The sequence below is a fragment of the Equus asinus genome, chromosome 22, assembly GCF_041296235.1.
Source record: "Equus asinus isolate D_3611 breed Donkey chromosome 22, EquAss-T2T_v2, whole genome shotgun sequence".
NCBI classification, from domain to species: domain Eukaryota; kingdom Metazoa; phylum Chordata; class Mammalia; order Perissodactyla; family Equidae; genus Equus; species Equus asinus.
Genome location: NC_091811.1, coordinates 24705047 through 24777135, shown reverse-complemented (window position 1 = coordinate 24777135; position 72089 = coordinate 24705047). Strand labels below are relative to the sequence as shown.

Below are 72089 nucleotides of genomic sequence, written 5' to 3'. Positions count from 1 at the left end.
GCCCTTTTTCAAAGTTATTAATTCATACCTGGGCAAACATGAGATTAGGTAATTAATTACAGAAAGATCAAAAAGCTTGAGGAATGGGCAATTTATTTTAATAAAAGGAAAGAACTGATCTTGCTACAGTGGGAAAAAAATGTGGAATTCAAAAATTACTGCATTTAACTGTATCCCCATTTATCTCTGCACAATGGCTTTATCTCAATGTCTCGATTCCCTCTACTATCTTTTCCTGGCAAGGTATTGAATGAGAAATCTATCAAGTTGACTGATTGTCTGACATATCTGATCTAGAGTGGCTTTTACACCACTCTTCTCTCCTTTTTTCTCCCAGTAAATACTTTTGATTTTGACATTTACCATATTAGAAATGACAGATGCCCGAGGGCAAAAGCATCAAAGCTAGTAGGATCAGAATGTTTGCTAAGGATCTTTTTTTCATAGAGTAGCATGTAGTTTTATTGAATCCTTGAAATGCAAAACCAAACGAATTCCTTTATCGTGAAAGAAAACAATCCAAACGACTGTAAACCCCAGAAACTAACAGGAGCACTTGAACTTTCAGTACAAACATATTTATTTTTCAAACTCGGACATTTTTCTGAAGTACTCTTATAAACTAAATACCTCTCTCCCTCTCCCCTTTACAACATACCATTTCAGTCTGTTTGTTTATAGAATGAAGGCCTTAAGGAAAAGCCTTATTCACATTCCCACAAAAGAAAGAAAGAAATATTTGTCTTTAGGATCCATTTAACTGCACTTGACTAAATCCTGGTAGAGGCTCCAATCTTTATAAGAGACACATAACAGGATGATCTTTCATCCTCAACAGATTCCTACTAATATAGCTAAACAGTTTATTACATTATTCAAATACATTTATTGAGCTCCTATTATGTGCAAAGTATTGTTCCAAAGTAGACACCGTTCCTTAGATGTAAAGTGGGCCACTGAAATGATAACTTCAGAAGTTTAGGACTTTGAAATACTCAAAATACCCTAAGGATAGGAAATGTTTATTCTGCTGCCTCCAAAAGTGCCCAGTTTATTTCTAGGGAACAGCTCAGGCATTGGAAGAAAATAATTCAAACTTAAGCCTTAATAAAAGATGAGTTAGGGAGTGGTTGTACCTTTACAGCATAACACAAACAACAATGTGAAGTACATTCTGGTGATCTAAAATGCTAGCATCTGTGCAAGGTAGTCTAGGAAATGACACCAGTTTAAAAAGAAACCAGTACCAATTTCAAAATAAACCAGGATACAGATTGATTGCAATTTACAGGAAATATAAAAATATAGAAACTCCAACTCCTCCCCATAGCACCGAAACTATACTCCCTCAGACACACTGCCATCATTGTGAAGCAGGCGGGTAGACTGGGTCAATTTAAAACCTATTCCATAATTAACCAATACAGCCAAGTTTGTGTGTGTGTGGTCCCAAAGACTTTTCAACATATTTTTCAACATTACAATTGTAGGGATGGAAATTGAAGAAATTGTAAGTATTTTTTTAGAGACAGCTTACAGATTTCTCACAGATCCCAAAATGCAAAGATGGCACATCACCACTGGAACACAAGTTATTTTGTCTATCATCCATAAGACAGAACTTCACAGGACATCAGGCTTCCGAGGTCTAAGTGTTTCCTTCACACGCCTCTAACTGGGTTTTTTCTCCTGAACTAAATAGGTCCTTTTCTCAGGTCAAGTGTTATCTGCTGGCAAAGTACCTTCAGGATAAATACACTTGCATCACTTCTACATTCCCCAGTCAAGCCTCCATTTATAGGCTTAAACTCCGCTCCAGGGCTCTCTATTCAAAACTTCCCACCTTTACCTAATGTGGGAAGGAGAGAGACATTCCAGGAGACCTTTGCAATCTCCAGCCCACGCCCCGCCTCCGAAAGTCAAACTCAACCTCAGTTCCTGAAAAGAGCCTCAGTAGTCTCCCATTCAGAAACTTGCTAGTCCTATTATTTCCTAAATGTGGTGATTAAATAAAATTAAATGCAAATAATAAACATTAATTAAATAACAAACAAAATAAATTAAAAAATACATGGTCTGGCAGTTTTCAGAGAAAGTAACACAGGTCAATTTCAGGTTAAGTTCGCATTCCTTTCTGTACCAGTTTCTACAATGAGTGGGCAACACTGCCCTCTACAGGGTTGATTCCATTACATCCCTTAGTTTACATGGTGGGAAATGCCCAGGATGCACGGACTGGAGCGCACACACATTCTTTCTCTTACTTCTGGGACGCAGTCTGTCCTTAACCTTCTGTGAATGACTCTGAAGACCAGGGAGCCCCTAGAGAGGCCATGAGACTTCATGAAAGCTCATCAAGGGGATAGAAACTAACACCTGTTGCAGTGGTTTTCAAACCTTGGTAGGCATCAGAACCACTGGAAAGGCTTGTTTAAACACAGATTGCTGGGCCCCACCTCCAGAGTTTCTGATTACAAAGAGTCAGGGGTTGAGTCCAAGAATTTGCTTTTCTAACAATTCCCAGGTGATGCTAATGTTGCCAGTCCAGGGGCCACTCTGTGAGCCAGACACTGTTCTAGGTGCTTTATCTCAGTGAATACCTCAAGGTCCCACAGTAGTGACAGCAGCTGTAATAAACCCAGGACTGTCTAACTCAAAAGCCATTGCTCTCTTCCCCGCTCTGTGATGTTAGTAAATGAAGCTGTTCTTCACTTCATCTTCCTTGGCCTCATCTTGCTGCAAGGCGGTGGGGTTTATATGACCAGTTAGCTGTTTTCCCTCTCAGAGGCCCTGGAGGTCTGGATATGAAGCCACCCAGGAAGCTCTGCTCCATCCCCGGGCTGGATCTGCAGGCAAGCTGAGAGGTGAGGGGACTGGCATGTCATCTGGAGGGGCCTCTCTTGGGTCTTGAACCCTCCTCCAAGTTCAGAGGGGGTCTGTTTGCTCTGGATTCTGGAATTCTTTTACTCAGAAACTCTGGAAGAGAGGTTTTACAGCTAGTGTCTCCTCTCACAGGCATTTTGAGGAACTCAAAGCCTAGTGGGGCTTGGAGAGGCCCAGAGGGTGGCCGTGTCTGCACCCTCTCCAGCCTCCACTCGGACCCCTGGCACAGGCACAGGGACCCCCCACCCCCAACAACAACTTCAAAACAGGAATTCCCAGCTGTATGAAGACTGAATGGTTTTGACGAAGGAAAAATCATTTTCAGGCCACATATCCCACTAGGATCAGACAAGTAAAAAGTCCCTGGCAGTCAACCCCAGGGAGGACGTCACAGTGATGGGGAATGAAGGGCTGGGAGGACCGCCGCTTCAGCAACAGTTTTTCTCATCCTTTGCACTCAGCTCCTAACCCAACTTGGTATTTTCCTGAGGGAGCTACAAATTTGGAGCATCCCATGGGGATGTTTTTGACCTCGGTCATAAGGGGGAAAGGATGTTCTCAGAAAAACAACCGTGCGGGCTGGTCAGCAGAGATGGAGGTCGTGGCCACGGCTGCTCTTCGTGCAGAGCTGGACGCTGGACTCCAGCTGCTCACTGAGTTCGTCCAGAGCCCCGGTGCAGGACTCCAGGCTCTCTGCCAGTTTCTGAATCTTGGCCCTCAGCACGGCCTGGCTAACTTTGGTGGCCCCCTCGGCCCGCCTGGGGATGAGGAAGCCACGTGAGCCGAAGAAGACGATGAAGTAGACAGAGTTGTACAGGGCGACGGAGGCGTTCCTCCCGCACTGCAGCAGCTGGCGGTCCCCGCGGCCCTGCCAGCGGCAGAAGAACTCGAGGCAGCTCAGGATCTCGCGCATCTGGTCCTGGCAGGTGGCCGCGATCTCCTGCACCCTCCGCAGCTCCCGGGAGTTGCAGAAGATCAGGGAGAGGTCGGACGTGATGGTGACGGCCCCTCCGGCGGTGGCCATCCCCAGCCCCACGGCCGAGGCCAGAAGCGAGACCCCCAGGGTGACCGGGCTCAGCGAGAGCCCCACGATGGCGGTGACGGCCCCCGCGGCGCTCAGGGAGCTGCCCGCCACGTTGGCCGCCAGGGAGCGCCGGCGGAGGCGCTCGAGGCGTCGGGCCACCTCGCGCAGGCGCAGCACCTGGCCGTGCAGCCGGCCGCGGCGGTCCAGCAGCAGCCCCTGGAAGCGGCGCAGCGCGTCGGCGCCCTGCAGCTCCCAAGCCGCCGGCCTCTCCATGCCCTGCGGGGACACAGACGCGCAGTTAGCCCAGAGACTCCGTGCCTGCAGGCTGCTCCGGCTCGCGGTTCCCATGTGCAAAAGTTAAACACAACAGCTACTGCCATGCATGGGGAAACGGGTCATTTTCCAGTGAGTCATGTGTCAAGTTCTCAAAAACCAGTTCTATAATCTGGGACAAGTCACACAAGTTCTCAGGACCTTAAATCCGCATATGCAAATAGGAATAATACTATCGTCCACTTCTCTCCCAGGGAACGCTAAGGATGGCCTTTATGAACTATTAAATAAGATGTAAGCTCAGTGAGCAGGGAATGATGGTATTAGAAGTCTGTTACAAGACTGAGGTTTCTGCTCTGTTGAAAGATAACAAGCAGTCTCTTTACAAGTAAGCGGTGCTTTACGAGTGATGGGTTGTACCACTTTACAAAGCACTTTCATTACTTGAAGACGTGGATCCTAAGAGTTTTGCAATACAGTTTTTTTCTCTCTTAGGAGTGAAAAAGGCAAGTCAGCAAAAAATCAAAAATCAAAACTCAGATATTGTTTATCAAATGTAAGAAAGTAATCTTTCTAAGTTAGATGCTTGCCTGAAGCAACTCTCTGTCTGTTATTATTCCAGGGTCTTATCTTAGAATCAAGCCTAAGATGTGGTTTGCACACTTTATTCTAACTAGAGCTCATCAGGTCTTCAGAAATCCCACTCTTTGATGAGTGCTTAATTAAAACTAAATTACATTAAATCAATACCAGAATGTCTCTTTATTATGGAATTTTCCTTAAAAAAAAAATAAGTAACAGCTGAATAAAATTGTCACCAAAATTTTTAACGACTCACTGAGAGCTTCTTGTACCAAGTTGAACTGAAGCCAGTTGAAGATGACTAACAAAGAGAGAGAACTGTACGTCCTGGGGTGAAAGCACATCCTTCCTAGTTTCCCACCTTCATATCCACTGGACTCCTCATTATTAGGAACTTCTTAAAAGTGGCAAATAAGCCACAGAAATAGAGCATTTCAATACTGCAAGACATCAGGGCAGAAATCATTATTCTCATCTGAAAGATGAGGAAACAGAAACACAGACATGTTCTAGAGTCAGCTGATTCTTCAAAGAGCCCAGTCTAGAGTCTTGGTCTCCTGACTCCTTAATTTTACCTGCATGCCTCCATAATTCCACCCATCAGGGGTGCATTTCCAGGTAAAGATACCTCTTAGCAAAAGGAGAAAAAGGGCACTCGAAATATATAATGGACCAAGGATATAACCCTAGTATTACAAGCCCACTGGCCATTTTTCAGACAGTGTCCCTCCAGGCTCCCCACTTACCATTCACTTCTGGCTATCTCCAGGAAAGAAAAGACTGGGGCTGTTTCTGGATGAGCATGTTTTATAGTTCCAGAGAACCAATGACTGCCCTGGGAAAGCCTTGTCTTATTCTGAGAATTTGCCATTTCCTGTCCTGGCCCCTGCTGCCTTCATCCCGAAGGATGTGACATGGTGGAAAATGACCTGCCAGCCGCACAGCACATCCCGTATTTAGGAAATGAACATTGTGTGTTCGTTTTCCCCCAAACGCAGGAAAAGAACCACAAGTTCTTCCCCAACTTGAAACAAGTGCTGTCATTCTCCCAGGGGGCATGCCCTGCCTTTCCTCTCCTGAGAATAGCTAATGACGTTATCCAGGAGGACAACGAACCCACCCCAAGCTGACCAATTATAGTGTTTCTTGAGGGGCCACCACTACAAAATTATTTTTTAAAAAGAAAAAAGAGGGAGGGAACCCTCTTATGTCTGATATAGCGACTCATAGTGCACTTTGGTATTTTAAAAAGCTCTGTGAATCTGTGAGTGGTTGAAACATGCGCTCCATTCAGTGCGCAGCCTTAAGGCAAGGCCACACCCACAGGAAGTGCTGTGTGCAGTTTGGGGCATCTCCAGCTGTGGAGAAGATATTGGAGGTCTCCAAAAGGGCACACTGCAGGCCACATGCGTCAGAAAAATCAGCGGGGTCAGGCTGCACAAGGAGCTAATTATACACTTCCAACAGCAGCCAGGATTTGGCTTCCGGGTTTTCATTTGAAGTAGTTGTGGCCCATGCAATAGGTAAATGAAGGGATTCCAGCCCCAGGTTAGTGAAGCATGGGCTGAAGGGCAATTATCTGAATAATTCAGGAGAGAAAAACACGTGGAGCACCTCAGATGCTTTCTGGGGCATTCACATAGGCGGTTGGAGCTCAGCCTGGAAGCCTCCTACCAGAGGGCACCAAATACATCATCTGTTTTCTAACACTCTCATCTTCGGATAAGGGAGGCCAAACTTGTTTTTCATTTAAATGATTATTGTCTCAACTGTCTGGTTTATCTGGAAAGTATTAACAGCCATATCTTTCTGGAACACAATTAAATTCCCCACCTTTATAACACATCGTGTTTATCAACACAATGCCATGTGCTACTACTCACAGCCATGGTCCTTTCGAACCTGATTATTCTGAATTTGGTCCATGTCCAAGTATTCTGGTTATAGTTCCTCAAAGGATAAATATAATCTTAGTCAAGATGCCTTCAGCATCTACCTGCGCTTTTGAGGTAAGAAGGGGGAAAATATCTTCCTCTGTCCCCAAAGACAGTCATTCCAAAGGAGATGTGTGCCAGAGTGAATCGGGGAGTGGGGGTGGGCAAGGAGGAACCGTACACTGATTCCTCAGTTCCCAAAAGCTCCTCCAACTTCCCTGGACATTTCTTGTGTGTCTTGGGTTTAGATGAACACAATTAAATCTTTGTTTCATGGATGATGAATTTTGCTGGGATCCAGGGAGGGTCATCATCTTCAGAGCATCAATAATCACAGCCCAGAACTAGGTTGAAGAAATAGAAGCTACTGGAGAATGGACAGCATGTGTACTGACCTCAGTCCATATCCTGGAATTTGCTTTTCTCTGTGTTGTAAACCCATTTTCTTCATATGTGTGTCTTTATGGAGCAAAAGGAATCCAGTCATTTGATAGTTCGGGCTAGTTGACGTTTTACTGCCTGTAAAAACCTGGTACTTTGCATTACTTACAAGAATGGACACTTGAACACAACACTTTTGTCTCAGCATTTATTTATTTTCATATATTTAAGCACAATAAGAAACTTGAAGAAAAATTGAAGATATTTTGATGAAAACGTTTATGTGGGCAGTTCCCCCCCCCCCCCAAAATCTGTGGACTCCATCCTCTAATTTCTATTCTAAATTGTTTTGGGAGCACTTGTAACATCACCCCAGAGAGACTACATTGAAAACGGTGGCTGACTCTCAGATTAACCTTCAGATCTGTTAAACCCACGATGGAGCTAAACCATACCATTAGTAGTACTAGTTAATGGATTCTGAGTCCTGGAACCATAAGGAAATACAGTGTAGGAAAGAAGGGAGAAAGAGAGTTTTTTAAGCATAGGACTCTCCAGACTCCAACCCTGGAGGATCTAAATCAGGAATTGTGGAGTGGAGTCTGGGAAAATGTAGGTGCTTCTGCCCTGCAGCCAGGGTCGTGAACCACTGCTCTAGAAGCTGCGGATTTTCTGACCGCTGGTTACATGGCAGCAGAAACAGTAGGGCTAGCAGACAGCAGCTTGTTAGTTAGGTGTTTATACAGATTAGTTATTAAGAACCCATTAGTTTTGGGCCCCTGGTTAAAACGAACACATTTTAAAGATAAGTGGCAAGTATGCTCAGGGCCTCCCAGAGATCTAAAGAGGCCTGGGCCACCTCCATTTTTTGAGGGTCTCAGTGAATTCAGAAAATGAAGAAATTCTAACACAAGATACAAAAAATTGTGGTTTATTTCTTTTAATTGCAATGTAATATATTTTGCAATGTCAATATTTGGCTATTCACAGGATAATCGCATGATTTATAAGATATTAATTCACAGTGCAGTACAGTGGTAATGTGACTCAAGTTGAGAGTTATGATGATGACTTTTTCCTTTTCATCTTTATCAGTATATCTCAGTGACTATACATAAAACCCGTTTTGGAGACAATATCAAAAGTACAAAATTGAGACAATTTGTGAATGTGAGGTTTAGGTCAAAGATCTTTCAGACTTTCCTTTGTAATGGGCCCTAAAATGTACAATTACCCAAATAAACAAAAGTTAAGTCAAAATGACAATATCCACCTAAGGATTTCTGCCCATGTTTTTTGTATATTTCCTGAGAATGTAAGTGCTCTAACACATAGTTAAGCTCTCAAAATTGCTTGGTGAATTAAACTAAAGAAAAGCATTTTGTCCTCTTAAAGAAATGTTGTTATTTTCATAATAATTAGATGCGAGTTTAACATTAAATTATCTCTTGGATTACACAACCGAGTAGGTAACAGAGGCCTTATTCTGCAGATGACTTTCAGGATATCTATATTGCATGACATCTCGCCTATTATTGTCATAAGCTCATGGAACTGCATAGGAAAAAAAGACCCAGTGAACACTGAACTCCGGCCATTTTCATTTCTCCAAAGTGGCCTCTGATCTCTGTTAATGTACACACACATCTTTAACCACTGGTGTTTAAACACTGGTTTGTGTTCTTTTTTCCACTTAACGTTCCTGCAGATACACACTTCTCTATGTTGACACAGTCCTCACCTCCGTCATTTTTAATAGCAATATAATAATCCCATTGTTTGCTTAGTCATTTCCCTATTAGACACTTGGATTGCTTCCAGTTCTTTTCACTATTATAACTAGAGTTGCCGGGAACATCTGTGTACATTTCACCCCTTTGGATTATTTCTTTGGAGAGCTTTCACAAATGGGAAAAGACCTAGTGAAGGAGAATGAACATTTTCATAGTTTTTGTTACATGTTGCTATATTGCTTTCCAGCAGAACCACCTTATAATGCTGTTAGCTTTTTAGGAATCCCAGCTGAAGTCTCTGAGACAATTCAGTTTTCTTATATTAATGGTTAATTTGTTTGGTTTATTTCAGCTCCACGAACGTGTATTGAATATCTGCTGTGTGCCAGACATCATGCTAGATGCGGAGGATGAAAAGCTAAATAATATACCTTCCCTGTCCTGCAGGAAATGGCAATCTATTGGAGAGAAAGACACAAAACAAATCATTTCAATTCAGTGTGGAAAGTGCCAGAGATGTATGCACTAAGGAAGCACAGAGAAAGTACATGCCTAGGAAGTTAGGGAAGACTTTCTGGAAGCACTGATGAGGAGCCGAACCTTGAGAGTTGACCAGAAGATATTTAGACAAATTTAGGAGGGAGGCGAGGGCAGGCTAAAGGAACAGAATGAACAAAGGCTTGGAAAGAGCAGTCAGGATGCTTCAGGCAGTCCGTGTTGCTGAGTATAAAGTGGGATTGGGCTGAAAGAGGATGTAGGAGGCAAGTCATTATGGTTCTCAAATGCCATGTCGGGGAAGGGAGCCACTGAAGGCTTTTAATCTGTGGGCTTACAGGGTTAGATCAGACATTACTGACAATTGTGTGAAGGATAGTTTTCAGAGGTACACAGCTAAAAACCAGGAGATGAGCTAGAAGGCTATTGAAGTTATCTAGGATTTGGACAATGTTGGTAGAATGGAATGAAGAGGATAAAGTAAAATACATATTTTGGAAGCAAATTTGCAAATCATACTTAAAGCTTCTGTTCAGACATGGTACCCATCATATCCACTTACCTTTTATTGGTCACGTGGGCAAGCTAACATCAGACAGAGAAGTATAATCCTCCCATAGAGGGGGGCAAGAGGAAGAAATGCAAACCATCAGACTATCTACCAGAGGGCTTTCCTTGTAGAGGAGATACTCTAAGATGAACTGAGACACCACCAACCATCTCATATACTCTCTTCCTCCTCAGTTATTTCATTGGACTTGCAGTCTCCATGTGGATAGAAAAAGAATCTCACTCTGGCTGGTATAAGCAAACTACTGCTATGAGTCTGAGGGAAAATGGTAGAGAGTAGGAAAGGACCAAGGAGTTCTGAAGAACCAAGAAGCTGGAAGGAGAAGCTGTTCTGTAGTTGGCATAGCCTGCTTGGATGCCACTGATGACCACTGCTCTTTCTTGTCCTTGCATCAGCTTAAGAATCAAAGTTCTCTCCCTGATTTCAAAATATACTACAAAGCCATAGTAACTAAAACAGCATGGTACTGGCACAAAAATAGACACACAGATCAATGGAACAGAATCGAGAGCCCAGAAATAAACCCACACATATATGGACAGCTAATTTTTGACAAGGGAGCCAAGAGCATACAATGGAGAAAGGAGAGTCTCCAATAAATGGTGTTGGGAAAAGCAGACAGCCATATGCAAAAGAATGAAACTGGACCACCATCTTACACCATGCAGAAAAATCAACTCAAAACGGATTAAAGACTTGACTGTAAGACCTGAAACCATGAAACTTCTAGAAGAAAATGTAGGCAGCACGCTCTTTGAAATTGGACTTAGCAGCATATTTTCAAAGTTCTAGGAGCAACCGCTGGGTTGGCTGAGCTGAGGTCAAGTGCCCATCCCCTGGCTGTACTGCCCAGGGAGAGGAATGGCCAAGCGCCTTCAGCTTCCAAATGGAAGATGGTAACAGAAATTTACCCTCCCACCAAGACTGCATAAAGTCAGGGAGAAGAAATTTCACACGCGGAAATTATTGTGGGGGTGGTGTATTAGGGAAAGGGAAATTGATGATTAGGGGAAACAAAAGAAAAAGAAAACATTCACAACAAACTTTTTAATCTAATCTGACCCACCTGGAGTTTATTATAGTGCATGGTGGGGGTTAAGCTAATCCTTCTCCAGACTGATCACTTTTATAAGATAGTAATATGCTTTTCTACAGATGTTTTCCTGTCGTTGTCTTATATTGATTTTTTACCATTGTTTATATCTACTTCTAGAAATGCTATTCTTTTTCACTGATCACTTTATCTGTTTTTAATTCAACATAACAATTTTGAAAATCAATCCTTCATAATAGGATTTTTATTTTTAGAGAGAATCTATCAGCATTGCCCTTTTCTGGAAAAAAATGTAATTTTCCTTGCTTATTGTTCTGGACAAATCTGACACTAGGAGCTCTTCAGTTGTCCCAGGCTCCCTAATGTGATCAACTGAAGCCGGCTTAATTTTGTCCCACTTCCTCCTTTTGCAGGTGTGCACACCTGCACAGAACACCTGGGATGATGTGGGTGAAACATACATTACATCATTAATATAGAAGTGTTTGCCCGTGGGCCCTATTGCAGCATAATTGCTTTACCACATGCCTTTTCCTCTGGTGCCAGAGAGACTGCAGCTGAGTTCACACCCTCCAGTAGCCATAAAGATTCTCTTATCTCCCAGGACGGTGGGGGAAACAATTACCTTTGTCTGTCCCTTTCCCAGGCTTAGTCATTAGCTCCCACGTCCTCAGACATATACAACAATCATTGCCACCCGGATTGTAACACCTGCCACTTTGTACGTACAGAAGCATAATAAATGTTAAGTTGTCCCTCAACTTTTAGACAACTTGAATAGTTTCATTTTTAGCATATCTCTTGTACCCAAGAGAATGTTGGATATTGGTTTTCTTTTTTAACTTTGCTGAAAGCCTATTTGTTGCAGAAGAATTCAGTCATTTCACGTTAAACACTATAAGTAAAGCAAGGATGTATCTTCCAACACTCTGAAAGTTGATTGTTCCTGCTCTAGTTATTTGCTTTTTTTAAATAAATGGTTTCTATAGTGAGTTTTCGACTCTGTTTTGCATTAGGTGAGAAAATAACTTTTTATAATCCACTTTTTTCCCTAAAGATTTAGCACTTTAAACAGTATTTCTACCTTTACTATCTATGCTAAGGAAAAGTTTAAACTACCTTTGAAAAAAATTCTGTAAGGTAGACCTCTGCATGTAGAGTGAAAATACAGAGCTTCAGGCCTGAGTCTGCTGTTCCAGTGTGACTTTGGGCAAATCACTTAACCTCTCTGATCCTCAATTGCCTTTTCAGAGTTTCTTGATTAAATTAGAAAATGAATATGGAATCCTATTGAGACCTATAAAATGTGGTACAATAACTGGGCCAGCCCATGGCGTGGTGGTTAAGTCCAGCACCCTCTGCCTCAGCAGCCCAGGTTTGCAGGTTCGGAGCCCAGGTGCAGACCCATGCCACCCATCATGCCATGTTGTGGCAGGGGACCCACATACAAAATAGAGGAAGATTGGCACAGATGTTGGGCTAATCTTCCTCAAGCAAAAAAACAGGAAGATTGGCGACAGATGTTAGCTCAGAGTGAATCTCCTTCACCAAAAAAAAAAAAAAAAAAAAAAATCTGGTACAAATGTTAGTTACTAGTAGCTTTTTTCAAGCCAGTGACTATTTGTGATTTCCGATTATCTGTAACCTTTTAAGTAGTTCAATATCTATACTTTATTATTCTAATACTATATTATTTGATTTACCAACTGACTATATGTTATATCAGTATTTTACCTTTGCCTTTCTATGGCTCCTTCAGGAATATCTTTTTTATTTTTCATCTATGGAGCAATTCAAAAGTGATTTTTTTTTTTTCTGAGAAAGACTCACCCTGAGCTAACACCTGTTGCCAATCTCCCTCTCTTTTTTTTTTTTTCCCTTCCCAAAGCCCCAGTACATAGTTGTAGATTCTAGTTGGAGGTCCTTCTAGTTCTTCTACGTGAGCCACCGCCACAGCATGGCTACTGACAGACGAGTGGTGTGGTTCTGCACCTGGGAACTGAACCCGGGCCGCCAGAGCAGAGCATGCTGAACTTTAACCATGAGGCCATCAGGGCTGGCTCCAAAAGTGATTTTTAACTTATCATATGAATTTATAATTTCTCTGTCCTTTTTGTAACTGTAGAAGGTAGCTTGGGAACATATGCATTACGCTTGGTCTAATACTATCTCTTTACCTCCTTCCAGAGGATTCCAGGATCTGTGTGGGTACCACATTCCATGATCCTCCTCCACTGACTACAGCCAATTGGACCAGAGGTGGACATCTGAACCAAACTTGGCCAATCAGATTCTTTCTCCTGAGATTTTGGAATTTGGACCTCGAGAGAGTTGAGTTAGTCTTCTCTGTGGCTGGAACTGAACTATGGAACCCAGGATCTGTGGGGCAGCTACCTTTTGCCATTATGGGCCCAAAGAGCAGAGACTTTGTTTGCTGAGAAAAATAAAGAGAAAAGGACCTGAGAGGTGAATAGAAAGAGAATCTTAATTTTTATTTCTCGCCATCCTTCTGTTCCACAAGCCATCTGCACATCCTTGTTTTTTTAACTCCCCTTTTATTCCTTGAGTGATCTTGACTTGATTTCTGATCTTTGCAACAGAGAACCTTCACCAACACTGCAGCATATAAGATCTACTCTTTGACTTTAACGTTCAAAGAACTGACATAGATTTTTGGAGGTTTTTCTCACGCAGTGCCCATAAGTGAATTAACTGTTTAATAACCATTTAGGGGTTTCTCCTGCCTTTGTCTTCACCTTAGGTGAACAATGCTTTCTTTTCATGAAAAATACAGTCTATTTTTCTAACCACAAAAGAAATACTTCTTGCAACAAATTTATGTAATAAAAAATGTAGAAAGTTAGAAATGAAAGTTTTCCCTCTCCGTCTGTTTTCACCCTCTAGAAGTAATACTAAGGCTTATAGTTTGCTGTGTGTTCTTACATAATATTTATGATTATACAAACATGTAGCCATGGTTTTCTTTTACAAAAATAGCATATTGTTGCATATATTGCTATGCAACTTTTTTCCCACTTAAAAAATACAGTATAAACATTGTGTTAGTCATTCTCTATCCCTATAAATCACTTTTGCCCTTTCTTTCTGGCCTGCTCTGTGCCCCAGCAGGCTGATCCCTACGGACCGCCTCACTCAGCTTCTGATGGGATTCAGCCAACGGGAGGCACCAGCAAGGGACCAGATCATCAGAGGAAAGAAGTCAGTGTATTCCTTCTCTGCTTTCCCCGCTCCAGCTCTGTCTTTTGCAGTAGCTGTATCCCTCTTTGGCTATGGTTCCTCTGGGTGGCCTGCCTCTATGGTTCCAAATTTCACTGGGCATCTGTCATATATGTCCTCTCCCTTGTATCTTAAGCCCCAGGAATGGTAATGGTTTCCCACAATTGCTAGTCTGTAGGTACTTCTCCATCCCTTCTTTGTTGGCTTAACCCTGCCCAACCTCTGTAAGTAACCCTTCCCTTAAAATCTCTCCATCTGAACCATCTGGGGTGAGTTCTGTTCCCTGCCAGGACCTTCTCTTATACAGATATTTGTCCAAGGTGAAACATGTAGCTGTCACTCATCGTATGGACAGGTCATAATTTGTGTACCCATTCCTTTATTGATGGACATTTATCATATTTTCAACTGAATCCTTTATCACAAACAATGGTACAGTGAACATACGTGTGTGGGTGCGTGCATGTGTGTATAGACTCTTGGTGAGTATTTCTGTAGAAGAGATTCCTAAAATTGGAACTGCTGGAACAAAAGGCATATATATTTTTAATTTGATAAATATTTTTTCTCCCTCGTGGGCAGGGAGTCAACAATTTCCTCTCGCTGGAACATACTTACATCTAATAAGCAGCAAACAAGCTATAGCTCCGATAAATGAAAAAGTAAGACTCTAGTAAAACATGCACGTTTAGACCATTAATCCAAAAGAAATCATGGATATTTCTAAACCTAAAAATAAAGTAAGTCTTTATAAAGGAGTTTCTGAATCCTACAGCTATTCAATGTAATCCTTCAATCAGCTTTATTTCAAGGAAAGAGAACAATTTCTGACTGTTTGAACTAATCTGTCCAGAAAAAGTTCCAGTAGTCCCTAAGTGTATTAGATTAAGCACATGATTAAGAATAAAACCCAAAGAACATTCTGACGGTAAGTTTCAGAGTACAGTCACATACTGTTCAACTTCTATTTGGGGCCCAGATACCCAAGATGCTTGCTATCACCTTCTAGGTTTAAATTTACAAGCTTTAATATCTCAAAAGCAGAGAGAGGTTCAAGGAAGCAAGACAGAGGTGATCATTGAGCATTGTATGTAATAAGTTAAAAATAATTTAAATTTCCATCAGTAGGGGAATAATTAGTTAAACTTTGGTATATCCATACTAGGGAACACTATGTTGCATTTTAAAATGTCCTTCCTTGATTATGAGTGAAGCGGAGAACCTTTCATATGTTTATAGAAGGCTTCCCCCCCCCCCATCCCCTGCCTTTCTATATCCTCCTATGTGGATTATCTGCTCATATCCTTTGCCCATATTTCTATTTGGATGCCTTTTTTTCTTATCCACATATTGAAGGTTTACTATTCTGTGGATACTAATTCTTGTTATGTATATAGCAAATATTTACTTTCAGTCCTTTGTTTGTCTTTTAATTTTACTCGTGGTGTTTTGTGGTCTTGACATCATGTAATCAAATTACCAATCTCTCAATATGGCTTTTTGCCTTTCTGTGTCTTCTAATAATAAAAATAGACTCTTCTAGGTTTTTAATACCACTTCAATTATTATTCATGAATGGTAAGAAGCAGAAATTTAATACCTCCTTCCAAAGGGAAGGCCAATTACCCCAACATCTTTCCCAGAAGCCCCAGTCAATGTCTTCTTGTCTTTCATGGACTCTAGGCATGCCCATCTCTAAACTTGTCACTGTGGACAGGGTGACTGGATATGCTGATTGGCTTAAGTCAATCAAGGCAGCTGCTGGAGCTGAAGACAGGGTCAGTCCCTCTCAACCCACTTAATAAGGCTGAATGAATGAGGAATTGTATCCAAAATAAATTTGGGGAAACTGTTCCTAATACAAAGTACAATAAAAGCTGGCAGCAAAAATAGATGTCCACTGCATAACCTTATGACTTGCTAAGTCCCCATATTTCTATCAATTTATTTGTCTATGTCTACATCAGTATCACATTGTTTAAATTACCAAAGTCTGTGAGATGCTTCATGGCAGCTCATCATACCAGCTAGCAAGGAAGCTATCAACGACAACTAGACTTGTGTCAAAGGGACACAGGAGGCAATGTTGGCCAAGATGGGACAATTCGACCTTCACTAAGGATAATAATTGCAACGGATTGAAACCGACCAGAAGAACTTAAAACCATGAGTTCACAATAGTTTTTAAAAAAACCCAACTAACTGGTCATCTTTGAAGGATGGAAGGAAACTTATTCAATATCTTGAAAACTGATAAATAAAGGGACAAAACAAGCATTTACCCTGCCATTCCTATATGTCCTGTACCACTGGTACAAGGAAATGCCATAAAAGTCAGGGAATGGTTGCACAACTCTGCGAATATACTAAAAACCATTGAATTATATCGTTTAAATAGGTGAGTTGTACGGTATGTAAACTATATCTCAATAAAGCGGTTCAAAAAAGTCAAGAGAGTGGTTACTTTTTGGAGAAAAAAGGGAGTTGAGACGGACATGGGACACATATAACATTTTCTAGGGTGACTGATAAGGTTCTATTTCTTGACTTGGGTGGTGGTTACAGAGATGTTCTCTTTATAATAATTTGTTTTGTGCAGTTTTCTAAACTGTGTTTCACTTTTCAGTAAAAATTTAAGTTAAATATGGGGCCTTCCCAGTGGTGTAGTGGTTAAGTTTGCATGCTCTGTATCAGCAGTCCAGGGGTCACAGGTTCGGATCCCGACCGCAGACCTACACACTGCTCATCAAGCCACACTGTGGAAGCATCCCACATACAAAATAGAGGAGGACTGGGACAGATGTTAGCTCAGGGACAATCTTCCTCAAGCCAAAAAAAAAGAGGAAGATTGGCAACAGATGTTAGCTCAGGGATAATCTTCCTCACCAAAAAAAAAAAAAGAAAAGGAAAAATAAATCATTAATGTTTAAAGCATGGAGGAGAAGAGGGAGTGCAGGGTTAGTTCTTCAATGTGCTCTCTAAGCCCCGGGCCTGCTCTGTTGACAGGCTGTCCTAGATGGGCAGGTTTGGCTTTGACTGAACATTATGGAGTGTTCTAGGGGGTCTATTGTGGTTCAGTGGGCCAATAGCCACCAGCAGTTGGTCTGTGGTGGGCTGTATACGCCTCAGAACTGAGCTCCAGGCTTTTCCTGGAGAAGTTTACCAAACTGGCCTTGTTGCCTGGAAACAGGAACCCAGGTTCCAATCTCTTCAAATTTCCTCGGAGATGATGGTGTGGGCAAAAATTATTGGATATTTTTATAGTTCTCTTGTTTTGGAGAAGTTTTTTCTTAGTTAAAAAGCAACTAGAAATCTGCAGGCTGGAAAGTCAGGCAGGAATAGACACTGCAATCTTGAGGCAGATTTGTTTCTTTGGAAAAGCTTAGTCTCTGCTTTTAAGGCCTTCAACTCTTTGGATGAGGCCCACCCACATTATAGAGAGTAATCTGTTTTACCCAAAGATTATTGATTTAAATATAAATCACTTCTAAAAAATATCTTCATAGCAACATCTAGACTGGTGTTTGACCAAACAACTGGGACCATAGCCTAGCCAAATGGACTCATAAAACTAACCATCACATGCCTCATTCTCAAATTCAGTCTTGTCCAAGGGGACTGCTTCCTCCTCCAGAAGCATGTGTGGACAAAGTCAGAATCCTTTCCACCAAAGAATTTTTCCCTCGCCTAACACACCTTTCAGCAGCAATGAGAAACACCCATCCACCAAAATGTCTGCCTCCTTTCGTTCTCCCACACACTATTTCACTCCACCATCCCTACATCCTGACCAGCGGGTTCCCTTCAAGGTTGACTCAGCTTTCAGTCTCAAACCTGCTACTGAACTACAGACTTTTTTTAAAACCTCTTTTCAAAATTAATTTTGAATTGTTGCTCATTTTTAGTTGATGAAATTGCTATTACTTACATGATTATATTTTGACTCCAAGGAAAGATGTACAGAATTTTGTTTCTTATGATAGAGTTTTGTAAACAAAATTGATTTAATCTTTTCTAAAAGTTGTTGCTTTACTGTTCTTTTCCCAGTTCCCAGAACAGTGCCTGGCCTGTAATAGGAACTCAGTAAACATTTGTTGAGTGAATCTGTTAATGTAGTAACTTAGTAACAATTTAATCTAGACTATTCTTGCATTCTAAGATAAATTCTAATTAGTCATGATGCATTCTTCTTTCAGAATTCGTCTAAATTAAACTTACTTATTGAGTGAATGATCGATTCTTCTCTGTTCCTATACGGGATCCGGCCTGTGTTTTTCTTTTCTGGGCCGTCCTTGTCCTCACTGGTATCAGAGTTAAGCAAGGCTTATAAAATGAGTCACACAGCTTTCCATTTGATGCTGTGCTCTGGAAAGGGTTGGCTAGGATGGGAATTACTTGTTCCTTGACGACTTGGGAGAACTCATTGTAAAACATTTGGGTCATGCACCTTTTGGGTGGGTATTCCTTTGACAACCATGTCAGTTTCTTTTGTGGTTACTGGTATATTCAAGTTTTCTACTTCTTGTGTATCCAATTTTTGAAATTTATGCCATCTTCAATAATTGTCCATTTCATTAAATACACTGGTTTAAATTATATATGGTATCCTCTAATAATGGTTTAAAATTTCCTCTGTATCTGTAGTATGTCTCTTTTTTATCCCAACATTAATTTTATCTTCTTTTTTTTTTTAATTTTTTGGTGAAGAAGATTGGCCCTGAGCTAATATCTGTTGCCAATCTTCCTCTTTTTTTTTCACTTGAGGAAGATTGTCACTGAGCTAACATCTGTGCCAACCTTCCTCTATTTTATGTGGGATGCCACCAAAGCATGGCTTGACGAGTAGTGCTAGATCTGGGCCCATCTGTGAACCCCAGGCCACCGGGGTGGAGCACACAAACTTAACCACTATGCCACCAGGCTGGCCCCTTATCTTCTTTTTCTTGACTTTATTTTCTAAAAGTTTATCTAATCACTTATTCTTTTCAAAAAATCTATTCTTCATTTTCTATTTTCAATAATTTTAGAGTTGTCAGAGTTAGCAAATAAAAATACAGGATGTAACTTTGTCCCTTAGTTTTCCATTCTATCTTTATTATTTCCTTTACCTTCTTTGGGTTTATTTTGTTGTAATTTTTCTAGCTTCTTGGGTCAGAAGCCTAGGCACTTATTTTCAGTCTTTCTTGCTTTCCAAAAAGTGCATTCAAAGCTACAGATTTTCTCCTTTGGTCTCATTACGTGGGTTTTAATAGGTACCGTTCCTTTTTGTTCAATTCTAAGTAGTTTGTAACTTCTATTTTTACTTTCTCTTTAATCCAAGAGTGAAATGTCTCTTTTTATTTTTAATTTTTAAGAATATAGATTTGAGGGTGATTCTTTTTATATTTAGCTTCTAATTTTATAACATTATAGTCATTGCATGTGGCCTGAAATTTGTTGAGCTTTTCTTGATGGTCAAGTACCTGCTTCCCAAACTTTTTGGAGTGTGGTACATATAGAAAACGATATTTGTGCATCTCATTGGGGGTAAACTAAAAGGAATTTAGAGCTCGAGACAAGGATGCTAGTGGGAGTCAGGCCACAGTCTCCGGGCCTCTGGCCCATCCTTGGTCACACTCAGTCACCCATGGTACACAGGTGAGGAAACTCTAGCCTTCTATAGGCTCAACTTATATGAATGTTTTAGGTATATCTGAAAGGAGTGCTAGTTCTCTACTTGTTGGAAATATATATATATATAAAAAATATATATACACACACATGTATATGAATGTATGTTTGATTAAGATTTTAATCATCTAATTCAAATCCGCTATAGTTACTTCTTTTGATCTGTTGTTTCCTTAGTGATCACATCGTCCTCCTTTTCCTCTAGGGGTAAACACTATCCTGCATTTGGTGCTTATCATTCCATGCATTTTGTTACACTTTAACTACTACATAAGTATCCTGAATCAATATATAGTATTCTTTTGCCAGTTTTAAACTTTATATAAATAATATCTTAGTGAACATATTTTTCAGCAATTTGCTTTTTGCATTCAACGCTACATCTGTAGAAGTCATCCGCGTTCTGAATGTGCAGTTCAAGTTCACTCATAATCTAATCATAGATTCTTTCATAGTCATCTTTTTAATTAATAGAACCCAATTTAGCCACTAATTTTCCTATTGATGTATACTTCTAATGTATGTTTGTAATTTTTCCACTTTTACAATGCTGCTCTGAACATTCTTGTCCAAGTCTTGTTGACTTTCTATGACAAGAATTTCTCTGGAGTGAATGCCTGAGTGGAATCCTAAGCCTTACATTACATGCATTCATAACTCTTCTAGACATTACCAAATTGTTCTCCAAAGTGGACATACCAATTTATATTACCTCCCATGGTGCATAAAAGGTCCTATGGCTCCATGCTCTCACTAACAATTGATAGCATCACATTTATATTTATTTTTGACACACTGGCTAAAACATTTAATCACATTATTGTTTTTATTTGCATTTGTATGATTCCTAGTAAGGTTGATCATCTTATTATTTGTATTTTGGTTTTCCTTTACTGTGAATTTTTCATTTATATTTTTGTCTTTGTTTTCTAATGGGTTATTGTATTTTATCGATTTGTAGGAATTCTTTATGTGACCTGGATACTAATCCTTGTGGGTAATATATGTTACAAATATCTTCTTTCAGATTACAACTTCTCAATTTCTAGGATGTCTTTTAATAAGCAGACATTTTTTCATTTTAATATAGTTGAAATTATCAACTTTTTCCTTTATGGTTTCAGTTTTTGGCTCCCTTTTGCCCTAAAAGGCAAGACCATAAAAATATTCTCCAGTTTTCTTCTAAAAATTGCTTTCCACTTTGGCTCCTTATCTGGAATTCATTTTTAGTATATGTGGTGAGCTAGGGATCCAGTCACGTATAATAGTTGCCCCAGCATCACTGATGTAAGAGTCCCTCCTTTCCCCATAGGTCTGAAGTGTCAATTTTATATAAAACAAGTCTTCATAGATGCGGGGGTCTGTCTCTGAGCTTCTGCTCTGTTCCTAATTGTCTAATTGTCCATTCATGCACCAATATCACAGTATTTTAATGAGAATATTAACAAGAACATATTAAAGGTGGATATATATTAAATATATGTATACAATATATTTATATAAAGATATATAAGAATATATTAAAGGTAGATGTGTGGTAGGAAAAGTCCCCCCATCTTTTTCCTCTGTTTGATTGGGTCTAATAGGATCCTAAATTAAAAGCCATTGTCTCTTAAAACTATGAAGGTATCATTGCACTGATATATTTTAATACAGCATTGCTGATGAGAAGTCTGATGTCAATTTGATTCTTCTTCCTTTGTAGGCACTCCATTTGTTCTCTCTGGAAGATTTTCAGGCTTTTCTCTTTATCTCTTCTATTCACAAATTTCATACTATTCGTAGGGACTTGATAGGTCTTTTCAACCCAAAGAAGCAAGCCTTCCTTGAACAATTTATATAAATGCTCTGCTTCTCTTTCCTACTCTATATTCTTTCTTTCTAGAAGTCTTATTAGATGAAAATCAGAATTCTGGATCTATCTTCCACATCTCATGATTTTTCTTTCTTTTCTTTTTTTTTTTTTTTTGAGGAAGATTAGCCCTGAGCTACCATCTGCTGCCAATCCTCCTCTTTGGCCCTGAGCGAACATCCATGCCCATCTTCCTCTACTTTATACGTGGGGTGCCTGCCACATCATGGCTTGACAAGTGGTGCCATATCCACACTCAGGATCCAAACTGGCGAACCCTGGGCCCCCAAAGTGGACCGTGTGAACTCAACCACTGTGTCACCAGGCCAGCCCCTCTTGATTTTTCCTCCACACATTCCATCTCTTGCCTATTTGGTCTTTGTTCTGAGAGAATTTTATAGCTCCCTCTTCCAGTTCCTTAATTTGTTCTTCACCAAATTACTTTAGCCCTTCTATTAAATTATTTCAACAATCAATTGAATTCTACAATCTCTAGTTTATTCTCATTTATATGTGTATTAAGCTTTCAGATTTCTTTGATAATACAAGTCATGCTTATTGTGAAGCCCTAATCTTCTTGTTCTATTAATTCTATTCTCTCAGATGGAAGTTTTATCATCTGTTGTGCCTTATCTCTCTTTTCATGTTGGAATTCTTAAAAGTTTGGCCATTCTTGATTTTTCACTCATGTCTATAGTGGATATTTCCTGTTAGATCTGTGTGGCATCAGTTTTCTCAGCCTGTTTTGAGGAAGGATGGAATGTACCACTCGTTATACTGTGGTGGCTACTGTTCTGATAGGGGTGCTCCCCACTCCTCCCAGGTATTTCCAGGCACTGGGGTGGGGCACTGCCTTATCTTTCTTTCTGTCGCCCTCCCACTCGTTTTTCTTCACTGGAGATAGACACCACTATCACTGTTGTCTGGCTGAAGGGGTAGAGAAGAAGTGGTGAGCAGGAATCAAACCATCTAGACATTCCTGCTATGGTACCTGAATTAGTCAATTCATTGGTTACCATTGAACTTCCTCCTGCTGCTAGCATCCACCCGTTTGGGGCAAGGAACCCTCCTGATGTCTCAGCTACATTTTGCAGCAATAAGCCACAGTTTTAGTTTTAGCTATGGTCCATCTCCTTCACCTGGTCCTGTGTCACACAGGCATTTGTCACAATTTCTGGGAATTTTCCAGTTGTTTACCATGCAGTGGTGATTTCCTTCATTTATCTTTTCCATTACTTATAGAAATTTGGAGGGGCCAGCCCCATGGCCGAGTGGTTAGTTCACACGCTCCACTTCGGCGGCCCAGGGTTTTGCCGGTTCAGATCCTGGGCACGGACATGGCACCGCTCATCAGGCCATGCTGAGGTGGCATCCCACATGCCACAACTAGAAGGACCTACAACTAAAATATACAACTATGTACTGGGGGGCTTCAGGGAGAAGAGGAGGAAAAAGAAAAAAAGACTGGCAATAGATGTTAGCTCAGGTACCAATCTTTATAAACAAAAAAGAAAAAGAAATTTGGAGCTGGAAGAGGAGAGCATATCATTTTTGGCTCAATCCATTATCTTCAAATTCACCCTTTCGCCATGCTTGAGTTATGTACGAAGAGAGAAAAAAGACAAAGAAGTGGTTGTGGGGGCCAAAATATCACCTTATTCTGATAAAAAGCCACTGGAGAATGTAGCTTAGCATGATAGCCAAATGAGCTTACTGATCCTGAACCACAGAATTACATAAACTGAGCCAGCCAGGCCCAGCAGCACTGACTCTGGTGAGCAGGTCTGATCACGTGATCCTGTCCTGCAAGAAGGAGAACTTGCGCTTTTTCGGGCTGACCGGCTCCCAAAGAGGAAGTTAGAATGAACCCAAGCCACTCAGGCTCAGTTTAGTATTCCAGAATTTACCAATCAGATTAAATCACCCTCTCTAAGAACACAGGAGATACACTACGTCACATTCCTTTACAAGGAAGGTACATTCATTTCCTGTTGCCACTGTAACAAATTACCACAAATACAATTGCTTAAAACAACACAAATCTATTCTCTAATAGTTCTGGAGGTCAGAAGTCCAAACTCCATCTCACTAAGCTCAAGTCAAGGTGTTGGCAGGGCTGGTCGCTTCTGGAGGCTCTGAGGGAGAACGTGTTTCCTGCTTTTCTCGGCTTCTAGCAGCCACCTGGATTTCTTGACTTGTGGCTCCTTCCTCCACAGCCAAAGCTCATCACTCCGGGTCTGCTCCTGTCATCACAGCACCTTCTCTGCCTGTGACTTCTCCTGAGTCCCTCTTTTAAGGACCCTTGTGATCACATCAGGCCAAACAGATAACCCAGGGTAACTTCCTCACCTCAGGATCCTTAATTTAATCCCATCTGCAAAGTCCTTTTTGCAATATAAGGCAACATATTCACGGGTTCTGGGGTTTAGAACATGGATATGTTTGGGGAACCATTATTCAGCCTATGACAGAAGGTAACATCATGAGTTGGTTAAGTGGGGCTGGCCCGGTGGTGCAGTGGTTAAGTGCGCACGTTCTGCTTCAGCGGCCCGGGGTTCGCCAGTTCAGATCCCGGGTGTGGATATGGCACCGCTTGGCAAGCCATGCTGTGGATAGGCATCCCACGTATAAAGTACAGGAAGATGGGCACAGATGTTAGCTCAGGGCCAGTCTTCCTCAGCAAAAAGAGGAGGATTGACAGTGGATGTTAGCTCAGGGCTAATCTTCCTCAAAAAAAAAAAAAAAGAGTTGGTTAAGAATTATTCCTCACTAATATTCTCTTGATTCTTGTTCTCTTAAACTATTGGTTAAGCCACTAAGCCTATGTCAACCAGCAGTGTGTGTGACATCCTCAGGAGAGGATCTCGGCAGGTAGCAGAACAGTCCTGCCACAGCTTCACGAGGCTACCCTTCCCTTACGTCAACCATCCCAGGAACACTGGTGGACAAGAGGGATCTTGCTCACAAAAGTTTCCAAAATAGTTTCCTATGATGCATTAATTAAATAGTTCAATGCCATTCTGTAACCAAGGCTGAAATTTCATTCATTTTTTATCATTCATTTTTATTAAGCCTATCCACATTGTTGACATAGTGTATCAACAATGAGATTAAACGACAAAAGTACACTATTCCAATAATAATATACACAACGAAACTTCCATAACAAAATGACAATAATATTGAGAAAAAAAAAACAAATTTTAACAGGAATCTCTTCCCTTTATTAAACGTCTAGGGAGAAATTAATGTCTAAGAAGTGAAATCAAAATCATGAGACATTAAAGTTCAAAGAAAGTAAAATTCAAAATAAAATTATCTTGTTTTTGTGGGTTAAAATTCAAAGAAATTAAAGTCCAAAATCCATCTCCCCCAACTTCTTACCCTGCTCTGTCTCAGCTGGCGGGGATTTCAATGGCTGGGGAGAGTCAGGATCTTTTAGCAACTGCAGCTGAAGCTTATTTCACTGGAATAGGGGCAGCTCCTATGGGGCCTTCAAATTAGAAAACAACAATAATTCTGGCAAGTCTGTGATGTACCTTTTTTTTCTAAAAAGTCTATAGATTTAGTAGAACATGCAAAATGATCATAGCACTAGCTCTACACCCACCATATTCAGAAAACAAGCCAATTCCTAGCAGGCACCTCAAGCAAAATATACACTCAGAATCAGTACTTTGGGTTGCCAATGGTACTTTGGGCTGCCAATGGTACTTTGGGTTGCCAGTGGTATTTTGGGTTGCCAGAGACTGTTACAGAGAATGCAGCCTCACCAAGACGCCAGCTGATTGATACCAAGAGCCCAGAATCGGGGGCCTGTGATTTAAAACCCAGTAAGGAGAAATCACCTAGCTACAGGTTCGCTTCCGCACTATGGCACCTTGCATTTACCATATCCGAGAAGCTGTACCTCTGGGTACTGTCTCCTCTCTCAGGCAAAGCATTTGAGGGGGTGTTGCTTTCTTGCAAAGTTTAGAAACATGCAATGGCAACACCCTCAGTCATAAGAGCTTATCTGAGAAGCTGTTCTTCCCCACCCATGTATTCAAAACCTTTTAATCCCCATGTCCCTTTGAACTGTGGATTCTGTCTAGTAACAGAGCTCCCACAATAACTAGGAAGCATTTTTATTCCTGTGCTGCAGTGGCTTTTTCCACTGCCTCTTTCTGTGGAATTCCTTAGACCTAAAAATACCATCACCTGGGAAGGATTTCGCCATCATATCAAAATAACCAGTTTCTAGCAGCCTTGAGGATAAGCAGAAGGAGTGATTCTTGAGCCACATGAATTCAAACTTAGTCCATCTACCCTGCCCTCTTTTGCCCTTGAAGATAGTTCAAAACAACATGAAAGAGGAATTAAAATTAGGGCTGTTTGTTTACATTACCTACCTAGCACTAGCACATTGAAAACCAAACTCTCATTAATGCTCTGTGGTCCAGAGAGAACCCAGCTGCCCCACGGTTTAAAAACAGCAAATGTTTTTCCACTCCTTTAATATCTAAAAGGACAGTATATGAAAAGACTGTTTCTTTCTCCCTGTAATTGAATCCTTGCCTCAGCTGTAACTGCTTATTAAGGCCTCTTCAGCCTGCTGGCCTCTGCTAAGGCCCTCTCATGGCCCCTGTGCCCTTGCCAAGGCCCTCTTACAGCCTCTGAGTGGCTTTTCCAAGGTCTTTTTTCCCAGGCCACAGCTGTTAAGAGCCAACTGCACCACCATAAAAACCTACCTGGCCCAATATAAGCCTATGCAAACTGCCAAGATCGGAATGTCCTGCACACACGCTAAGGAACAAGACCCCAAGGTCAAGGCCAATCCTTCGCCACTCCAGAGCCTCAATCACTCCACACATACTGCTCTGCTTCTCCCTAATTGTGCTCCTTGTTTCTCACATGCCAGTTTTCTGGCCAATGCATCCAATGTTGGAAGCTTGAAGGAGTACCCAAGAAAATAGCACACCTCCCCCTTTTCTGAGTTCAAAACAAACTAAGAAATAAGATAAAGGAATGGGAGAGGAAGGCCAAATTATCACTTAGTTCTTGATAAAGTGGCGCAGCAGGATGCAGTTTAATATAAGGTCAGAAGAGATTCCCAAAACAAAGCTGCAGAATAGCGTCCAGCAGTTCTGGTCCAAAGGAGACTTGCCTCGCTGGGGGTGGCAGTTAGCCTGCCCTACAGCAGACCTCGTGCTGGCTGGATTCCCAGGAGGAAAGAGGACAGGAACGAGCTGAGCATGCCCACTTTATTTTCTCGAAATTTGCCAATTAAACCATGCCCTCTTTCAGTTCAGAGCAGAGTTTCAAAAGGGCAGAGAAAAGCCAGATACCACAGTAATGCAACTCACTTCACCTAGAAGGACAGTTTTTGTTCGAAATTTTTTTTTAACTAGTAAAATATATGTATGTATTGCTTGGGTAATTAAATAACTTGATTTTTTAAAAATCAAGATGGCAGAAGCTGGGGCCGGCCCGGTGGCCGAGTGGTTAGGTTCGCGTGCTCCGCTTCAGATCCTGGGCGAAGTACATGGCACCACTCATCAGGCCACGCTGAGGTGGCATCCCACATGCCACAACTAGAAGGACCTACAACTAAAATATACAACTATGTACTGGGGGCGTGGGGGGAGGGAGGTGGTTGGGGAGAAAAAGCAGAAAAAAAAAGAAGATTGGCAACAGTTGTTAGCTCAGGTGCCAACCTTTAAAAAAAAAAAAAAGATGGCAGAAGCTGCCAGCTGGTAGGACAGTGGTGCTACAGTTACAGCCTGGAAGTCTAAAGATAAGATTTCTTGGGCATTTTCAATTAGCATTAGGGAGTGTTTTCCCAATCTCAAGTCATTTTTCATATGTCTTTATGAAAACACTTAAGTTCATACATTTGTAGCTATGCACTTAAAAACACGATTCACAATTTGGAGCAAGAATTAAATAAAAGCTTTTCTCAGTCACAGAGACCAAGGTTTTCAGCCTTCTCAGGTTCCCTCCATTCCCCTTCTGGTCTCTCTTTTCATCAATGCCCCACCCATGAGAGTCACTCCCGCTTCCAGACTTGAAGGAAATGGCCACACCACGAGGTGTGAAATCAATTTCCTGAGTGGTCACCAAGTGGCCAGATGACACTACCTGGGAGTTCAGGGCACTGAGCTCCATGTAGGGTGAACCTTGGCCAAGGGTTATGGAGACACGAGGGAGCAGGCAGATAAAGGCCCTCTTCTTTCTCTTTGTTGGACCACTCTGAGGTGTATCTTCTTCCTGCAACTTTTCTGGAGGATTCCTGAGTCCTGAGCAAACACGCCTGCTGAAAGACCTGTTATTGGAAAGACTGCTCTGCATCTTTCCTTCCCTTTTTCCTCACTCTCACCACCTGAAACTATCTGGGCTGTTCGGGGTCATCCTGCCCTTGCCTTAAGGCCAACCTCGGCACAATGCATCCAATCTCCCACAAATCCAACGTTTACTGAATGTTTCTTAGGGAGGCAAAGAGAATATTACGTTACACATTATATAAGAAAGGTTCCTTTCAAATATCCTTTGAGTTTCTCTTTCCTCAAAAGTTCTACAGCTCAGAGCTCACCCTTCTACTTCTCGTCAATCTCCTCATAGAATTTTCTTCCAAGCACAGCCCTCATTCTGTGGTGGGTAGAGCAATTTGGTCTTCTCTCAGCATTTTAATTCTCTTCACTGCCAATCACCCCACTTAATTCCACAAAGGCCCTCTAGTGAGCTGAGTACACAAAGCACTCATTCTTCCTTGTAGACAAGAAGGGAGGTATTGCCAGGACATCATTTTAATACATTTTCCTCTGTCACATAGGCATAAAACAAAATTTCAAGCAGGCAAGACGTGGAAAGGAGAGAAAGCTATGTTAGGGTGAAGTGCGTATGGGGTGTAGGTAGGCACGAATTTGATGTGATATCTGGAGGAGGAAAAGCCAAGCAGGAACACGGATCATGACACAAAACCAAGTTCAGAATGAGGCCAAATCACCTGTGTAAGAGCGGACCAGGATCTGGGAAAGAATTTTCAGGAACACTGGGCACGGGCAACAAGAGTGTAGTTTAATATTCAATAAATACCCCTAAGCTTACTACCAGGATCAGAAGTGATCCCAGTGGCAATGAGATTGACTCTGAAAATGGATGAATAGATCATCTGCCTAGAGTCGAGGGTTGAAGAACCAGGAAACCAAGCACTTCCCTATTCTTACTATTTCCCCTCACACTGAAGAATAATACATTCTCCTTATGTATTAGTTTTCTATTGCTGCTGAACAATTTACCAAGAACTTAGTGGCTTAAAGCAACACAAACTTAATAGCTTGCAGTACTGTGGGCTACAAGTGTGACGTGGGTCTCACTGAGCTGAAATCAAGGTGTCAGCAGAGCCGCACTTCTTTCTGGACACTCTAGGGGAGAAGGCTTTTTCCAGCTTCTAGAGGCTGTCGCATTCTGTGGCTCGTGGCTCCTTCCTCCATCTTCAAAGCCAGCAAGGGCAGGTTGAGTCCTCTCATCACATCACTCTGATCTCTTCTGCCCTCCTCTTCCTCTTCCCAGGACCTTTGCGATTACATTGGGTCCACCTGGATAATCCCAAATAATCTTCCTATTTGAAGGTCAGGAAATTAGCAAACTTAATTCCATCTGCAACCTTTGCTCCCCTTTGCCATGTAACATGATATACTCACAGATTCTGGGGAATAGGGTGTGTCCATCTTTGGGGAGCCATTAGTCTGTCTACCACATGGCAATGAGTACCATGGAGACAAACAAAGCAGGGATGGGGGAGAGGGAGTGACCATTCTTCCATGGTCATGGCTCCCTCTGAGCACAGCTGGAAAGAGTCTGTTTTGCTTTTAAGAATTTGTCTGCTTAGATTGGGCCCACCTGGGTAATCGAATCTATCATTCCTATCTCAAGGTTCTTAACATTAATTACATATGTAAAGATCCTTTTGCCACTTAAGGTAACATATTCATAGGTTCCAGGGATTAGGATGTAGACATCTTTGGGGAGCCATTATTCTGCATACCACATCTTATCTGTGATGGAATTTTCTAGGCATCCAGGGTTGTCATTGACACTCAAATTTCCAACTGGTTCTTGCAGAGAATTCAGCTGGGAGATATAATTATTTCAATTAGACAGAAAGCACAAGATTTCTATTAGCTCCCTAGATTGGAAAAAATACATGCATCTTTACTCTTGACTTGGAAATGAAGCAGCAGTATGATGCTGCCACCACCATCAATACACAGCTGAGTTACAACAGCCCATTAATCCCCTGGGGCTGCATCTTTGTAATCAACACACATCCTCTCTCCAAGACCCTGGCAACCCCTGATCTGGTCTCCATCCCTTTACTTTTGCCTTTCTGAGAATGCCATGTAAATGGGATCATGTGGTCCGTGGTCTTTCAGGTCTGGCTTGTTTCACTTAGCAAAATACATTTGAGATTCACCCATACTGTTGTATCAATAGTCCTTCCCTTTTTGCTGCTGAGTAGTGTTCCATGGTATGGATGTACCACGGTTTGTTTATCCATTCAATTGTTGATGGACATTTGGGTTTCCAGTTTTTGGTGATTATGAACAAAGCTGCACCAAACATTCACGTGCAGTTTTTTTGTGTGAACTTAAGTCTTCACTTCTCTTGGGTAAATACCTAGGATTACTGGGTCATAGAGTAAGTATATGTTTATTTTTATAAGAAACTGCCAAACTGTTCTCTAAAGTGGCTATACCATTTTGCATCCTACCAGCAATGTATGAGAGTTCCAGTTGCTCAACATCTTTGTCAGCATTTAGTATTGTCAGTTTTTTGTTTTGTTTTAGTTTGGTTTGGTTTGGTATGGGTTGGGTTTTTAGCCATTCTAATAGGTTTGTGGTATTATCTTATTGTGGCTTTAATTAGCAATTCCCTAATTACTAATGACATTGAGCATATTTTCATGTGTTTATTTGCCACCCATATATCTCCTTTCATGAAGTATCCCATTTTTCATTTAAAAATTTTGATTTTAAAATTTAATTTAAAAATTTTAATTTAAAAATTTTGCCCATTCTTAATTGGACTGTCTGTTTTCTGATGGGTAAGTTTTGAAAGTTCATACATATTCTGCACATAAGTCCTTTGTCAGATGTGATTTGAAAATGTTTCTCCTCGTCTATGGTTTGTCTTTTCCTTCTGTTCACAGTGTCTTTCACACAGCAAAAGTTTTTAATTTTGATGAAGTCCAATTTATAAACTTTTTCTCTCATGGATCATGCTTTCAGGGTCATACCTAAGAAATCTTTCCCTCAACCAAGGCCACAAAGATTTTCTCTAATGTTTCTTTCTAGAAGCTTTATAGTTTTACATTTTACACTTAGGTCTATGATCCATTTTCAGGTGATTTTTGCACAAGGTGAAAGGTATAGGTTGAGATTCTTTTTGTTTTTTCTTTCTTTCATTCTTGTTTCTTTTTCTTTTTTTATTATACACCCCCTTGTGTCATGCTTGTTCAAATATGCATGTTAAAATTGTTATATCTTCTAGTATCTCCTTCTTTATTATCCTTATTTTATCTAACTTTAATATTGTTCAACAGCTTTCTTTTGATTTATTTACTTGGCACATTTTTTTTGGCTCTCTTTCTTTTCTTTTTTAATTTTTCTTTTGATCAAAGTAATACATTTTCCTACTTTGGAGTCTCAGTATTAAAGAGCTTAGAACTGGAATCAGCATTCCTTTGCTCTTTCCATCCCATATTATTCCAGCTCCTCCAAGGAGCAGCCAATAAGATGGAATTCGACATGTAAGAAATGTATTAGAGGAAATGTCTGCAGAGGAAGTGAGGAGGAGCCAAGAGAGGTTGGGAAAGCCACCAGACCAGCCTGCAGGTCTGACCCTTCGTGAAAGAGAGAGGGAAGGAAGGAAAGCTGAGTGAAAACGTCCTGGACAGCAGTGTAGTTCTACAGAAAGTTCAGCAAGGCTGCTGAGGAGCCCTGAAACCAAAATCACCTGCAATCTGTCACTGAGTTTGTGTTAAGGCCGCGCTTCCCAAGGCTGCTCCCAGCCAACGACTGAGTGTAACAGTGTTCCTGAGGTAAGACGATACCCAGGAGCCTTGAGACTCCTCTGGCAGGTCTTCCCACATGACTCAGTCCATCTTCGCTTTCCCTGTCTTAGACCTCTTACTTCTTGCACTCTCCTTCTGTGCATCATTTCAGACCCATAGTCAGATGGTCCAGGAGCTGCTTTCATCTATGGAGAGGGCTCCGTTCTAGACAGTCAATAGGAAATAGCTTGAAGCACAGGAGACAAGAGACGAGGGGAAGCCACTTAGTCTTGACCCTCATCTAGGCCAAAGGAGTTGTGAGACTCTTGAAATCCAGCATTGTTTACCAGAACAGGAAGTTCCAATGACATAAGGGAATTCTGCCTGGAGGACAATCTCGGCATACTTCCCATTTAGTGGCAGGAGGCAACTGGTAGTGGATTCCAAGGTTCAGAGTTTCACTCCTGTCTGTCTCCAGACAGAGAAGTGACTCATAAGAGCTCTACTGATCCTTCAAAGTTCCACACCACAAAGTAGAGCGAAAGTAATTTTGGTCTACAAAAGTAGATTTTCGCAGATGGTTACCAGAGCCATAAAGAAATCTCAGGAGCACATCCACAGAATGTCGAATTCTGTGAACCATGCGTCCAGGCACTGGTTACACCAGACTATATCATCATAATTCCCCAAGCAGAGTAACACCAGTCTATACATCCTATTTCCCAATCATGTTCCTCTATGCCCCCGTACCTTCGGAGATCCTGTCCATGATCCACATGGACGCCCTCCTTCTACTTTTCTGTTTGTTGCTTTTTGACCAGGCAAATTCCTATTTATCCTCCAATACTTAAAATCGCATTTCCTCAACAAAGCCTTCCCAGAGTTTTCTTTTCCCATGTGTACTTTCACAGAAGTTTGTTCAAACGTATTTTATTGTTCATAACTCATTGTACTGTGATTTCACACACACACACACACACACACACACACACACACACACGTCTCTGAGTTCCTTGAGGGCTTGAGAGCAGGAATAATGGGGTTTTTTACATACAGTAGAAGCTCATACTTTTTTTTTCAGATTTTTAAAATTTTTTTCCTTTTTCCTCCCAAAGCCCCCCAGTACATAGTTGTGTATTCTTCGTTGTGGGTCCTTTTAGTTGTGGCATGTGGGACGCTGCCTCAGCGTGGTTTGATGAGCAGTGCCATGTCCGCGCCCAGGATTCGAACCAACGAAACACTGGGCAGCCTGCAGCGGAGCGCGCGAACTTAACCACTCGGCCACGGGGCCAGCCCTTCAATACATTTTTATTGGAAGGAAGGGAGGAAGGAAAAAAGAATCTGACTGATACAGAACACCTTGCCAAATAGATATTTGCCTGAACTTTGTGCACACATGTGTCCTCAAAGCTACATTAGGTAATTCTCCCTCACACCAGGTATGAGAGCCATGGTTCAGACAGTTATTTTTGCTATCTTAACGACTTGGCCAGATGAACACAGAATAGATTATTCCAAGCACTAATGCAGTTACGTTACACCAACATGGCCTAGTTCTCATTTGATTAATGAAGATATATTGTGGTTAGGAATGAGGCACCGGCCCTAGGAAGCAGGTCTAACACACCAGTGCTCAAGAAAACATACCTATTATTCCAAGTATGGGCCACATGACATTAGGTTATTAAGTAATGTTACAACATGCCCTTGGCTTTGAATTGTTCTCAGTGTTCCCAAAGTAAAGAATAGTGTGTAGTCCAATGTTCACTTCACACATAACGGAATAACTAAGGAAAACAAATGCAGTGCTCCAGTTGCTAAAACTGAATGGAAGAATGTATTTATATGAATATATTATGCAAATTGAGAGAGGGCAAAGAGTGATGGGAATGGACACTGAGAAATATCAGTGAACAGGTAGGGAAAGGATAAATTTTGAAAAGTTGCACAGGTATGTATAAATCAGCTTCCTCCAATTAGGTATAATATGGCCTTGCACTCCTATTAATAATAGCTGACATTCTGTAGCACTTCCACGAGCCACCATTTTCACACATTATCATAATACATTTATTAGGCACTTTCAGATACATTATATCAGTTGATCATGACAACAACCTTGTGAGGAAGTTGTCTCCCTCATAAGCTTAGAGAGTTTAGGCTAGGCATCCTACAGAAAAATAATGACCCGACCTACAAGGGTGTCATGGCCTAGCTGATGGAGACGTTGGAGATGCCCCCCTGAGGACGATCCCCTTAGATTTCAACTAATCAGATCCACCTTCCTCCCACCTTCCCTCAGCTATGGGTATCTTCCCATCTGAAAAGCAACTGGCCTCTCCAGAGCCTGAACCCAGGGGCCTCAATGACAGGCTGAAATGCAATGACAGGCTGAAATGCAGGGTTTTCTTGCACTTTACGAAATCACCTCCCAAACAGGAGCTGAAAAACAGATAAATGAGGGCTCTTCCCTAGGAGCTCTTTAACGGCACCAAAGCGATGACCTTTCTAAATGAGACTCGTCACTAAAGAAACAAATTAGTAAACATCCCTTGGCTCTTACCTACCTACACCTCCCTCAAAGGAAGCTGGGTTCCTCCCCCACCCCCAGGCAAATGATGTAGGAAGTAGGAAACCAACACACACACAAGTTTAGCAAATATAAAAGTTTGGAGCAGGGCCTTCTTACCCACCTTGCCAGAAGGTGGCCTTTGACAAACACCTCAATCTATACGGAGCTAAAAGGCAAAAAGAGGTTAAGAGGGAGGCTTATATTAAAACTCCTTCCTTGGGTCTTCTGAGCTTCTCTTACCATAAAATGGCCTTCATCCCTTAAGAAGTGGTTTCCTAACCTTAAACTGTCCGGTGGTATTTGTATCCTGCCACAAAGAGTGTCTGCTAACCATAACTAAGTAGCATCCATTGTTTGTCTACTCCCCAAAGCAACTTCAGAAAGTGATACAGTTCTTTTCATCCTCCCCGAGGACAGACCGGGATGCAGAGAAGTACAGAGATTTCCTGCAGTCATTCCAAAGTTTAGCTTTGTTTTTAATGAAACTGTTATTAAAGATTTGGGGGTATCATTTTTCCATAAATGGCAAGATATTGCTAGCCAAAAATATTTAATCACTATATGGTCTTCCAATCTGGCAGAAAGTGAAAGAGAATGACTTAGGATCAAGTGTCAAACTGAGCCAGTTGGCCTTGTTCTCATTGAGATTATTTACAAGAATAACAGGACAGCCTCTAAAGCCAGGCCGAGAGTCAGCAAGACCTCAATTTGAGCCCTTGTTCAGCTGCTTTATATGACCTGGAGCAAGGGTTCCAAGGCTCAGTTTCCTCATCAATGCAGCTACTTCTCAGAATTTTCATCAGGATTAAAAGAAATCACGTAGATAAGTGGCTCTGCACACACTGAGGGCTCCATAAATGTTGGCTATTGTAATTATTTATTTAACTGCAGAAAGAGAACATCTGCTTATCAGACTACTGGGGTTTCTTCCTGTGTGCAGACGGTAGCAAAACGCAACCCAGGCACTTCAGGGAGGAATAAATCAAAAGCTAGTATTTGGAATCATTTTTTTTTATATTTCTTCCCACTATAAACCGGGAACAATTATACGTGACTATTAAAATTGAGTTGGTAGATAAAGTATGGAATTTTGCAACAGATACTCCAGGTTACAACCTAATATTCAGTGGCTTGCATTCTAGTGTATTTTTTCCAACTGAGGGGAAAGAATGGGGAGTCAAAACAAATGAGCAATAATTTTCAAGTTCTACTGGGCACAACCACCCTTCCATGTGTGGCAGGAGAAAGGCTGAAGGCCACTGCCTTAAGTGACCTTGAAATTTGTAGTTCCACCAAGGCTTCTAATGACCTGCTCGAGCCAGGATTGGCAGGAACTTTAGAAGAGCCAGCCCATATTTAAGAAGACAGATTGGGATACTAAGTTAACACTTCTAGCTCAGAGGAAAGCTATGCTACATTATAGCTGTATTATCATATTTTTATAACCCATGTAAACAATAATTAAATGACTTCTAATCTAAAAGGTGTGAAATTACCTGCCCAACCGAAACCAGCAAACAGCCATTGATGATTAAGTATCTAGGTACTAAAGTTTTTTCCTTTTTGCAATTACTGATTATAGCTTTTAGCTGTTTAACGCACCCATGGTTAACTGCGCTGCTTAGGCAATATGCTGACTCCCACTAGGCTCCTACAGATAACATCTCCCTGGAGCCTGGGTCACCATGGTAATGGGTGTGTGAGCTGTTTTTCAGGAATTAGAACTCCTTGTCCACTTTAGGCCAGTTGAGACCACCAACTCATCAACCAGGCCCACGCAGATGTCCAATAGGTGACCTTTTGACGTCAAGAGGCTAAAAACTCCACCCTCAGATCATGCTAACGCCACCATTTTGTGAACATGGGTCCTATGAAGAGGCATGGAGTTTGACTACGCTTGCGCAGATCATCAATTACCTCACCCTTCCAATCACCTCTAATCACCTCTCTCCACATTTCAGACTACCTTGCCCCCTGAGTCCCTATTTTTGGGGAAGCGAATTTGAGGCTCACGCTCTCGCTTCCTCACGTGGCTTGTGAGTAAACCCTCTCTCTGCTGCAATCTCCTCATCTCTGTGTTTGGCTTTCTGGGCGGCAGGCAAAAACTAACCTGGTTCGGTAATGCAACCTCAAGATGAAAAGTTCTCTATGAAGAGACAGCTATTACTCAGCGTGATTCCATGTAGCTTAGAGTAAGTTAATAAAAGAGATTTTCCCCCTTTTTGAAACGTTTAGCCTATGAAATTATCTTTACCCTGCAAGTTACTCCAAGATATATTTTTAAAATATTATTTACAGTTGCTATCCAGTAAAGGATACATTTCAAATGTATCTTGATTAGATAATCACAAGTAACAAAAGCTCCTTTTCTTGAAAATGTCTGCAGGAGTTCAGAAAACATAATAACTTCACTTTACTGTAACACTGATACTCTTTTCCTGTTCCAGCTTTTGCCTGCTTCTTTTTAAGACACAAAGAGTACCCATCTTCTCAATCTCCTAGCTTTCAGGCCACTTGACAATAGCAGAATGCAAATGACTCAGTAACTACATATTTAAATAGCCACTGTATAATAGGAATTTAGCAGAGGTGTCCTGGGAAAAAAACCCACAAAATCAATGACCCCCTGTGCAAGACGTGTATTGTCCTCATTCAGTCTTCCCCCGGTATCTGTCCCCACCTGCCAAGCCAACTTTATCTCTTTGTACGCCCCGGAACAGCCCCCTTCTCGAATCTGTCTCTTGCATAGCTACCAATCAGAATCAGTCGCTTGCTCAGAAATCTCAAGGACTTCTATATCAGTTAAGATTTGCATTTGGCAGCTAGTAACAGAGCCCAGAAATAATAGGGGCTTCAATAAGAAAAAAGGTGATTTTTCTTTTCTTTAAAGGAATTCTGGAGATAAGCAATGCAGAGCTGGTGTGGCATCGCCTATAGTTCCTGTATCTTTCCGCTCCACAATGCACCTTCTATCCCCAGGAACAAAGGACACTGCCTCCTCAGGTTGCATCCATCTTATCCACCTTCTAGAGAGCCAGAAGGGGACAGACAGGCAGATGTCTAACTTCTTTTCAAATGCCTTCAGAGACCAACACAGTCCAGAATACTCCATGAGCACTCTTTAAATAACTGCCAGATCCATGAATGAATGATTTCTGCAGCAGTGCTGAAGAAGGACAATTTATCACTTACAAAACGGTAGTAAATTTTAACAGTATACCCAGGGCACCATATCAGAAACTACAGGCTATCATTTGAAACTCCTAAAAGGATACCCTCCTTCAAAATATCCATATAAGGCCTGCCACAGTGCCTGAAACTCCCAGAGTTAGAGATTTATTCTGTTGAGTTAAGAGACTGTATTTCCAATAAAGGGCACTGTAGTATGCTGGAGAGGGGAGAGTTCAAATATGTATTAGGCAACTTATGACATATACAAAGATTAAGGCATACACAAAACATACTCTACACTATCAAACAGCATAGAAATGTCAAGACCAATAGACATTTCATAGAAGTATAAAAGTCTATAAACATCTTTTGGTAAATTTGTGAGTCAAGTGATTTGTTAATGCCCTGACAAGGCCCGAACAGAATAAACACGTTTCGGAGAGGGAGGAAAAGCTGCCCGGGGCTGCTCAGAGGAGCTGCCCGGTGGCTGTACTGACGGGTTGCCTATGTGCAGCACAAAGGAGTGGAGGCCTTAGAAAAGGGGGTGACAACCCGAGAAGAGGAGAAGAAAGTACAAGCAAAAACCATCTCTTGCCAAGCGCAGACCAAGGACACTGTGGGTGTCACACAGGAAGTGCCGCATCAAGAATCCGGGAACTTGGGGTTCCAGTCCTGCCTCAGTCACCCTCTAGGTGGGTAACTGACAACTCTCTGGGTTTTCTTAAAGGAGAGGTTAACGATTTAAGGTCCCTTAACAGCATTAAAATAATCCTCACTTGATACTAACAGCTCGTGCTTTAGCCAATCCTGAAAAAGTCGTTGAAAGTATGAGAAGGAATATTTATGGGGTAAGAGTGGTTAGACACAGGAAGACAGGAAATGGGAGCCACTGTGTGGAAACAGGGTACCCAAGCAAAGAGGCCTCTCAGCGGCTCTGCTCCAGAGGGCGGAGGTGTTATTTAGAAGCAAGTTTAGGACTTACTCTAGCGAACCTGGGAAAACCTCTTCTTATGTGGAGGATTGCAGCCTATTCCAGAGTAAAAAGATAATAATAAAATAAAGAACACACATACAGCCATTATTTTTCTGCAAGCCTTGTTCTAAGTTCTTCACATATATTAAATTTTTTCCAGAGAAGGGTGTTCTTAAGATTGTGAAAAGAGAGGCAAAGCGAGAAACAGAATTAAGGGACATATAGTGCTTGGCCCAGGGCATGGCACTTAGTGGGCACTCATCATCGTTGTTGTTGACAAACACAGGGCCTCAAGGAGACATTCCCCTTTCTCCTCCTACAGAACCAACCTCTACATTCTCCAGCATCCAGTCTCCCTTTCGCCAAGTCTCACTCCACTCCCGTGTGCCCATGTTCCCACGGCCAAACAAATCCACCAGAAGACATCAGTAGGATCCACAGCTCTTTCCAGGTATATCACCCCAAGCCCGGCCCCGGGCCTGCACATTCAGTTGAGGAGACGCGGGAGATAAGCGCTAACTTCCCTCCAGCTCACTTTCCATCAGCAGTACTCGATTTTGAGTGAAGATTTGTTTCATTTCATTCTACTGGCAGTGGGGAGGGGAGGAGATGGAGGGCAGAAGAGAGACAGGAAACAAAGAAGAGAAGACGCAGGAGTTATTTCAGGTCTGGCTTTTGGCTGGGGCTGATATTCAGAGCTATTATTTTCCAGAAATATGAAAGACTTAACGCTTTTCCTAAAGACTGAGACAGAAACAACTGTGACTGGGGCTGGGAATTCCAGGTCCCTTCGATTGGCTCCAAAAGAACCCGAGTTGACAGCTGAGGACACTCACAAAGAGGGAGCAGTCAATTTGTTAACACCTGTAACAGCTCAGGGGACGGCTTCTAGCGGGTCACAGACCAACTCCAGGTCATTCTGCCAGTTCAGCCAGCAGAGGGCTCTCTTTCACTAATCTTCAATTCAAAAAAAAAAAAACCCAAACAACAAAAATCCCTATGGGTTGTCCCTTTTTATTATCTCTCTTTTAAAATCTCTTTCTAAAACCAAATAAAAAATGAATCATTTGGCCAAAGTATTTCTGAACATTGACTCCTGTTGCTCAGTAAAAATGAAAGACTAAAATGCTGAGCTATTGGGTGAAAATGATTCAGTATTCACCCCTGAGCTGTTGACCTGCTTAGAAGATTCACACCAACCGTACTGGCAAAGGACAAAACATGAGCCAGCCTCTAAAACAACACAAGCAATCGGCTCATCATGACAATGAAAAGAGAATGCAAGCTGAACCAGTCCACGGGGAGCAGAAGCGGGGCGACCCGATTGCTCAGCCCACTGACTCAGCAGACGGACCCCAGGCCGCCGGACTTGCTCGGGTCCTCCTTGAAAACCTGAACTATATCAGTTGTGACCAGTATCCACTTTGATGGTCCAAGGACCCCACATTCCCCTCACTCACTGAAGCCAGAGTTTTAAGCAGCAAAGAAATAGAAAAGCGCAAAGCTGAACTTTCCTTCCCACATCCTGTGGGAGTGATCCCAACAGGAGACTAAGTGGTTGGACTAGAATTAGATCGGATGAAGAAATAAGCAAGTTTAATTGATGCTGCTCGAGTCACTCCCTTCAATTATCCAATGGCTTCCCACTGCTCTTGAAGACCCAAATTCCTAACATGGCTTAAAAAGCCCATCGCCATCGGGACTTTCCCACCACCCAGTCATGGCACTCATTGCTGCTGTCCTTGTTCACTACATCCCAACCATAAGCACCTTTTACTTCCTCGAAGTCCATCCCTGACTTGGGGCCTTGGATGCTGCTCTGCTGGGATCACTCTTCTTCCCCTCCTCCTCTCGACTCTGGGTCTCAGTTGAAGGCCATTTCCTTAAGCGGGACTTCCTAGCCTCCACCACGAGGTGAGACCCCCTGTTTCAAACTCATAGCATCCTACAGGGCAGCCACTACAACACGGGGGACTTTCAGCAAACTGCAGAAGGCCCCGCATGGGGGGATGGACTTTTAAAGGCTTGTTTCTTTTCGGTGAACACAGGCTGGCCTGGGGAAAGAGTCTGGATTTCAGCCCCTGCTTGCTCCCTCAGCTGGACACCTTCGTACAGGGCCCAAACTGCTGGAGTATAAAGCAGAAGCTCTGAGGTCCCTTTACAGCACTTCTCCTTCAGAACACTCACCTAAATGCCACTTAATAATTACAGTTGTGATCCTTGTCCGTCTCCTCCAACAGCCTGAGGCTTCCTGGGGGCAGCGCCCCTGTTTGTCATGTTGAAGACACAGAGCCTGGCCCTTAGGAGGGACACCACAAGAGAGCATGCAACAGTGAAGCACTGTTTGGCACCACTAAGCAACCATAAAGTTATATATTCAAATGCTTTTCTCTAGTAGGATAATAAATGTTCACTGTTCAGCCTACACTATTGTGCTATCATCTTCTTTGACTCCTGCGACTATGTGGTCCGTGGCCAAAAATCAGGAATCTAGCTTCCCTGGAAAATAACCTGACCCAAGGTATGGACTGCGTGATCTTGACTAGGAAACAGGAATCACAGAATTGAAAGCCAGGAGGAACCTATAAATCATCTTGTTTAACTGCCCCACTTCACAGGAAATCAGGGATTAGAATAATTTCATCTGTAAAATGAAGACTGGATGCAGTGACCTGCCGTACCCTGGATTCTGAGATTCTAAGATTTGTCCCAGGTCACTCTCATGAAGAATGACAGCTCAAGACTGGCTGCTAGCTTGAAATTTAAAACGATCTCCCCAGCACCATGTCCTAAGTAACTGAACTACGGCAGGGAGTTGATCTGTGGAATTCCTGGCAGAATCCCGGGGTGTGCCAAATGCCAAAGATGAAGGAATGTGAGGTTGGGGATGATGTTACTAGCAGGATCCCATGTGGCAAAAAGATGGAATAGGCTCAATTTTCCACGGTTTGTTAAGATATCCCTGAGTTAATGGGGATGATATTTATACCTCGTTTATGTGCCCTGGAAGCAAAACCATATACCCAAATGCACACACATACTCCTCATAATTCATAAATGGATTTAATGCTATCCGAAACTAAATAGACGGAAAATGGAGGGGAAATGAATTATAGAAATGCCTTGTTCTCTGATAATGTCTAAGAGACTATGTGAGACACGAAGAGAAACTGATTCTGCATTCAAGAATTTTAAGGATAATTATTTTTCAAATTTGAAACATCTTTATGGTTTTTTGTTATTAAAATCCATTATAAAAAATGCAACCATCACCACAATGTACACCTTAAATATCTTACAATTTTATATGTCAATTACACTTCAATAAGGCAAAAAGAAAAAAAAATGCAACCAAGATACAAATGTAAAAAGTGAAAGTCTCTTCATAACCCCACTCTGAGAAATCAGAACTATTAATGTGAGGGGTAACCTTCCAGGCCGGTTCTATTCATGTATATGTGAATTTAAAGAATGTTCTACAAAATGGGATCATACCATAAACATTGCCCCATGCCTGCTTTAAATATTATGGACAGCTTTTCCTAAAATACATATAAAGCTACCTGGGTGCTTTAATGGCTGCAATCTGTGTCATTCTTGGATTCGAGACAAATTTGGCTCAATCAAATAACCAATCTTATTATCCTATATCTAAGGCGTTGTGTGGTTGTTTACTTTTTTGTTTCTTTTTAAAATCTAATATATAACTTTACAATGATTATTCTGGTAAATATATCTTTAGTCATACATCTGATTCTTTCCCCAAAGCAAATGTACAGAAGAGGATTTGTTAAATCAAAGAGTAAACCCACAGTCTATAAAATACAAAATACGTGTGTGTATATGTGTGTGTGTGGAGAGAGAGATTTAACATTTTCCCCCAAGGTTAGCTATAACCTAACACCATTTAGTCCACAATATAGTCCCTCTCCACTGATCTGACATTTAATGTCTATCATATAATAAATTCTGCCTGAAGCTTTTAAAAGAGAATAGAGAGAACTTGAAGGAAAAGCCAGAATAAGGTGATAATTTTGGAGAGACTCAGATTATAGGCTGATATGCAGGCATGAAAAGCAGGAATGGACGAGATGCATCAAGAAAGGTCATAGTACTTTCTTTAAGAGGCTGGTTTAGGGGATTTCTGTGGGCAAAGTAAGGTGATGCCTCTCAGGCAAACATTAGTAGCCTGGATGAGAGAGACCTGACACTGAATTTGAAAGGCGGTCATGGTTTCCACACACGCAAACTCCTTGCTTCTCTGGTCACCAACGAAGCTGGAAAAGAAACTGCTCAGCCTTGGATGGAAAGGAGGGAAGCAAAGGTTAAACTATCAAGAAAGGAGAACGGCCGTCTTCGTATCTGAATGATGCTAACTGTGTCTCTATTCACCTAAACTTATGTATTCTGTATAGCTTATACCCCAATAGTGTCAAACTACAATTGAGCATGTTTTCATATTTTAAGAGCCTTCTGTATTTCCTTTTTCTGAAAACTGTGTTCGTATCCTTGCTTGTTTTTCTATTGGTTTGTCTGCTTTTTCTCACTGATTTGTGGAAATTCTTTATTTATTAGGGAAATTAGCCCTTCCGTATATGGGTTATAAACATTTTTCCTAATTTGCCATTGCTTACATGTGGGGGTGCGTGTTATTGATTTAGTACCACAAACAACTGATACCATGTCCTTTCTAATTAGAGATGGCCCTAAATTCAACAAATGCCTTATTTTTAAAGATTTTTTTAAAAAATGTAAAATATACAATCAAATTTACCAGTCATTTTTTGCAATGTATTAATTCTCTTTATAAATAAAAACATATTTCCGTAACCTGGGTTCAAACTTAACACTAAGTGTTAAAGATTAAACGGTAGGTGTTAGGTGTTGGCAGCATTCTTTTCAAAGGTCCCAGAGGCTGAGTTTGGGCCTGGATTTAAGTTGGGAAATTTGGATGGCAGCTGGAAGTTACCACTCACTCCCCAGTATTATTAGTCACCACTCTCAAAGGTGGGCTTCCAGTGACCACAGGTATTGATCTAGAACAGAAATGTCCAATAGAAATATATTTGTAAATTATATTTGTTACACATTTGTAAATTAAAATTGTCTAGAAACCATCTTTACAAAAGTAAAAAGAAACAGATGAAATTAAATTTAATAATATATTTTATTTAACCCAATATATCAAAACTATAATCATTTCAACATGTAATCAATATAAAAATTATTAATGAGATTTTAGCATTCTTTTTCATACTAATTCTTGGAAACCTGGCATGTACTTCCCACTTACAGCACATCTCAATTTGGACCAGCCACATTCACGTGCTCAACAGCCACATATGTCTTCTGGCTACCATATTGGACAGTACAACTGGAGAAAATGGTAAGGAGCAAGGAAAATTGCCTAATTTAGTAGAAATCCTGAAACTCCAAGGTTGGAAATATAGTATCTCAAGGGTCTGGAACAGACTTTAAAACTCACTAGTCCTAATATTCACTTGATACTTGAATCTTTTGTATAAGGTCCCTATCAAGGGGCCACCCAGACTACTGCTTGACCTACACTGCCAAGGACAATGAGCTCACTGCTTCCTGAGGCTATAGCCAGTCCATTTGGGGGCAGTCTTAACTCAAAAAGTTTCCAGGTTGGTTTATGGTGGTCTGAGCAACTTAGTTAGGTTGGGCTAATCTTAAGGGGTTAGTTGGGTTAGGAAGTATTGGGGAGTTAAGAACTAAAAAACAGACTGGGAGGTTGGGATAGAAACAGACGGAAGGCTGGGATGGACATCTGGGTAAAATAGTCAGGTCAGCGCAATGAGAGAAACAGACCAAAAACACTAGGTATCTACGCTAACTTCACTAATCTGGAGATAAAGTCATTTGGAGAATAATTTGAATCATAAACTTTTAAATTTTTCACAGTAGAGTAAAACCTAATTAATTGGGTTATAATTAATGAAGGATATCATTTGTATCAGACCTGTATGACAAATAACATCATCCTAAATCTTAAAGCACTTTATCAAAAGAATTTATTTTCAGACCCAGAAATCAAAGGCACTTTCAAAGTCTTATTCTCTATCTCGATTTTGTTTTAACATTTTCCTTACTCAAGAACACTGTGGAAATCAGAGACAGAAAACGTTTTTTAAAATTCAGTTTAAAAAAAACCACCAACTGCCTGAATTATGATGAATTCTGACTGGAAGGCGCTTGAAATAATACATTTTTGCTATATTTGCATTTCTTCTGTTTCTTTTTTTTTTTTCTTGGTAGTGAGAAGGTGTTCTTTTCCGGGCCACCTTCACCCTCCCGCCCTCCCCAAGTCTACCTTTCCAGGCTGGGGAAGGTGCATCTTCGCCAGGGCTCCTGCCAGCGCCTCCCTAGTACCTCTGGCCAGCCGCCGGTGCATCGGCGCGCCCTGGACATCCATTAACGTTTATACTACATCTCGGCCCCCGCCGAAGCTTCTCCTGTTTGTTTACCGCGGCCCCACGCTCCCCCACCCGCCTGCACACTGTCAAAGGCACTTAAGGGGAAAATTTTGGAACAGAAGCCCCGCCCACCCACCTCCCTCCCGCCTCTACAAAACCAGCTAAATCACCCCACCACCGGCCACCGAAGTAGGTTTGGCCACACGATCGGGGGTACTGTATTTTTTACAAGAAAACAAGCATCCAAAAAAGAAAAAAATTCAAACTGCTCGCGCAAGCCAATGGGGAAGAAGCGGGAGGTGGGCGGAGGAAGTGCGCGGCGGGCGGGGCGGGCGCGGGGGCTGGTACCGCAGGGGATTCGTAAAAACGCGGCGGGCGCAAGGTTTGGGGCTTTTTTTTTTTTTTCCTCCAAAACTAGCTAAAGCGCGAGACTCCGCCTGTAGCTGCAGCCTCTCGGATCCACCTTAAATCTTCAGTGGACTCGGCGCAGGGGTCAGTGGGCGCAGCCAATGCCAATCAAGTTTACAACCACCAGCACGGGAGGGAAAAAAGAGAGGAAAAAAAATAATCTTCAAGTTCTCTAGTCCGCACACACAGTCACACGGACGCACGCACGCACACACACAAGCACACAAAAGGAAGGAGGGGGTGGGGGGACGGGCGCACGAGAGAGGGGGAAAATGTTTGCAAAATGCTCGTTGGAGACTCAGTGCCCGTGGCCCGAGCGCTCGGGGAAGGCGCGCGGGAAGCACGGCCCGGCCCGAGCGCCATGATGGTGGCCGCGGTTCGGAGCCCATTTTCTGGAGGGGGAGCTGCAATGATGCAATCCCCCGGCCCCGGCCCGGCTGCGCGCCCTGCTCCTGCCTTTCCTTAACGTTCCTTTGGAGGCGCGTCGACGTTTCGCGCCCAGCACGCACCGATTTCTTTTTGTATTTTTCACTTTGTGATTCCTGCCTCCTGTGTGTGTCCCCACGCGAGACAGGCCGGGTCCGCGGACGGCCGCACGGGGACTGGAATTTACGTGTAAACACTACACTTTCGATTCTGCGGAGTCTGAGGCTCACCCCACCCCGCCCCATCCTACCCCCACGCGAGCCGAGATCCAGGAGGTTCCCCACCACCGCCACCGCTGCGGGGGCTTTCTGGCCTGACCCCGGGCCTTCTCCCCCGACCCCGGCTTCGCTTGCAGGATTTTTACCTTATTTTTGGGCGGGAGAGAAGGGATAGCGGGTGTAGGGTGTGGCTCAGGTGAAAGAGATGGCAAATTACAAAAAGAAATTCACACTCAGAAACACAGATCGGAGATCCTAGACAAGATTTTGAAACACCTTTGGCAATCTACAAAAGCTTATGAAAAGCAAATGTCTAAGCTAACGATGATGAAGATGAAATGGCGAAGGCAGCGTTCCCAGGCCGCCGGGAAAGGTCGCTCGGCGCGGCCGGGGCGGTGGGCGCACCGTGGCCTGAAAGGCCGCCCGCTCCGCTCCCCTCCTGTTGATATCCACGGTCCCCCGAGTCCCCCAATCATGACCCTGGACTCACATATCCCTAGTTCTTTCCTGCCCCTGTCCCCCGCGCTGGGCAACTGGGAATGAGATGGGGCGGGGGGGCTTTGCAAAGCGGGTGTAAGGGAAGAAGCGACCCCCGCAAGCGGCCGTGGCGCTCGGCCCCTGCTGCGCGCGGCTGCGGCCGTCCTCGGCCGCCGGCGAGCCGGGAAGCCTTTCGAAATGCGCGGGGCTGCGGATCATTGGAGCCCGGGGTGGGGGTGGGAGCGGGCTGCTGCCCTGGAGGGTCCACGAATTCCGAAAGGTTCGCCCCTTCTCTCAGATCCCCTCGCCGCTCTGGAACTGGCAGGGTACTGATGTGAAGGGTCTCCTGGTGGAGAGGAATGGGGGCTTTTGCTTCTTTCTTAGCCCAGAGGAGAGATGATGAGGGAGGCAACTTTCTGAGAAACGGCCCAGCCCCGCCGCGCCGGCCGAGGCGCAGCCGCCTCCACGGCCTGCAGGCGCCCCGGGCGCGGGAACTGCGCGCAGCGACCCGGCCCGTGCGGGAGCAGCGAGCTGCAGGCGAGGAGCGAGACTTGATGGCCTTTTCGTCCTGAGGCGCCAGCCAGCCCGACCCCGCAACTGCCGCCGCGGGCGCCGGGCTGCGGGGCAGTTTGGGGAGACGACGGCGCGGTGGCCCGGGTAGCGGGGCAGGGGGCGGCTGGCGCCGGCGGCCGCATCCCCTCGGAGGGACGCCCGCGGCGGACCCGCAGTCTGGGCGGGGAGAGGACGCTCGGAATCGTGGGGACGCACTTAGAGACTTGACACAGACGTGTGAAGGACCAGCACGGGGATTTGGGGGCTGCGTTCCTGTGAACGTGCCCGGCGCGGCGAGCATCTCCTTCTTCCTGGCCCAGCACTCCTAAAACGCAATGTCTAAAAATTCACATTAAAGATGCTTCTTTTGGAAAGGAAAATGGGGAACATGCAGCACTTAAGAGGATTTTTTTTCCCCTTGGTTAGAGACACTTTTTAGAGTACCCTTGTTGGTTCAGAGAAACTTTAATTTTATTTCATTATTTCCTGACTCTCCACTCCTTCCTCCCTATTTTGAGTGGTTTTTCTTGCTCTCTCAGTCTCTTCCTGAAAAACACTCTGTGCTCGTGTTTTGAATAGAATCACAAAAACACCTTTAGTCTTTAATTAAAATAATACCTACTTGGAAAATGTGGCCCAACCACCAAAGCACCTACTTTTCCCTCCCCAGCTGCCGAGGAGTCGACCCTGCTTAGAAAAAAAAAAAAAAGTAACTTCGGGTCAAAATAAGCTGCAACGATCTTTTTAGAGCCCCTTTTGGGGTGCAATAATGTAAATACAAGCATTTGAGGAAAACAATTTAACCCAAATTCAAATTTTTGCGATTTGACCATTCGCAGATTCCTAGAAAAAATAATTTACTTTTACACCCTAACCACATTTTTGAAGAGAAGGTGAAATTACAGGAATTGTAGTAAGTTTGACTTTAAAATGCATTAAAAAATTTTTTTTCTTAAGTAAAAAAAATGTGTCTCTGCTATGTGGACTATGGGAACCCAAATCCCTCAGATTTGGTACTTAAATTAACCAGTTTCTGGTTGTGTAGATTATAACCAGGAAATTCAGAAATTGAGGAATGTGTGTGTGATGATCAGTTTAACTTGAAGAATACCTGTTCTATCTAAATTAGTGTGGAATGCACCCCAATTTCTAAGGGACCTATATATCTGAATATTTTGGACAAGGGGTGTAGTTTAGACGGTCTGAACAATTGCTCTAATTCCTCAGATTTTGCATGTGTAAATACAGAATTTACAGAAGTCCCTATGTTAGTTTCATTTTCAATCCTGCAAATGGTGTGATCAGTCTCGACTTATGTAAGAATTTTTAGTTCTGACACATTCATATCCTAGATGACATAAATATTTGAACTAATGTAGATAATCTTATTTATTTGAAAATGTGGCTTTTCCAATTTACACTTTTGTAGCTTTGTCCAACCATATAGAACTAAGTGGAAAATAGTGACTACTACATTCGGGCCCAAATAAACATCATCTGAGACGTAGGCCTGACTTATGTAGGTATTTGCCAGTTCATATACGTATTGTGTAAATATGACTAGAATGCCAGGTCGAATAGCTCAAGCCTAGTAAACACATTACAGTGCAACTCAATGAATAGCTATGGAAGTTTTCTTTATTGATTGCTTTATGTGTAACAATAATTGGCATCTTTTTCACACATTACAAAAAATTATACTTGGCTCAGTATGCAACCTTTTAAGCATAGCCATATTACTTAACAAGAAGGGAAAAAACCTATTCTACCCAATACAGCATTTACAAATGCACAAAACATGCCACTTTGGCTTGTATATTGTCTAGATTAAAAAAAAAAATCTCTTTTTAACATAAATAAGTTAGTATAATTTTTCAGTGTCTTTACAGAGTTATGTACACAGGCACATTTCAAATGGTTTTGTTTCATACACATACACAGGCAATGTAAAAATACTGTTTAAAGATGTTGTCTCCACTTCACACAACCCACGAGTGTGCTTTTCTACTGTACACTTTCCTTTAAAAACACCACTTTCCTTTGGGCAAATTAACAAACAGAATGAGAAGTTTGAAATTTAAAATTATTTCATTATTTTTTATGCAAAGTTACTTACAGACCTTTAAAAAATATCCAAGGATTTAGAATTATTTTGACTGTTTACTAAGCCCAAAGTAAAAAGAAAATTAAGAAATTTTCTCAATGAATCTGATAAAAATTAGATGGTTGATTTTGAGCATTCAGAATTCCCCCCATACATCCCAAATTTTTGTCCAGAATTACCTAGAGTGACCTAACCGCTGAATAATTAACTGGTCAATTCTAATTTTCACGGGGACTTGGGGAGCACTGAGGGTAGTTTGCTGTTGTTTAAAGAAAAAAAAAAACCATTTGCTGCTACATAACGGAATCATGAGAGCTCCCAAATGAAAATAAGCTTCGTGTAAAAATAAATAGCAATTATTTGTAGCCAGTGTTCCAATTTTGATGATTTTTAAACGAAATATCAGTTCTCACTGAAAGGGACATTACATCTTTAAAGAAAACTCAAACCCTTCCCCCAAACTGCTCCTCTTCATGCAAGTCAAATATTTTTCTCCTTGCTCTAAATCGGAGCCAGCTCTCCATTCCCCCCATGCCAATTCCTCAGCCCCACCCCACCCCCCCCCCAAAGTTTATGTGCTACATAAAAGGTAAAAACTATATACACAGGTAGTACAATGAAGCAAATAAGGAAAAACCTAATTGCACAATGCTACATCCAATGCTTTTAGAGGCAGATCATTTAAGAGTGCCTAAAATTTTAGTGTTATTGTGTTGTTGCTTGTCAGTGCTTATACAAGATGTCCATTCGGAGTCAGCGATATGTATTTAAATTTTTCAATTTATATCTTCCTTGCTTCATCAAGCAGTGATGTATCTGATTAAACAAGGAAACATACTCTGAATTCTGCAAAAGAAACAAGAAGGAAGAATTAGGTGAAAAGTACCAGAGTAACATTACCATTAAAGTACAGAAATTATTTTGTCACTGTCTCAGTTGGGAAATACCTGAGCAATGAAAAAGAAAGTAAGGACTAAAGTAGATGACTACAATCATCTCCATCCAACATTCACTTCACTGGAGTTTCACTCTCCTCTGTGTTGTGTACTTTTGTCTAGAGCAGTGGTTCTCAACAGTGGGCAATTTTGTCCCCCAGGGGACATTCGGCAATGTTTGGAGACATTTTTGGGTGTCATACTAGGCGTAAGGGGTGCTACTGGCATCTAATGGGAGAGGCCAGGGATGCTGGCAAACATTCTACAATGTACAGGACAGCCTCCCACAACAAAAAATTATTCGGCTCCAAATGTCAATAGTGCAGAGGCTGAGAAACCCTGGTCTGGAGAATCCGGGTCAAAGATATTAAGAAAGAACAGATACAGGAGGAAAATTCAGGAACTGTAACACTTAAAAGTAGCAAAATTTTCAAACTTCTCTAAATTTGAAAAATAATTGGAATTGTAACTTATAAAGGCTCTCCAAAGAAAATTCTATTTTTTTTTTCAAAATATTCTAGTTTCGTAGTCATATGCAGAATATACACATGAATAGTTTTGAATAGGTCCTTTCTACTATTTCAAGTATTCTCTGAACTGGCAATATTTACTAACAAATGTCTCTCTGTATGTCAAAATGGGGCCAGATCAAAATCCGGTAGGTCTGATTCACGGTGGCTCATGTGATAAACGGCCACAAGCCATAACAAAACAAGAGCTGCAGGTATTAAGGTTGCTTCAGGAAAATTTTTCATCCAATTTTCCCACTTCACGCACAGCTGTAATCTAGAGGTTCTATAGTGCCATTTTGTATAAGCTCTGAAAAATATCAGACGTGTGTGAAGAAGTCATAGATGTGGCATTAGGATTTAAAAGCACAAAAAAACAAATTTAAAAACAAAACCAACAACTCTCTATGTTCTTTCATTTATTTTTAAATTTTTACAAATGAGGACTTAAAAAGTTATTATCAACATCTATTAAAATCTCTTTATATGCTAGGCTATGAGTGTGTTTTGGAAAAAAAAAGGTCACAGTCCTTGTCTATAAGTTTATAAGCTATTAATATATGTGGTTTGATCATTATGGATAGCCAATCTATGTAAAGTTGGGGGCTAAATTATTCAAATTAGCTATTCGTGTTGATCAAATTTTAGTAGATGGAAAAATCTCCACTTCCCTTGGGCGGGGTGGACGTACCCTGCCAGCCCTGATATCTACTATCCATTTCCCCTACAAATATCCAAATCATCCTGTTACAGTGCGATTAGCATACACATGCTGACGTGTTCCTGGATTGCTTAGTCTGGCAGAGTTAATTTAACTTCTGCTTTGCAACTTCAGTGTTATCAGAAATTCTGTAGGAACTTTAGTATTTTTGAGCTTTCCATTTTGGTTTTTTTAACATACGCAGCTTCCTCCTCTGTCCCCAAAACTTATCAGAAAACAGGGAAAGTGACAGTTTATGAAAATGATAGATAATAGATTGCGACATACCTCTCTAGTCACGTTTCTTACCATTTGATTAACCAAATAGGAGCCATCTGGACCCAACTTGTCCCTCAAAATTTATATTTTATCATGTATTTGCCATTCTTCCCGTGTATGGCTCAAAATCTGTGACTGACTCAACCTGAACTCTAGGAAGTGAATTCTCATGAAGTGGGACTGAGGCATACCCAGCTCTTGCTCAGATGGGGAAAGAAGCCATTGTCCCCAAGAAGTTTTAGTGGAACTTAAGGGAACTGACCTTCCTACCCACGGGTCCTTGTTCACAAGGACCTGCCTCGGACACTTGTTCTAGTAATTCTGTGTTTCAAGGGAAAATGATCTCAGGACGTAGAAACTGTGAAAAATTCCAGCGTCCCCACAACGATTCTCGGCCTTCCGCATCGCTACTTTTTTGACCTCACAAAATATAAACAAAACAGAAACCCACAAGCTCTGATCTGCCAGCAACCACTAAGATCAGGTATCTTGGGTTGGAAACCCCATGACTTCCTGCAGCCCAATTCGGGCGTCGGTTATTTGCTCCCAGTAGTTTACCCACCGAGCAGTTTACGTTTGACGTCTTCGGAGGCCCGGCTTCTTGGGCGTCTGCTCCACTGAGCCCGCGTTCGGGGAACCGTCTGAAACATTTTCTTCTGTTCTGTTGGCTCTTTTGTTTTGAGGAGAGGAATCTAAGGGCAAGAGGGAATTTTAAAAAGAACACACACAAACAATCTTTATTAGAAAAAAACAATGGCTGACAGAAGTCGGCACAATAGTCAAGGGATGAAAAACCCACCACCTCCACCCACATCCCTGGATCCGTCATCCCCAGTGGCCTTTGGGGGCACAAAATGAAGTTGTTTTCACGTAACAGAAAGTGCATTCTACGCCCCAAAGCTCGCTCTTCACAGCGAAGGGAGAGGCCGCGGATAAACATCCCTACGTTGTCACATACCTAGCCCTGGCCAGCCGGCGGGGGGACTGCGGTGGTTTCACTTAGAGAAATTATCAGATAAGACAATCTCAGGCTTCTGACTTAATCGTAAACAGACCAGCAGTCAGCTACATAGCATTTAAGACCTAACATTAGGAAAGTTCGTTGCCCAAAAGCGACATCAGAACGCGCTGAAAAGAAAGTTGAGGTGAAGACCCTCGAGCAGGCCAAGCGGCGCCCCGGACAGACAGACAGACAGACAGACGTCGTACGCGTCTGAAGGGTCCTTACCGTCTGCTGCAGGTCGCTTCCTGATCCCAGTGCACGGCTCCGCTAAGCCCGTGGGGCTGTCCGACGTATCAGTCTTTGGGTCTACCAAATGCGTGTCCTCTGAGTTTGCCTGAGACCCAATTAAAGGCACCGCCTGGCGGTTCGCGCTGGCATCCTGGCTCTCCTGCGCCGGCACCTTGCAGGCGCCTTTGGGTGGCCGCGGGGGTCTGTAGTAGAACTCGGGCAAGCTGCCCTTTTCCACCTCCTGCCACTCGTATTTGCCCTCCAGGGGCTTGTGATTCTGGAAATCAAAATTCCACTTGCGCTGGCTGGCCTCTTCCATGTCTCGGCAGTGCTTCTCCAAGTCCCGGGTTAACTCTTCGTGATTCACCGGGCCGAAGAGGTTTCTGCAGGCGGACGGCTTGGGGTACTCCGCCTGTCTGGCGTCCATCCGCTCCAGGCTCGGGCTCCCGTTGGACACTCGCACGTTTGACATCTTCCTCCCGGGTTTGGACGACCGCGTCGCTCGCGCTCTCGGGAAACAAAACCGAACAAAACAAGACGCCCCGACCCAGCCCGAACCCCTCTTATAAGCCCTGCGACTGCGCTCGGAGCCAAGAGAAACAAACAGCCCGAGCGAGCGCCGAGCGTCAGGAGCGCGCCGGGCTGGGGGAGGGGGCGAGGGGAAGCCCCGGCCAGGCAGCCGCGAGTCGCCGCCGCTCAAGTGTCCCGGCGAGCGGGAGGGCGGGGAGGGGAGGGGAGCGGAGGGGGCGGCAGAGCCAGTCCAAGTCCGGGCCGGTGCAAGCCCGCGGGTCCCGCGCCCCGAGCGGCTCTCCAAACCTTGCCGGCGTCCGAGTCGTGGAGCGGCGAGGAAGTGGGGAGAAGGGAGGGGGAGAGAAACACCCCGAAAAGACGAGCCCCCTTTTTTTAGTGGCCCAATATGGCGGTTGAAGGGAGGCTGACGAAGAAGAAAATGATTGACACCGCAAGTCTATTTAAACAGAGGAGGAGATCCATTGGTCGCGGCGCCGGGAGCCGCGCCCCGACGAGGCTGGCGAGCGCGGCCTTAAGGTGGCCCCGGCGCGGTTCGGCCGCTCCCCGCCTCCCCGCGCGCCGCCGAGAGCGCCGGCCGGAGATTGGCTGGTCGCGTGATTGCTGGAGGTGCAGCGCTGCCAACAAACCTGCTCTGGCTGCCCTCGGAGAAATGAAAAATAAGACAAACAAACTAGCCAAACGGCCGGGAAGCTGGGGAGGGGCCTGGGCGGCGCGGCCGGCGGGGCCTTGGGTTCTAGTCCCGGCGCTGCGCTGCCCGGCGCGCGGCCGCCCCGAAGCCCCGACCTCCCGCTCCTGGTCCGGGAAACGAAGGGGCTGGACCCGCTGATCCCGAAGGTGGCTGGCAGCGCGGTTTGCGCCTCGGTTTTCCCCGCGCTCGCCGAGCAGGGAGTGCGGGCAGACGGTGGGAGACCTGCCCCCAGCTGGGCTCTCAGCCGTGGCCCCAACCTGTGGCACCGCGGGGGAGCCCGAGAACGTTCGCTGAGGGGCTGGGGCCCCCAGCCTGGGCGCCTTGGCTGGGGATGAGCAGTGTTGGGCTCACCCTTGACCTAGAAGTCTCCGCTGTTCTAGGGGAGGCAGGGGGCTTCGGGAAGAAGCCAAGGCGAACGTCTTTCTATAAATTAGCCTGGAGTAGGCGCAGCATTTATAATGTATTCTGAACCCAAGCTCTCCCTCAATAAAAATGAGACAGGATTTCAAGATCAAAACTTGGTCTCCTAAGTCCCCAATAAACTTTGTAAATGTGTCACACACATTTAGTTTTCAAAAGAGAGGTTACACCCCTGGCCCAGCTTCTTGCTTCCCAAGCACAGTTAAGGCCATTGCCATGGGCTGCGAGTGGGAACTCGTCTCCTCTTTTGTATTTTTCAATTCTTTCCCGGGTTGTAGCAGTTTCCTCTACCTGAGTCCTGCCGCCAAAGACAACAGCTCCTTCCTTCCTCTACCCTTCTCTCCCCCCATCATCGCTGCTTTAAACCCACCCAGAACGACGTTCAGAGGCAAGTGAATGCTTTTAGAGGGCTGCAAGTCGTCGAAGGGTGAAAACAATCTGAAACTCCAGATTATGAAGTGATTTATAAAACCACCACAACCAGGTCCTCACGTCTGATATTATTATTTGGGCATTTCTCTGCTCCCCTTTGCAACTTGAAATTTAGCTATCACTGTGATCTTGAGCACGGGGTGGTGGAAGTGAAAACAGGATGGTCAGGGCTCAAAGGGTCTTTAACTGCCTCCCCACCCCCACCCCCAATACATATAATCTTGGTTTGGGCCAAAGTTAATATATTTTACTGGGAACCGATCTCCTGCGGTTCTAATAGTACACAGCAGCGATGTTTTCTTGTGCATCTGTGTTACAGATGACTTCGATTTTTAACTTGTTTTCCTCATCACATGTTATTTGTCTACTTTGGGTGCCTGCCTCACCTCATACACTCCAGAAGGTAAGAGCTGGGAGGGTCCCTGGGAACCCTGTAGTTCAACCCTCTCTTTGGACCACTGAGGAAACTGAGACACATCTCCAGTTGGTAGCAGAGCCAGGACTAGAGGCAGGTCTCCTAACTCTCAGGTGGGTTCATCTTCTGTTCCTTTCTTTGCTGATGGCCCCAGTGGGTTCAGGTTTTTGTCTGGATTCACTTGTGCTGTTGTCTGCAGGTCCTCTCTTATAAGTGATTCAAAATGGCTCCTTCTCCTGCCCTAAGCTGCCTGCACATGTCTCCTTCATGTGGCCTGTGGTCACTGATGTTTAAATGCAGCTGTCACTGGCCTTTGGTATCACTATGCGGTAGTTCAACTAAAATGAAGATTCCAGAAGGAAGGGGTGACAGCTAGACAGCAGTGAGGGAGGCAGTGCCCAAAACTCCTTTCAAAGTCAGGACTTCCTACCTGACTGACAGAAAATATTTCACCTGGGATCAAAGTAAGAGGTCTCATCTTCTTTATTTTTCTACATTTAATGCCCTACTTAATTTACTGCATTGGAGAAGACAGGGAGAGGGTGAGGAAAATGAGGGTAGGCCTCAATACCATAATTAATACACTATTACTGAAATAGATCACTGTTGAAATTTGTACATAATTGCTAGACTACACAGGAATTCTATATTATATATAAGCATAAATTCACAGGCACAAATACACAAACTACCACGTGTATGTAAATGGAGCTATTCTAGAGTATTACACCTTGCCACAAAAGTTTGATTTTATTCATGGGATCAATATCTTACATAAAAGTAGGAAATTAATACTTTTATCCCCTACACGCCCAGAATCTTTCCACAGCTGATATGTAGGAGCACCATTTTGTTGCTTTGTATCTCGAAAAGTGAACGAGTCACAGTCACGCCACCTTAAGACGTCTGGCTGCCAGCTGAAAGGCTGTGCTTACATCGACCTTGCTATGATCTAAAGTGTTTTGTTTACAGTCAAGGCACCGGAGATCTGTACGGCAAATAATGAGATGGCAGGCGTCTGCTGTAGTAGCAACGAAGCGTGAAAAAAATACTATGGAGTCCCCGAGGGAAGAGGGAACGTGGAGATCAGAGCGCCATCCTCCTGCGGAAAGTAGGCGGCTGCAAAAGAGTAAGCCAGGGAGAAAAATTTCAGATAAACAGTGTGAAGGCGGAGCTTGGGTAGAAGACAGAAATTTCCACTCGCGCGGATCTAAAATGGGCTCTGCTTGTCCAAGACCCAGAATCTAGTCCTGGGTGATGTTTTCCTTGTCATTTTCACTCCTAGTAGTTTCCTGCTGAGAGTTGAGAAGTGCCACATAAGACGCCCGAGATTTCTGTGTCCTTCACAAGCTGAGGAGAGGAGCAAAGAGCAAAATAACTTAAAACACCTGTGTGGCAGACAAGTGTCCCAACGGAGTGGCTAGGCAAACCTGCCTCCCAGATGCAATGGGGGAGGGGGGAGTTATGCAGCCCCTAATGTTTCTGCACAGGTACAGACCTCCTTGCCCAGTTGCCCCTCCCACCACAAGCACACAATTTGAATCTTTCCTTGAGGATGTTTATAATGAGGCAGCTTTCTGTCAATTTCACACTTCTCCTAAACCGACATATTTCTAGAGTTTGGAAATTTTACACTCATCTGTTTTTGACATCTTTCATTCAATTTAATAAATATTTATTGAGCACCCTCTATTAATTTGCTTACTCTTTCTTTCAACAAATATTTATTGAGTGTCTTCGATATGCCAGGCATTATTCCAGGCTCTGGGGATTCAGAAGTAAACATTTCAACTAGGATGAAACTTACATTCCAGTGGGGGGAGGGGAGACAGAAACTAAACACTGTAATAACCTGAGTAAAAGATATACTATGTAAGGAGGTGATACATGCTATGGAGAAACAACAAGCTGGGGAGAGGGAAAGAGAGTGTTTCCAGGTCCCAATGTCAACAGAGTGGTCAGGGAAAGCCCCGCTGAGAAAGCAGCCTTGGAGGGAAGCCCTGAGGACTTGAGAAAGCAAGCCATATGGATATCTAGGGAAAGAGTGTCCCAATGAAGGGAACAGCAAATTCAAAAGCTCTGAAGTGAGATCTTTTCTGATGGATTCAAGGAACAATAAGGAGCAAGGGGAGAGTGGGAGCAGGAACATGAGATCATACAAGATGAGGTAGGCCTATGTAGGCTTTTTATCACTGACTGAGTGATATGGGAAGTCACTGGGACACTAGGAGGTGTTGCCCAGTGGAAGTTGTGATCTTACCACGTGTAAGTTATTCCTCAAGGCATTATTCTCTGTGGGGAGTGACAGGATGACTAAGTCACAGTCCCTGCCTTCAGGGGGTATACACCCTAGATGGAGAGACAACCACGTGCACAAAAAACCACAGAGGTAGAAAGCAATGCATGGAAGAGCATGATACAATGATAGAGTATAAAGGAAGGAGAAAGAGGAAGCCTTCAAGGAGGTGATACCTGAGTCAGATCTTGAAGAATGAGAAAAATGTCAAGAAGGTTATAAAGATGTATAGGTAGGGGTGATAACTGGGGGATGGGATCAGACAGGGGCAGGCCATGGATGGCTTGCTAAAAAAAAGATCTGTTTTATTCAGTAAGCAATGGGAACTGATGGGAATTTGGTAAAGAGAAGAACATGATCACTGTCCAAACTTGTCTCCTGAACAAGAGCAAGCCTGGGCCCTGAGAGACAGTGTCTAGAGACACAGCTAAATGGAAAGCTGGGTTAGACAGTCCCATTATGGTGTTAATCCAAAGGGAGCTGGTTGTTGGGCAGAGCACAGGTGTGAGTCAAGAGGGTGAAGCACAGGCCATGAGACCAGTTGGAGAGGGTTTGGAACAGAGAGTAGGAGACAGTCTGGCGTGATCTCCTGAGCTGCAGAGGCATAGCTGCAGATGCTTTGTCTGTGGTGCTTACAGCTTTGACGGTGAGTGGAGAGGTGACTGCTGAGGGGCCCAAGCTGTCTTCGACAATCAGATCTTTGTGTTCGGAAGTGGCATCTGACAACAGAGTAAAGGATGGACGTGACGAGCCTAGAGAGGCTGACATGGAGGTAATTGTGGAGGCTGACTGCAGTTGCTCAAGCAGGAGATACAACAGCCTTAAGCAGTGCTGCGGAGGAGGGAATGGAAAGCAAAGAATGACTGTGGGATTGCTTAGGCGGTCAGCACAGATAAGAGAATTGAGAAAGATGGAGAAATGAAGGATGACTTAAGGACTCAAGCTTGGGTATTTGAGAGAATAATGCCATTAACTGGGAGAGGTCACACAGAGGGAGAATGTAACAGAGGCTGCTAGCTGTCCACCAAAATCCATTCTTGCCTTCTTCCTTAGTAGGAGAATTATGACTGGGCATACAGCTGCCCAGCTACACTGCATTTCCCAGCCTCCTTTGCCGTTATATGTGGCCCGTGGTTAGATATTTTCCAACAGAATGTAAACAAAAGTGATACGCATCTTCCAGGCCTAATGCATAAAACCTGTCACATGACCCCCCTACTGCTGCCTCTCCCTTTTCCCCTTCCCATGGGCTGCACAGGTAAATACTACTGCAACCTTGGAAAACACATGTTGAAGATGATAGAGCCACCATCAACCTGCGTCCTGACCTGACCTGAGAGAAAAAGTAAATTTCTATTTTGTTGAACCATTACATTGGGGATCCATTTGTTATACCATTTTACAGTCAATCCTAACTAATACAGAGGGAAAAGTTTGGGAGAGAGGGACTAGAGAAGATGGAGAATTTGGTTTGATATAGTCAGTCTACACATTGAAATGAATTGGATCACCAAGAAAAGTAAGAACGAGAAGTTATGTTCCTTAAGAGGGCAACAGAGACAATATTGGAGACGTGACCCTGACACAGAATGTGAGGGATGCCATGGTTAGTGGGGCTCTCTGAGACCCATCCGTATTCACAAATGCACATTAATCATATGGCCAGCTCAATACTGAGTAGATTAAAGATGACAAAGATATGAGAATAAGGATGCATGTGACGGTCTCAATACTTTTAGGTCACACTTGAGGTGTATAACACTCGTTTCTTCCCTGTCCCACTCTCCCTTCTCAGAGAGGCTGCTCCCTTAGCCTCTTCTGCTGAGGGACAGCAGATTATACGGTGCTGTTCCCATTCCCTTCCTGAAGGTGGCCAGATAAGGGGAGAGGAGCTGTCTATCTGACCTAAACTTGGCCAACCAAACTCTCTCTCCTGAAGATTTGGAACCAGGTCTCAGAAACTTCAACTAGTAAATTATAAATTAGAGGTTAATAAGGTAATGTAGATTTGGCATTGAAAGAACTGTTTTAAGAAAGCTATCTTCAGTCCACAAGTGATGGAGATGTAGATAAAGACTGTCTGTAAAGTTCAGAAGAAAGAAAAGGACATGCAAAGAGGGGCAGAGAAGAGAGACTATGGATTTTAGAAAGATAGCCCTGAGTAACCAAAGACTCCCCTGTTTCTGGATCCTGCAGCTCATGAGGTCCCACACCCCGGACTTAAGTTCTGTGGGACAGCCCTGTGTTTATAGAACAATTTCCCCCATTTTGTTCCAAGCTAGTTTGTTATGGGTTTCTGTTAGTTGACCCAAGACATCCCTGATGAACACAGTACATTACATATTTGAAAGCATCTTCTCTGGTGTCGTCTCACTTGACCCTCATAAGACCACAGTTGTGAGACAAATGCTATTATCCTCTCTTGCAGATAAGGCCCTGAGATAGAGAAGGCTGAGTGTTGCAAAGCCACAAAAGAGAGTAGTGAAGGCACTAGGATTAGCGTGCCTGAAATTCTGAAGCTGAGTCCAGAATCCATTGCGACGACTCATGTAGAAGATGCAGTAATTTGGTGGGTTTGTAAATTTTATCATGGAGGCTTCATTAGCTTAACTTACCCACAATGCACTATTTATAAAAAGAAGTTCTGGGAAAAATGAGATTCAAATTCCTAGAGAGGAAAATAGCATCTTTGAAAGAAACTGGATTCAAGAAGTGTTTAAAACTGATCTGGTGGGGCCAGATTTTAAAGAAAAAAATGCATCAGACATTTTTACTTAGAGAAAAATCTTCACTTTCAAATAAAATGTAGTAAGGAAATGCAAGTTTACTAGTATTGCCGGTTTCATAAAAATGGGAAACAAATAGCAAAACCCAGATCCAGGACCACACCATGTACATCATTTAATTTCCATGATTGAAACATAAGTAGAAAACTTCTGTGACTAGAATATGGAATTTGGAACAATAATTCACCATTTTCTTTCTTTTCCTTTTTTTTGAAGATTGGCACCTGAGCTAACAACTTGTTGCCAATCTTTTTTTTTGTTTCTGCTTTTTCTCCCCAAACCCCCCCAGTACACAGTTGTATATTTCAGTTGTGGGTCCTTCTAGTTGTGGTATGTGGGACACTGCCTCAGCATGGCCTTGCGAGTGGTGCCATGTCCACAGCCAGAATCCGAACCAAGGGAACCCTGGCCTGTAGAAGCAGAGCGTGCGAACTTAACCACTCGGACACAGGGTTGGCCCCTTCTTTTTTTTTTTCCTTCTTCTCCCCAAAGTCCCCCCGTACATAGTTGTACATTCTAGTTGGGAGTGCCTCTGGTTGTGCTATGTGGGATGCCACCTCAGCGTGGCCTGATGAGTGCTGCCCTGTCTGCGCCCAGGATCTGAACTGGCGAAACCCTGGGCCCCCAAAGTGGAGCACGTGAACTTAACCACTCGCCATGGGGCTGTCCCCAGTTCACCATTTTCAACTACATTCTATTCTTTATACTGAGAAGACATGAAGGAGAAAAATTCCCTTGATTATGATCTTATTCTTTAGTTTATGCAAACTTTCACCTAAAAAAAATTGAAAGGAGCTCATTTTCTGCTCCTGACCACTCTCTGAATAATTGTTCACATGAATATATTTGTTCATTTCTTCATTCATTAAATTCTTAATGAGCCCTTACCAGATGCCAAACTCTCTGGGGACACAGCAGAAAACAAAGATAGCCAAAGTCCTGGTTTCATGGAATGGAGCTCACACTCAAATGTGGAAGGCAAACAATACACAAATAAATAAGCAGAGTATGTCATGTTCTTATAAATGCTAAAAAGAAAAATAACCTAGTTAAGGGTACAGAGGGTAAAAAGGCATACACTATGATAACAGCGAAGGACTCTTTGATAAAGTGACATTTGAATAGAGACCTGACTGAAATGAGGACATGAGCTATGTAATTTTCTATGTTCCAGGCAGAGGAAATAGCAAATGCAAGGGCCCTGAGGTAGGAATGTGCCTGGGAAAGCTGAAGAACAATCAGGGAACTAATAAGCCAGAAATAAAGTAAGTAGGGGCTGGGAGGTAGGAGATGAAAGCAGAGAGAAAATAGGGGCCCAGATCAATGTATAGGTACGAGCCATGGTAAAGACTTTGGATTTTATTCCCATCAAGGTGAGCTATCCTTGAGCAGGGAGGTTTGATCTGACTTTGGCTAACTTTGCTCCCTTTGCTGAGTGGGAAGTAGTTCAAAGAGAGAAGTAGGGAGACCAGTTAGCAGACCATTGTAGTAATCCAAAAGGAGGTCATGCTGGGTCAGACCCGGGGGTAGCAATGTACATGGAAAGAGGATAGTTGACAGATGTGTTTTTAAAGATATAGCCAACAGAATTTGCTGAATGATTGGAAATAGAGTATATGAGAGAGAGAGGACTCCATAATGACTACAAGGCTTTTTGGCCCAACCAGCTAAAGAAAGGATGGGCCATTTACCAAAATGCAGTTGACTGAGACGAACAAATTTTTCTTTGACTGTGTTAAGTTTAAAATATCCTTGGGCATCCAAATCAGATGTTGAGTAAGCGGTTGTATATATGAGTCTGGAATTCAGGGGAGAGAAGTTTGTGCTGGAGATACAAATTTGGACATTTTTAGCATTTGGATGATATTAAAGCCATGGGGCTAGATAAGACCACCAAGGGAGTGAGTTTAAGACAGAGAAGAGAAGAGGCCTGAACAGTAAGCCTTAGACTATTACAACTTTCAGAAATCAGGAAGATGGGAAGGCGCTAGGCAAAGGAGACCGGAGAGTTGCCGCTGATGGAGTGGAGGAGAGCCAAGAGAGAGGTGACCCAGAGCCCAAGGAAAAGAAAGTGTTTCAAGAAGAGAGAGATCAAACGGTTCAAAGACTGCTGATAAATTAAGTAAGATGAGGACTGAAAACTGACCATTGGATCTGGCCTTGGAGGTCACTGGTGATCTTGATAACAGTAGTCTTGGTAAGTGGAGGCTATGAAAGCCTGAGTGGAGTGAACTAAACAGAAAGTCATGTATATGCATGCTGTATACCCACCTGAATAAAATATGCACACATCTACCTAGTCTAAGCAAAGGGTAGCTAGGTTCTAATAATAGGAAACCAGCCTGGAAGCAGGCCAGGGGTGAGGTCTGGGCATTGGCAGATGGGGGAGTAGGCACATTAAGAAGGTTCCCCATTGACTAACTTCTCACTTGTTTCATTGTATGGTTTCACAATGCTTCCTTCAATATCTTTTCTTAACTTTCCTAAAAATTGTCACGTCGACAAATTACCTTAAACCTCTTTGAAAGGAATCGCTTTTAGAGACTATGCTAAGAGAATTAGCACAGAATTAGCTTTGCTTGTGAGTCTCATATTTCAACTGGCTAATGTTGTGCTTAGAAAATCGTTACAGAACAGCATCTTCTGTTCTCACAATAATAGACTTTTGTTTACCAAATAAACACTGTAAAACTTTATAATAAATTTTTAGCATATTAAAAGGGAAGTGAGTTGCATTTCTATTTATTCTTGACAAAAAAGCATTTCCTGGCGCTGTCATAATGGTATTCTTCTCCAAACCTCAATAATCTTCTTGGGCTCTGCCTGTATCAGTGGGCCAATTATATCTCCAGTGTCAAATGCAATTTGCAATTTGTTGCTTTTTTCCTTAACTCAAGATTAGATCTTCTGGCTAAGAATGTTTCAGAGTAGTTTTCCATCTCTTCCTTTACTGAAGAAACAGAAACATCCAGAATAGTTAGGCCCTCGGTGGCCACAGGAGGACAGAAGAGGGTAAGTAATAAGATAGAATTCCGCCACAGAGCATTCACGAAGCGGGAATGTAATTGACCTGCTGCGCTGTTTAAATAGCACAGGAGGGCAGCACAAGGCCAGAACTGTCAGCCCTAAGCCTGCAAATGCTCCAAACCACAACCATATTTATAATCTACTTTTTTGAGTGCATACACAAGAGTTTTAATCCCCACCAAATGTAATTGAACTCTAAAATTGCATAGATTCTTACCTAGTAAACATTTTCAGATCATTTTCACGCATTACTCACATAATAATCTGAATTTAATATTTATTTTATCATAGAGTGTTTTAATAATTGTGCAGTCAAGGTAAGTATTATAACCTTTAACAAGTGAGGAAGTAGAAATAAAGATAAAAGGTGACTTGTCGATGGTCCCGCACAATTAGGTGCAAAGTCAAGATAACAACCTAAACTTGATCCTTTTCCACTAAACTTAGCTCTTTCAGAAAGACACCTCCCAAACACACACAAACCCATATACTGCCTCCATGACATATTCACTTTGACTTCAGATATAAACCTACAGTCTTTACCCTTTCCTGTATCCTCCAATGAGGCCAATTTCAATCCTCTAAACAAAATAAATGCAAAGTAGGTAGCACCCAATTGATATTATTGGCAAATACACATGGTTCCAGTGAAGCTCAAAGAGATAGCCCCTATTACATTCTACTAGGGGTTCTAGATATGGCAGTCATGGGACCCATCAAGTCTACAGCCCCTTCCAAAAGCAAGTGTCCAACCCCAAGCCATGGCATGGGCTCCTGACCAAGAGCTGTGGTTTATGATGGGGCCTGGTAAAGAAGAGCTCTGCCCAAAAGAAGGAAGATGGTTATGAGCTAATCCAATCTTACACTCTCACTCAAGAATTAAAAGTGGAAAGTACAGTAAGAACCAGAAGGTCATAGAGAAAAGAGAACAGACAGATGCAGAGAGAAGACACATAGGGACTGGCATAGTCACTACGTGCTAGAATGAGAGACCATCATGAACTTCCATGGCAAACGTGTCTAGAACTCCCAACATTCCAAATGAACTTTTGATTCCTGTTTACACGTGACCCTTTCAAGGCCCCACAGTTTGGCTTTCCATGTTTTAAGGACTTGTGAGTATGACTAAGATTCCTGTCACACATGTGAACAAACATGCACACATATTCCACACATTACTCAAGGTAGCAAGCACATGAGACTGACCTTTCACCCAAAAGACCGTGCCCAACCACCACACACTGACACTCTCCATAACCAATACAGTACACGTTTAATCCCAACCAAGCTCACATGGAACATGACCATTGAGCAAAGCTGTGCTTCCTTCACTCACTATGTATCTATTGATTCCCTACAACGTGCCAGGCGTTATGTAGGTTCTGGAGTTATAGAGACAAACAAGCAACACAGACAAACAATACAAGGTCTCTGTATTTGAGGGCCTCCCAGCTTGGTGGGAAAGGCGCAGGAACATCATACAAGAATGGAAACAAATTACAGAAAATTTAGGGAAACTGTGTACTGATTGCCTAAATGGTAGATTCTCTTTTGCTTGTAAATCATTCTAATAGAGCTGTTCTCTCCAAGCCCAGTTTATCAGTCAACATGAGATTTGTGTCAGTATACTGTACACCCAAGGGAAAAGATGAGAACAGAATCAAATCATCATCCTTGAATGCCTGGATCACCGGGATGTAGAATGGTGTAGCTAAATGGACAGGGTTAACAATTACGAAGTTCATCATGACCATTACTTAACATGAATGCTGGCTTCTCAGGATTTTAAATGTGGTTATGATGTTTTAGACTTAAAAGTTAGACATGCCTTACTGATTTCTTGTTTTGAGCGATTATTAAAATGGAGAAGTAAAGAAAACGTAAGCAATGTAAAATGGAGGAGGAGAGGAAAAAGGCACTGAGGAAAGGGAGAAGGAGAGAGATCCAGAAAAGTAGAGTCTTTTAAAACATGTCATCATTATATGGATCTAGATTTATCATGGGTCTATATTTACTGTGGATTTAGTCATAATCACTTAAAATAATTTTTTAAAAATATACCAGTACATACTCTAACATGTTTAGTTTGATTTTCTAATACTATTCTATACACAGAGTTCTGTTGTACTTTTTTTTAAGTACTAGAGATGTGAGTCGAATACCAACTCATACTTTAAGTTCTAGAAATATTCTATTATTTAAATCATTTTAGGATAGATACAGCACAATAAAATTTGACAAATACTTAAGTGTGCCTAACTTGTATGAACCATAAGCCAGTCACTGGAGGAATTTTGAAAAGTGAATAAAATACAATCACTGTCTTCAATGGAGGGAGCTTTCTTCTATATATAAAAATCAAACAAAGAGATGATAATATTAACATGAGGCTAAATATGTGTGCTTTAAAAAGATGGTACAAGCAAATGATTGTTCTAGAGGGGAGATCAGGGCCGAGTGGTTAAGTTTCCGCACTCCGCTCCGAGGGCCCAGCGTTTCGCCAGTTAGGATGCTGGGCATGGACATGGCACCGCTCATCAGGCCATGCTGAGGCAGCGTCCCACATGCCACAACTAGAAGGACCCACAACTAAAAATACATAACTATGTACCAGGGAGCTTTGGGGAGAAAAAGGAAAAATAAAATCTTTAAAAAAAAAGAAAGAAAAGGGTCTTAAGAACTCAATGGATTTTAACTTGGAAAGGTGGGTAATTGAGTTAATCAAATGGGACAATTTACTAAATGTTAACTTGGTAACTAGAAGAGTCATCTTATTCCTCTGTAATGTTCACTGACACTGTCTAAGATAGCCCAAAATCATATACCAATGCTTTAAAAATATAGGATTGGAATTCTCTCTCCCTTTTGCCTATTGGCAGTCCTGTTTCCCACAATAAAAGCTTTACACGACAGATGTAGTCATTATTAACTCATATGCAATTGGTAAATGGGAAAATAATGTCAATATAATTCAATATAATTCATTGCTTCATTCATTATTTCTCCTAGCACACTTACATTTTGAAGTGATCAGGGCCAAGCCTTCTCCCAATTAAACAGAAAACCTTAACAATATAAAGACTAAGAAAAAAGCAGACAATTCTTCAGGAATGCCTTCCTTCAGAGAAAATAAAGGCTTGTTTGGTAGCTTCAAGAACCTGTAAGCTTTTCGCAACATTAAGTTATGCGGTGAAGCTGCACAGTGTAAATGAAGGTATGAAACCATTTTCTCGTGTGGGGGAGGGGAACTGATTGACCAAGAAGGCTAAATCCTGGATCATATTTTTAATTTTTATGAAACTGCTTTTAATTGGAAGCAAATACCCTCAAGGACCTATATGTGCAAGGAGGCGGCACAGGGTTAAAAGATCTAAAGCAACACTGTCCAACAGAAATATGAGACACATGTGCAATTTTAAGTTTCCTAGTAGCCACATTCTTAAAAGTAAAGTAAAAAGAGGGGCCGGTCCCATGGCTGAGTGGTTGGGTTTGCGCGCTCCGCTTCAGCGGCCCAGGGTTTCGCCTATTCGGATCCTGGGCGCGGACATGGCACGACTGCTCATCAGGCCATGTTGAGGCGGCATCCCACATGCCACAACTAGAAGGACCCACAACTAAATATACAACTATGTACTGGGGCGATTTGGGGAGAAAAAGCAAAAAAAAAAAGTAAAAAGAAACAGGTGAAATACCTCAACATAGAATCAATATAAAAACTACTACTGAGATATGTCACATTCTTTTTTTCATACTAAGTCTTTGAAATCTGGTGGTGGATATTTTAGATTTACAGGACATCTCAATTTGAATTCGCACATTACAATGTTCCAGAGCCACATATGGCTAGTGGCTACCATATTGGACAGCATAACTCTAAAGGACGACTGTCATGCTGAGTACAAATATCAGTGGAGATTTCTTTGTGGTAGTATTTTTTTTAGCATAGTAACTTTTATGGTCCTCAAGTAACAAAGTTGCATAGGTTTTGAGTGGTCTGCTCCTAAGCCTGTATCTCCCATAAATCCTGTTATTTTTAGTACACTATGTTAAAGAACATGCTTGTTTTCCCTCTACATACTTTATTAGCCTTCCTCTCAGCTAGAGGGCTGAGGACGGCAGGACAGAAAGACATCTTTCCTTACTAGAGATGTAAATACAAGGAAGAAACCACTCAAGCACATAGGAAGGCGGAGCAGACTTCCCTAGCAGACAGAAGAGGGTTTCATCAGAGAAAGATGTCCTCAATGGGCATTGCTTTATATTCACAACCAAAGTTCACCCTTTTTCCCCTCATTTTCCCCCCACCCCATTGCAAATGATTTCCTTCCACCTGACCGGAACATTCTTTCTTTAGGGATGACAAGAGTACTGGAATTACTCCCAACACTTAAAAGAGCGCCCAGCCAGAAGCAGCACAAAATTTCCTTGAAGTTCCTTATTTATCATTAAGGATGCACAAACACTGCAATTTAGCTATAATATATGTGTTTAATACTTTTTAAAAATGTTTAAAGTTATCTATTGTGAAAAAAAGTTCTATCCCTCTGTAAGATTATATTGTGTTGATTCAAACAATTTTGGGTAATTGGCAATGCCTACTGGATTCATTGTTCAACAATTTCTTATTCATCTTGGGGTCATAATAATTCAAGAACCCAGATTCATATAAATACATGGATACAAACGGCAGCAATTTTTTCAATGACATCATTGCTTTATGATCTCAGGGAAATTACAGGAGAGTGTGCCCAGAACGATGCTAAAAAAATGGTATGGATAACTTTTTTAGCTACAGATTGTGGAGATTTTGGTAAGTATATTTCCTGAGCGATAGGGCTGACTGAATGGGTAACAAATCCACTAGTGAGTTTCTTTTATTCCTCAAAGGAACTTTTTTGCAGTGAGCAACAATGAAGTTTTATTTGACCACTTACCAGTCTTACACTAACATTTTCATCACATGTAAATGAAGCAGGGGTCTCAAAGGATTCATAGTTCTTTATCAACTCTTCATCTAATTCCCACACTTTATTTTCATCAGAGCCATATCATCGTGTGCAATAAAAGTATTCAGTTTGTTTTACAGTTGCTGATTGTCTTGACAAAGTAAGCCGTCTTTATGAGTCAGCCTTACATCATTAAGGTAAACAAGGACTCAATTCACCTTATCTGCGTTTCTTTTCCTTCATGAAGAAAATGTCAATTCAACCCTGGCTTAGAAAATCTTACCTCGACCAAAGGAGTGTACCTCTAGATGAAGGAGCTGGATTTTAAAGTCACTCTGGCTTTGGTACAAATTTGCCTGAAAAGGTAAGTATCCAAAGCGCTAGATTTACTAAATTGTACTATCATATGGAACATAATAAGAAAAATTCAGAGGCTAGTTTTTTTAAGGTGAAGACTCTGTGAACCATGCTGGAAGGGTCCAGAACCTTCAAAATTTGGCCCCATCAGCACACATGTGCATTTATTTTCTCTACTTAATTTCATGCTACCTAAAAATCTCACCTTACTTTGTAGAAACTGTCTTGTTATAAATTAATGTCTTCAAGTTCATCATTTAAAAACTAACAAGAGTCCAGTAAAACTGCCAAATTACTAACTTGTCTGTTTTTATCCAACTCTAAGACAAAGATCCTGGTGTAGCTGAATCTACCTTATTTAAGGTTGCTTTTAAGCACATTAAAATGTATCTTTAGAAATTCTTCCGTAAAGATACTTTTTAAAAAAAAAAAATCACCTTGCCGTTTTTTTTTAGACCGATCCAGTCATATCCAGTCATATGAAACATACAAAGTTTCAACAGATCTTGTTTTTCAAGCAGCCTTCTAAGCCATCTGAAACTGACTTTGAAGGGAACTTAAAACCATCTTTTTTAATTTGCTTGTTGGCTTGTGCTTTTTCTGGCTATTGATTCTAGAATCATCTCTCTTTTTAGTTTCAAATTTGCATGGGTACCCTTTTAACTTTGCTTCAAAAGTCAGTCTTAACGATGCCGGTATTGCTCGAGGTTTGCTCGAGCAAGATGGCCTCAAGGCTGGGCTATTTGCGTCTTTTCCATCACAGAATCCATATTTTAAACAGATCCCTAAATACTACCTACATTTTGGGGTTTACTGATGCTGCTTACCACGTCTCAGCTATGGTTAGAGAGTGCTATCATCATCGTTACGTTCATTATAAAGATCTTCCACGACAGGTCTGACAAGGCCACGATTTCTGAGTGTTCAGTTTGCATTACCGATCGTATCTTCACTGGTTTCAGATCTGCACTTAAACTGTCCTGTTCTTCACTTCCAGTGCGTGCTCCTGCCTGAAAACCCGCTTTTCGTGATAAATTGCACATCCAGACAGCGAGCGGCCGCCCGGGGAGTAAACAAGCCCCCGCGCAGGCGCAACGGCGGCGGCCGGGGAAGCTGGCTGGTTGGTTGGTAGCCAATGGGATTTCTCGTAGAGTGAAAAGTGGAAAAACAACACAGTGTGTCCTAAGGTGATAAACTGGTTGACTTTTTCTATTTTTACGTATTTCTGGCTTTTCTTTCTGAAGGACTTGTGCGCACTTCGGGGCCTCGCCGAGGTCCTTCGGGGAATTCCTCGGCCCCAGGAAGGGCGGCCCCCGCATCGGCTGGTTATGCCGGCCCCGTTTGCTCTCGCCGGGGAGTCTGGATTTTTTTTATTTGACTACATCACGCATCCATCGGGGCTGCGGGGCAGGGAGGGGAAGAAAAAAAAAAAAGGTCTCACAACGCCACAAAACACACTTCTACCCTCCGGGCTTCCGCAGACACCGCGAGATCTGCCTCCGAAAGCGGAACCCCCGAGTGTACTTGTGCGCATGCGTGTGACTAATCATTTTTCGCGCGAAAAAATTTTGAAACTTTCTGCCCCGTGATAGTCAACCAAATTTGGCCCTCGAGAAAGGTCCGGTGATTCGCGCGGATCCGATGGAGTCAAGCACACGACACTAGTGTCCGAGATTTTGCAGTTGCACCTCCACATGCCTGTAGGTCGTCCCTTCTTTCCGTCATTATGTATTGGCCATGAACTCAGAGAGGAGGACGTCTCAGCGATTCAAGCAGTACAGGAGTGGGCGTGGGAGAGCCGATCAAGGTTTTAAAATGAGGGTGGTGAGTTTCATGTGTCTGGAAAGATAACTCTGAGAGCGACTTAAAGGAATAAATCTGAGGGGCCAAGTAATTTTCTTTCTTTTCTGTTCTTTTTTTTTTAAATGGAGACCAAGAGAGGATGTGAGTGTGAACTAACGTAATGCAGTGGGAAGAAGATGGGAAAATGTGAGAGGTAAATGAAGGCAGTAACTATAGCACGCCAGAGACGTGAGACCGGAAGAACTGTTGGCAGGAGAAAGTCTTCCTTAGAATAGTGTGAACCCATGCATGTTTGTAAACAGAAAGGCAGAAATGCCACTCACTTAGTCTATGATGTGTAAGGTGAAAATTGGGAAGTCCCCAAGTGAGTGGAACAAGGAGAGTTCTAAAGCCATAGTCCTGAGCGAGGGCTGAGGTTGGGGTTGGGGGAACAGTTAAAGTAACAGGAGTCAGGAAATTTGGGAACTGTCCTGAGAGAACTAATCTGACCTCTTTCTCTCTCAGGACACTTGCATGAGCATTGGATTTGTCCTGCAACATCTTAAAGGTACCACCCAACACCTGAAGTGTTCTCTCTCAATGAGTCTCCTGGTCCCAACCACCTCCCACCCACCCTGTGCCTCAGCCAGAAAGAAATGTGGATTTCATGGAGTGAGATGATGGAGTTTACTTCGAAGTCACTTAGGTGTACCCCTGGCGCATTACAATAGTACATACTTCTAGACTCCAGCCTCCCAGTTCCCTGGGTATTAAAGTCCCTCTGGATACTGGCAGCAATCTTATGCAGCTTAGCCAGTATATTTTGATTCTTTGTGTACCATCTGGAGTACAAGGCAGAGGAATGCTGGTACGATACATGATTTTACTAGACCAGAAAGGAATGGCTCGTAGGTAAGCAATGTAGCTTCATTTGTAAGAAAAAGTAAGTATAGAAAGCTATAGGAGTCAAGCCAGCAGTGGTGGGGAAGAATCTAGGTTTGAATAGATAGAATGGAAATACTTCAGTAAAGACCCAGACATGGTAGTCTCCTATCAAGAAGTTTTTCCTGGAGTGTGTCACTTCGTTTTTGCAGCCTAAACTACAGTGTAGCCTTGTAGCTGGGCTACATGTGTGGAGTTCATGGGAAAATGTTGCAGGAAAAATCTGTGGATGCAATAGAATGGAATTTCTGGGTTGAAGTCTGGGCGTCTTGTTTTATTTATTTGTTTGTTTATTTACATATTTTAAAGACTCCGTTTTAACTTTTTTTTCCTCCCCAAAGCCCCCTGGTACACAGCTGTGTGTGTGTGTGTTTTTTTTTTAGTTGTGGGTCCTTCCAGTCGTGGCACGCAAGATGCCACCCCAGCATGGCCGGATGAGCGGTTCTATGTCCGTGCCCAGGATTCCAACTGGGGAAACCCTGGGCCGCCGAAGAGGAGCTCCGGAACTCAACCACTCGGCCGTGGGGCAGCCCCCTGGGTGTCTTGTTTTAGAGCATGGGATCATCCAGCTGTAAGAGGCATGACATCTCGGTATGATGTCACAGAAATCAGACCTGGGGCTTGACTCTTGGGTCTGTCAGTCACTCTGTGTGACCTCTCTGAACCTGAGTTTCCCTGTTTGCAAAATAAGGATTGTAAAGATGAAACGAGGTACTGTTGAAAAGACTGCATGAGTTACCAGCATCGAACTTG

General features: G+C 42.6%; 2 protein-coding genes and 2 long non-coding RNA genes across 5 annotated transcripts; all 4 read right to left on the bottom strand.

Moving 5' to 3' along the window:
- Positions 1–3308: 3308 nt before the first annotated feature.
- Positions 3309–5043, bottom strand: APOLD1 (apolipoprotein L domain containing 1). Its single transcript, XM_070495138.1, is given in 3 exon segments — positions 3309–3478; positions 3480–4183; positions 5019–5043. Coding segments are annotated over 2 exon segments (738 nt in total). The 5' UTR covers positions 4181–4183; positions 5019–5043; the 3' UTR covers positions 3309–3441.
- An 18281-nt stretch (positions 5044–23324) lies between these two features.
- Positions 23325–45020, bottom strand: LOC123287810 (uncharacterized). 2 transcript variants are annotated; one of them, XR_006531136.2, is made up of 3 exons: positions 44773–45020; positions 25074–25182; positions 23325–24412 (listed from the first exon to the last, which is right to left on the bottom strand). It is a non-coding gene; the product is annotated as an uncharacterized lncRNA (long non-coding RNA). The 2 variants fall into 2 exon arrangements; XR_011497170.1 differs by having other exon boundaries at positions 23325–24416; positions 44773–44960.
- A 3556-nt stretch (positions 45021–48576) lies between these two features.
- CDKN1B (cyclin dependent kinase inhibitor 1B) lies at positions 48577–53878 on the bottom strand. Its single transcript, XM_014834246.3, has 3 exons — positions 52712–53878; positions 52046–52175; positions 48577–49906 (listed from the first exon to the last, which is right to left on the bottom strand). The coding sequence occupies exons 1-2, from the start codon at positions 53184–53186 to the stop codon at positions 52054–52056; spliced, it is 597 nt and encodes a 198-aa protein (XP_014689732.1). The 5' UTR covers positions 53187–53878; the 3' UTR covers positions 48577–49906; positions 52046–52053.
- Positions 53879–55665: 1787 nt separating this feature from the next.
- Positions 55666–69705, bottom strand: LOC139041503 (uncharacterized). Its single transcript, XR_011496780.1, has 2 exons — positions 69440–69705; positions 55666–56319 (listed from the first exon to the last, which is right to left on the bottom strand). It is a non-coding gene; the product is annotated as an uncharacterized lncRNA (long non-coding RNA).
- Positions 69706–72089: the final 2384 nt, after the last annotated feature.

Excerpts from the sequence above, each read along its gene's own strand:
- CDKN1B (XM_014834246.3), bottom strand. The coding sequence starts at position 53,186 with ATGTCAAACGTGCGAGTGTCCAACGGGAGCCCGAGCCTGGAGCGGATG. Across the intron at positions 52,176-52,711 it reads GAAGCGACCTGCAGCAGACG|ATTCCTCTCCTCAAAACAAA; the intron begins GTAAGGACCCTT and ends TCTTGCCCTTAG.